Source organism: Lissotriton helveticus, chromosome 2_1, assembly GCF_964261635.1.
Source record: "Lissotriton helveticus chromosome 2_1, aLisHel1.1, whole genome shotgun sequence".
Lineage (NCBI taxonomy): Eukaryota > Metazoa > Chordata > Amphibia > Caudata > Salamandridae > Lissotriton > Lissotriton helveticus.
Window position 1 is genome coordinate 1,110,046,258 of NC_136059.1, and position 72,089 is coordinate 1,110,118,346.

A 72,089-nucleotide genomic window follows, 5' to 3' on the forward strand; every position below is an offset into this window, starting at 1 on the left:
CTGTCCTGCCCCTGCTGCAACCAAGACAGGATTCTAACCCAGGAGTCAGGAACAAAGGCTGGGCAGGAAGGAGGTCACACCTCCCTCCTCCCAGCAGGCAAATGAAGTGACACATCAGAGTGGTGAGCTCCAAAGCCCAGCTCTGATATGCATCTGGCCTGTCCCCCTGAGAAGGACACAGCCCTCCCCTTGCCCCAGACACGCTTGCACCCGGGCAAGGTGTGAAATTAGGTATACAGGAGGTGTACAACCCCAGGAAGTCCAGCCACACCTCCAGGGTGAGTTGCCTGATCTGTACACCTAAAATAGGATTCTGCCGTCTTTAGGAGGGCGGAAATAGTGGACTCTGGGTAGAAACGGTGACCTACACCACCAGAGGTGGTCACCTTAGGGGCTGATTAGCTGCAGAGACTAGCTGCCCTATGGCTACTAGCTCCCACATCCCTAACTACCCTAAATCTAGGATTAAGGGACCACCCTCACACCAGAACCTCAGATTTGAACAACTTACCTCAAGGAAGGACCAGGAGGAGACCCCTATCACCAACAGCAGGACTTTGCCCACTGCACCAAAACAAAAGACGGATATGTTGTCCCTGAGGCAACAGACTTGGAACTGTGTGAACAACCCTTGTCCTTGGCCAAATTTCAGCACTCCCGGGCAGAGGGACCCCTGTAGAAGTCAGAAGCACCTTCAGACTCCCTTGGACTAGTGGGACTATTCCCCTGCAAACTGCAGGTAAACAACACTCATGAATCAAAGAATTGCAGACCATCGGGCCCTCCAAGGGATCACCCAAATCTAGATTGTGTATTGCATTGTGGGAGTTGTAGTCCGGCCGCCCCAAGAGTTTCATGCTGCTACCACACTCCCCTGGACCTCCAGACATTGAAGTTACATTTTGCTACTTTTAAAGCTACCAAGGCTTCTTGGTCACCAGCCCGGGAACCGACCCCTTAACTTGATGGTGCATTAAGAGAGCAATCCACAACACCTGCAAGGGCAAAGTTTCCTTTGCACAGTTTAAATGCTGAGCAATGTGTACCAGAAAACAAGATTATGACTAGAACTGTGGCAAGGGTTATTTTGAGAACTCTTCGTTGTCCTTTTCTAAGGTGCTGCTGAATGTGTCCCGCACATTTGTTAGAGGGGTTTGACATATCTTGCTGCCCTACTTCAGTCCTGCCACACTACAAAGTCTTTGGCTCCCATATTAGTCATGCATCTCAGCCGAGTTCAGCTGATATGTGTGACTAATCTGGGAGCCAACAGTAATTTGTAAATGTATTACTTTGGAACTCACTCGGATTCTTCTGCCTTTCCTTATGCCTTTACTCAACTCACATCTGTTTCCCTCTCCACTACTCTAATCATAGGGCCCAGTGATCTGTTCTCCGCCTTATGCACCCCCCCACACCCGTCCCATCATTAACAACTCTGCCTTTTTAAACATTAGTCCTGGTCACCTCGTCCCAACTTTGCTGACATGAGACATGCTCTTATGAAGCACAGTTTGAAGAAAAAACACAGACTAGGTGAGCAAGTTTCTACGCTGCAATATCAGTCCCCAGCAACAAAAGAGGCACAAAGCTTTCCGCTAGTGTCGTATCGTCGTTGCCTGACCCCTGTCTGAGACAGGACAGGCAAGGCAGGAAGGGGCGTGGGGAGAAGGGGAAGTGAAGGGAACAAGTTAGTTCACGAGCAGACACGCACAAATAAAGACGTGTTAGAACCTGCTCCTGGCTCCTGTGGTACTTGGGGAAGGCGACTCTGGCGACGAGGATGGGATCCCTGCTGGAGCCCCACACGCCTTAAGACCCCTGCCGTCCGTGAACGGCCAGAAACAGCAAGCCTGCAGCCTGTGTCGGCGCTGAAACGCTCCACACGCCACGTTTGAATACTGCCCCAGAGCGCGACGATCGGCATCAGCTCAAAGATTGCCCGGGCTGCCGGATCGTCGTTCTAAGCATCCCTGACTCGGCAAGCTGCCCAGAAACTGCCCGGAAAAAAAAAAGAAAAGAAAATTGGCGCGAAGCAGCAAGGACGCCGGAGAGCGCACCCAGAGACGGCCAGCCAAGACCAGGAGCGTGAGGGTGAGTCCCGAATGCCAGTAAGCCTGAATAAGAGACTTTGAGTGTGGCGATTGTAAAATAACAGGCAACCACGTGTCCTGAACGGCGGCCATCTTAGAGTCAGGCGCCAACCATAGGCACCCATTGGAATTTTGGTGACGGCCATTTTGGAGTCAGGCATCATTGTATTTCACACCTAAAACTGCTGACAATTCAGCGGAACCAAGCAATACTGGCTAATACGCTCACTTGTGGCGAACAATAGCCACTGAGTGACCTGACCAAGCCGCGATGTCCGTCCTCAACCAGACAGGCGCTTCAGGAGGAGGAGCAACAACGGCTCCAGCCACGCTACCTCCACCGCTTGCACCGTCTCCCCACGCACTCATGGGGGTACCATATCTGCGGCCACCAGACGTCCGGCAATAGCATGGGGCCCAAGTGGAAGAGCTGGGCTGAAGACTTCGAGGACTACATGACCGGGTCCCAAGTGCAAGATTCGAAGCAAAAATTGATAGCCCTGCGAAATTTAGTGGGAAAAGACATCGCGCAAATCATCAAAGAATTGCCTAATGCAACTACTGCCTCCTACGACGACGTGAAAGGAGCCCTTGACCGGAGGTTTCTACATAAACGCAACTTGGACTATGAGCGCTACACATTTAATTTAGCCACCCAAGACAAGGATGAACGCACGTGTGACTTCATTGTGCGCATCAGGAGATTAGCTCGACACTGCGAGTTCGACGCTTTCACCACTGATGACGCGTTGCGACTGCACATAATTGAAGGATGCCAATCTGAATCATTGCGCCGGCGACTGTTGAAAAAGCATTACTCTCTCGAAGAAATCGAAGAGATGACACGAATCAACGACCAAGCGGAAGATCACGCTAGGAAAATGGAGACCAACAAGACTGAAAAAAAGGAACAAGCATTTCGAATACAAGCACACAAGGAGAAGAAACATCGGACGGACCATCACAAGTCAAGCAAACCGCCACGTTTTGCAACTTCCCGGAGGACGCCATCACGGCAGGAGTCGCGACACACCAAGTCCAGCAAAACGGCGCCAGCGTGCTACAGGTGTCGCCAGGATTACCCCCATTCAGGACAGTGTCCAGCTATCGGTCAGCGCTGTCATCGCTGCGACAGGGAGAATCACTTCGAAGTGGTCTGTCAGACTCAACGTTTGGGGCGAAGATCGTCCACGCCTAGATCCATCACGCAGTGAAAGGAAGAGGAGAATGCTCCTCTAGTTCATCCCGGTTGAGCGTCCATTCTGCAAGCTCTTATAGATCACGGAGATCAACATCCAGTGAGTCATCACCACCCACGCCGGTGTCACAAGACAGTGACGAATACATCTGTATGGTGTCAGACCCGGACCGGCTAAAGAAATACCCCAAATTAGACATTCGAATCGGAAATCATCCTGCCAAGTTTGTCCTGGACTCAGGAGCCTCTCTAAACTACATTTGTGAGCTTGAACACCAAAGCATGAAACCACGTCCAAAACTAGAACCCGCAGCTGTCCGGATACTTACCTGGATGTCCAGAAAGCCACTGCCATGCCTAGGTCGTTTTAGAACGACTCTATCATACAAGGACCGACAAATCGCAGCTTATATTCACGTTGTCGAAGGCCCAGACCTGGCTGACTGCCTGCTAAGCCTGCCAACAGCTGAAAGACTGAAGCTCGTGGAACTCCTTTACATGACTGAAGACGCCCCAGACATTGTCGCTAAATTTCCGAACCTCTTCAAGGGGCTAGGGAAGTTAAATCAATTCAAGGTAAAAATACATATCGATGAGCGTGTGACTCCAGTGGCGCAGCACCACAGGAAGGTGCCGTTCCACCTACAGCAAGTTGTAGATGATGAACTCCAAGAGCTGCTAAAGACAGATATCATGAGCGCACATCAGGGCCAACCCCATGGGTATCACCCGTAGTGGTAGTACCTAAGAAAGGGCAAAATAACAAAGCGCTTCTGTGTGTGGACATGCGTGCACCCAACATGGCTATCGAGAGAGAACACCACCCAGGACCACACATTAGCGATATGATCGCTCGCCTCAACGGAGCCACGGTATTCTCGAAACTCGATCTTAATAAGGGGTACCACCAGCTGGAGTTACACGATAAGTCGCGTTACATCACAACCTTCACAACCCACCAAGGACTTTTCCGCTACAAACGTTTGAACTTTGGCATCTCGTCGGCCGCCGAAATTTTCCAAGAAGCCATTCGGCGAGTGATCCAAGGGATTCCCAATGCTTTCAACTACAGTGAGCAGGAAGGGGCTACTGGGCCCCAACAGTGGGGGTGCGATTGTTTGCCGCTGGTGTCCTGGGGTCTGTCCTACTACGGCTAAACAGGATGTTTCCGGTCCACGGAGGACCTGGCCTGGCATTTCGGGCTGAACTGTTCCCATGAGGCACAGGGTCGAGACTGCTTTGCGTATGGCTGGGTCCAAACTGGGGTGGTTTAGTGAGAAAAAGAACTATGCATTTAACCCAGATCACTTGGCTGGGGGTGAATGTTTGATTTATTCAAAATTCTGTCCATCATTCGTTTGTGCAGCAAACAGGAGTAAAGCAGACACTCCTGAGCCCACTTCTGAGCCCTCCCCCAGGCAATAAGAGCAGATGGAGGCTACTTGGGGGGAGCTAAGAAACTGTGTTGTGTTTTGTTGCTGGCACCCGGCAGTAAGTGGGTCCGCGTGCCGGAATGGGATCTCTAGGTGCCTTGTTGCCACCAGATCCACCACTAACAATCCACTCTGAGGCATCCACGTCAGCAGGGTAGCTATTATTGGTGAAGTGGGTTCAGTAGCACCGATGCCCATTTAACCCTGACAATGCTGCAAAATTACTACTCCAACAGCAGGCGAAAGGGCCATTTTCCTTGCTAGCACAGGGCAGGGTGACCAGATTTTGAAAGCCAAAAAACTGGACATTTCGCAAAAATAGAAGACGGACTCAATTCAATATCATCTGAGGGGCACAGAATGACATCACTCATCAGTAGAGAACCACAGACTAGGCACTAGAGAAATAAATACAAAGTATTTGTTTTAAACCGAGTATCAAACATGTTATTTAAGTAGCTTTCTAATAAGAGCTGCTAACTGGTACTTCGTTAGCACATAGAAACGTGCCTTGATTGTTCTGCGTCGAATCTCACTAAAAACCGAGACCTCAGCCAAAATTGTCGAGCTTCAGATTCTCCAACAATCACTCTGACATAGAATGTAAACATACATTATACGCGGCCAGGGCGCTTGAGATGGGCTTAAGGGGCAGTGGGAATCTAGAGGAATGTAGACTGGTAGAGGTACTAAGTGAGGGAAAACACAATATTTTGTAAAAACGTACCAACGTGTTTGAAGACTTTCAAAACCAAGAACTGGAGAGTGTGTGCGTTTTTACCTGTGCGTATGTAACGCTTTGTGGTGAAATCCAGACACCTCACCGTTCCCGACAGAAAGCAGCTGTCCACCACTATTTACCAGAAAATAAATTGATTAGGGGGTGTAACACCCCAAACATCCCCTCCCCCCAAGCTACGCCACCTTCAAAGTAGTCATGGTTTACTCCGTCATCGCACACGTCAGAGGCCGCACACAACCACCTTGTCGCCTCAGGAGAACCTTGGAACCTTCATTGCAGCCGGTTGCAGGTGGCTATCGGTATTTTTTTTTGTTTGCTCCGACCATGTCTCCTGGACTTTGCAATAATCTCATAGTACTTTACTGTGGTTTGACAAAAATGTTTTGCTGTTGGTTGGCTACAAAAGGACTTTATATTTTGCCTCTGTTCATCTTCATTTGATCAGGGGTTCTTCGGATTGAAGCGAACCCCAGTTCTGTTTACTTACTCCACGTGTGTACTGGTTTGTCAGCACTTTTCATTCTCGACAAAAGGGCAGGACTTCCAGAAAACTGTTGGATTGGTTAGGATGGAAATTCCCAATAAACTGTGTTCATGATGACTACTTTGAAGGTAGCGTGGGTGCATGGCATAGAGTAGGTTTCAATGTACGTCTCCAGGGCTTTAAGTGGGCTGGGTTCCTGCCAGTGCTCAGCTGCTGAGAAGGGTCCCTATCGGGCTCCCCATTTTTGCCCTCACCCTCAGGGTGAAAAAAATCTTAACTCTGCAGCAGTGCCACCCTTCACTTCCTGTGATGTAATTTCAAAGAGACTCGTTATAGTTCTTTCACAGTCTCATCATTTCAGGACTGAAGCATTTTCAATAATATATACAACAAAGCCATAGTTATTTCTTATTTATCTTATACAACTAACAACCATTGACAAAGCTAATAGTCCTGGCCTGTTGTAGGTATGATGCTACTTGTTCCATTATATATCTGGATGCAGTGACAGAAACAGTAAAATACAAGTCGGGCGGCACACTACGCTAAGCACAGATTTTTTGGCTTTCCTTTTTTTTTTAAATCCACGCCCTTAATTACATCAGCCTCCAGTTTGTCATCCCACTTAAAGCCCTGTATGTCTCTACCGTGGTTCGTACTTGAAAAATGACCTTGCTTAAACCTTTTTTGTACTCCCTCCTAAATAATACACTTCTGTCCTTATTGCAAATATATGTTTTTTTCAAATAAAAGATGTACATTTAGATCTTCTGACAGCTGTATCCCTACTTTAAATGTTGCCTGCTGGGAGTCTCGCTCCTCATTGGTACAGCAGAAAGATTAACTCCCCTTCTTAAACAAGCATTGACATAGCCACCAGGTTTGGCTTTTGTATATTTTAAAGTTTACTGTTTGAGAACGCCTCTCATTTAGAGGGCAGTAGAAATGGAATGCAGAGGTAAAAACATGCGGTAATCGGGTTACCGCACATCTATACCGTTACCTTAGATTTTTGACAGCGCATTAGCACTGTGCTTCTTGGTGACTCCCTCAATATTACCACTAGCATAAGGGTGGAGTAAAAAGTAGCAGAAACAAGTAGCATGGCAGAGACAGACGATACAGCGTGCCTATATTTTCAGGGTTGTCTTGCTGCTACACTTAGACGGAATGCATGCTGAAGCAGCGCCAATCTATGTCGCACTCAGAATAAGGCGCTACTTCCCACACTACAGGCCTCACTTAAAGGTCCTTTCAAGATGTTTGCATTTTTCTAGCATCAGTACATAATCGTAATCGGTGGTAAGGGAGTGCAAACATTCGAGTCTGTGATCTATTTGAATGTATAATGACCGCAAATTACATATAGAGTCCGTTTTTTAGCAGTTTTATATGGCAGGAACTCAACCCGAAGGAACAGGACCACAGCAGTTACAACACACAAGGACATATTCATTTTTGGTAGGCACAGAGAGATTACGTGATTTGCCCAGAATCACAGGGTGTTGAGCCGACGCCGAGACTGGAACCCGGTTCCAAAGTCGGCAGCTCCGGTTGTTACGCCACGTCCTCGCCCATTCGTAACCAAGTGCATTCTGGTAATTGTAGTCCTGGTGCGTTTCAGTGTTCCCAATTGAGGTAAAAAGTCTGAAGAAATGTTTCTCCTCTCCTTAAAATATAATTGGTCGGCAGTGATGAATGTACTGAGCCCCTCAGGGGGTCCTGTGGGGAGCAGTGGTCCCGAGCGAGGAGTGGGAGGTGGCCGGCAGGGAGGATGCCTTCACGCTCATTGGAGCGAATCAAAGGCTTTTGGGAATGCGGCCCCGTGATAATCACGAGTTTAAAACAGATTAGAGAGGCTCACGCTCCTTCCCTGGCAGCAGTTGTGCGGGTCTTCGAGGAGCTGAAGGTAAGTGCGCGTGAGCGGGCCGTTATTAGCCGTAACTTCTTTTTAACTCCCTTTGCTACCCCGTGGTTCACAATTCTTTCTTTCCCTACGAACCAATGTTTGTATTTGTGAGTAGTTTACCCAAAATGCCAAAGAAGTTTTCCAATGTGCCGAAATTTGAGGTCACCTAAGTGGTAGTTGCCCACAAATTGGGGTTCTTTTATTTTTCCCAATTAAGTCTTACTGAAGCTGAGCAGGTTTTAAAAGGGGAATAAAATGGTTATTTTAAGGACTTTAAGTGGGATGAAAAAAACTAGGGGGGGGGGGGGGGTCTAAAAGGGGCGTGGCTTAAAACACAAACTAAAAATCTGTGCTTAGCGTAGTGTGCCGCCCGACTTGCAATTTTGTTGTTTGTCATTGCATCCAGATTTGATACAAGTCGGGACTATTGGCTTTGTCAATGGTTTTAGTTGCATAAGACAAATAAGCAGCAACTATGGCTTGCATATAATATTGACAAAGCTTCCACTTAAAGCCCTGGTGACACCACGACGACGATGTTGCTGCTCCTAAGTTTCAAAAAGAGAAAGGAAATCCAGAGAGAAAATGACTTTAAAAAAAAAAATGTTTTTTAAAGGATTTCCCTTCCCCTACAACGCTCACCTGGCATGACGTCATGCCCACTAGTGAGAAGTGTGAGCACGCACATCGAAGTGCCTGCTGTCACTGCAGGTCCGCCTGTGCCAGGGCACAAACAGAGCCAGATAGAGACCCGTTTCAAGGGCCTCTTCTTAAAACTGGCGGTGCTCAGCACCGGTGAGACCCGGCCCACTTAAAGCCCTGGTTATTTCTGACTGAAAGTTGGGGATGACTGGAGAGTCCTGCTATGCATGGACGTGTCTATTCGCATCTCTGTGGGTCGCTGTCCTTCCAGTATGACCGCTGATGTGTCCTTGCCACACACTGATCTGTCAGGCCCCCCCACCCCCGAAAATCATGAACTCGATTTTAAGCGTAGTGTGGAAAGTTGCTTAAGCTACACGTTAATCGTTCTAAATAGCATGCTAATTTGGCAGACCTGCCGGTAAAAGTCCATGATATGACATTTTATGAGGGTTTCTCATCCAAAGGTGTCCTATTTTTTTAACACGTGTAAAAACGAGTTCTCGTTATAGACGTTAGCAGACGCGATTTAAAACATTATTTATCATTTAAAATGAACTTTTACTAGTGATGCAATCCCCACTTTTAGTTCCCCACATAAAAATTGTCCTGGTATCTCAATGGTTGGAACGTTTATTTACGCGCTTCTTGTAATAAAAGGCGAGTCCCTTTTATTCCGCTCATGCACGAGATTTGAGAAGCGGTCCCCTCGTTCCATAGGGTTCTTTTTTTTACTCAAAACTTTTCGCCAGCAGTTGGCCCTTCAGAGCCATACCGGACAGTCTGGTTTTATTCCAACCTCGGGCCCTTTAGGAGACCGCACCTGGGTTGGTTTGAGACCCTTTTGATTGTAGACGTGAGTGGATCTCAACTGTGAAGGAGGAAACGGCCAGAAGTGCCGAATTATTAATTCTCGCCTGTTTTCCTTACTTTAACGCCCCCCCCTCTTTCCAAATCAAACACCGCCGCTATTAGATCCACCTGGGAGAAATGCTCAACTGGCCAGGGCCTTAATGCTGCAGTCGACAGGTGGAATGTGACTGTGGAGTCTGCTCGGAATACCGAGCTGCCTCGAATCTCAGCAAAATAGAATGGGGGAGAGGTGTGGCGCCGCGGCCAGGGCGACTGACGCTGGAATCTGGGGATCACGGTTCGAATCCCGGCTCCGGCGGCAGGTTTACCCAGCACCATGTGACTCTGGGCAATAGCTTGCTTAATCTTCCCGAGGCCCCCAGCGCCTAGAGACCCTTACGGGTGATTGTGCGCTTTACAAATGTGGATTATTATTATTATTAATATTGACCACCCCCACCCACCGACTCACTGAAGTGGAGATTTTAGTCGGGAGACACCAAAAATAAATCAATGTTGGCATTAACAGTCTAGTCTCCCACCTAAAAGGGTCTATTGGCATGCTGGCGAGTGGACCACTTGCGCCTCAAATGAACCCATGATTTAAGAGTTGTTTTAAGTGTACCTTGAAATGGGAGTTATAAACTGCACGGGTGAAGGGGCTTTTTAGGGGACTGTGGTTTTCCCTTCCAGTTCCAGCTCTGTTTTTAACCCACTGTGCGCGTGTGTTCTCACCCTCAGGCGTCTGTCAGCAGCACACCATGCCCCGGTACGCAGGCGCCTACGGCTCGGGCTCGACCTACAGCAGCAGCGGAGGGCGGGGCTCCGGAGGCCTCCGTGCAGAAGAGTGAGTAACGCCCCTCCAAGGTGTCACTACCTACGCATTCCTTGGCGTGAAATGCGCAATATACCTGTGTGCTTTAATGTATCGCTTCGTAACCTTTTGATATATGAACCACTACTGGAAGCCAGGGACCCAGGCCTAAGCAATTTGTATAATTTGTAAAACTTCAAACCATACAGCCAAATACAGAAAACTAATATTAATCAAAATAGGCAAATTATGAAATATTTTAATGTATTAATATAACAAAATTCAATTCAATCGGGGAGGTAAGGACTTGTCGAATTTCGATTTTTATTTGCAAATAAAATAAAAAACACTATGCTAGAATTTAGCATATTTTATATGCTCCATTTACACGAACAGCCTCTGGTGTTTCAGTAGAGGTCACCAGTGATCCACACTAGATTGCTTACTGAACCTGCCTTGTTCTACAAATTCTGCTATGAATACCAACTTAATTTTGGCATTTCATTTCAAATTCCTCAACACTTACAGAGCAGTGAACATTTCAAAATGTTCCTTTATGTATATAAAATGTGTTAATATGCTATTCCTTTTCTAAATGTGTGTACCACAATTTAACTGCTGTTTAATACTTATTGTGATCTTCTTTTAACATTCTGCACACTCTCTACGACTCTGACCAGTATCCATTTCCTTAGGGTACACTCCTCAAACCCTTTCCCTCAGCTAGCCACGGGTTTTGCCACGATCTGGTACTTTATCCAGCCCGCGCTGCTAGAAATGATGGGGGTACATGATACATCCGGATGTGGCAGGTATTAATGAGCTGGATCGGAATCCACACCGGCCTCCTTGAAATGTGCTGACTCTGGCCCGTTGCAGTTTTCCGACACCGAAACATGTTCAGCAGCACTGGCTCTTGGCCTGCTTTGTGTTCAGAGCAGAAACCTGCAGGAGCAGAGGGAGATCGTGTACTTACAAATAAGATTAGGCCTAACACAAATGCATCAATCAAAGGGCCATCAGCCCTCCTATCTTTCTCAGTCTGGCTGTGAGATACTGGGAAATTAATACATTTATATAAACGAGGCACCATTTACGTTGTCACTTTAGTACTTTCACCGAACTAATGTTTGGTAGCAGGTACTTGACTCTTACAAGTTCTGTTTGTAAGAGATATATGTACTGTAAGAATTGTGGAAATGGTTCTATATGAGCAATTACAATAGATACAAAGATTCTTTCATCTCTACGAGCAAAGGCCACCTCTCTTGCATCCAGCTTGAAATCATACATTTTAAAATGCAAAGCCCATCATTTAACCCACTTGTAAAGATTGTAGAAGGAAAATTACTGACTACAAAGACATAAGGACCAGAGATCTTCTATGGGAAAGAAGGCATAACATGGGACAACATACAGGCTAGTTGTGTGTAGGTGTGTGTGTAGGTGTGTGTGTAGGTGTGTAGACATTTATCCAAGCTTTGCAATAATGCATCACAGTTGCTCATAGATTTTTGGCCTGAACAAACCACAGTTAGCCCAGCGAGGTCCATTCATCAAAGAAAACGGAAAGACAAACTCATTAAGAGAGGTAAATTGGCGAGAAATAAGTGGATCAAAGCAAATCAACACATGGTACAACCATCTGAAGGCAGCTTTGGAAGTGCTCCAATTAAATACATTATGGGCAACTATAGTGGCAGAAATCAAGCTGATAGTGGATAAGCAGTAAAATGTAATGTCTTACTCCCAAGATAAAGATGAATTTACAAGGAAATCTGACGACTGGATGGTGGTAAACCCATACAATAGGAATAGGCAGTGAATGTATTTGGGCGTTCTCTTTTCTATAAATCTCAACTTGTAGTTTGTATCTTGTAGAACGAGCAGTCTCCATACCAAAGACTTCATCCCAGAGGGGAGCTGACTTGGGCAACCAAAACCAGCAGCCTTTGTGATGACGAATGCAAATGACTACTGCAGGTTTTATGCACCTCTCCAGAGCCCCTTCACGCTCAGATTGTTGCTAAGACCCTGTTTATTGGCATTGGAGGTTAGTACACAGCAGGCACTAGTCCAGAGTCTAAAGATTAGCATACCAAGTTCAACTGGAGGCATCTAACATTCCTGTTCATAGCAGCTGCTAGGCTTGAGTCAATGGGGTAGTTATTGCTGGAAAGTGGGCCTTAGACAGATGCTGTTTTTATTTCAGACGCAGTACACTTGCAGCTTAAAAAAAAGTGGATTTTCTTGGCTGAAACAATCCTATTATTCAAATGAACATTTTTATACGAAAAGTAATTTTTTTCAATTGGTTTGTAAAAATGGGTGAACTTGTAATTTTAATTAATCGAACAATAAAAATGTTCAGATTTATAGTAATTGCCGTTTATATAGCACCTTACTGACAAGTCTTTATCACTAAACAAAGAAACAATTTTTAACAACCTTCGAATAATAGGAGAATGAGGAAAAAGAAAGTCTGCTTATGCACTGCAATTTGCCTGCAGCTCTTGATGCTAGTTAAGTGGTCGCTGAGTTATGTTACAATGGCTGTAACGTGAGACATGCGAGGATCTCCACAGCAAAAGCAGCAACCCACTGAGCTGTCTACATGAAATGTAAATCTGTGACCCTATTGATGCATGTTGTTCTATGCAGGAGCCACATCTGCTCATTTGTGATGCCTCAAACGTGACTAGGCTGCACATATCTTTCACAAGTACATTAACCGGCAGATTTGTGGTCTGCAGCAGGCGTCTTAACCTGCAAGATGTTTTAAACCACAGCCGGTGTGGCCAAAAAAGTAATCAGAACTATCTCATTTATCCTACCAGAGGTAATATCTTTAAAAAAAAATGTGTATACATTTTTTCCTTTTCCTTTCTGTTGCCAGCACAACCCCCAATGTATTGTAGAGCCGCAGATACAGAATGAGGGGATAGTTGAGTGAGTTGGTGGTGGGTGGGTGGGGAGGGGGCATTGAAATACTTTTCAAAGCTGAGTTATGTGGCGGGGTTGACTTACTTGGTCAATTGGACCAACCAATAAGTTCCAACTCAACTTACAAAATTCCACCTTTTGAAAGTCTGTCCTGGGCTTTGCTAACCTGTTACTGTGTACATATAGATTATGGACACGTACACACCATGCTGTCACTTGAACACACACACACTTTCACACCAGACCACGCATCAGGCTAAAACCCTTCCAGACACAATCCGCTGCTAAATAAGTGAGATGAACACCATTACATACACATCACACATTGTTGACACCATAAGGTACACGATTCCACACAATCGCACAGACATGTTACCAATTTACACCACTACTCATAAGATGCACAGTATGCCATACTCTAGATTCCCCCTCCGTTGCATACTTCCAACCATTCAAAAAACACCCCATTCCACAAGTTTTACACCAGCAAAGGCATGCCATTGTGTACATTAGCTGATCGACACACTCGGTGAACCCTAAAAATCACACACTGGTTTCAAAAAGCTCCGACAGACCATTTATGTCGCATTGAAGCTACTGAACCATATCACTCCTAAATACCTTAAAACCATTTAATTTACCGTACACCTGATAACATATAGTAGGGACTTGCAGGCAAATTAAACCAATATAGTATAACCATTTCATAATGTTGAAAGGAGGAACACAAGCAGTTTACCACTCTTTAGCTGAGGTAATGTGCACGGAGATCTCTTGCCTGCAAATATAGGTCTCTCTTTTCTCAATCCCTGGTAGTTTTCATGCTCATACATGCTCCTCTTTCGAACTCTGTCTCAAAGTTGTCTGTCTGGAGCTCTCACGGGGACTCCCTATTTCACATGTCCTTTTTGATTGTCATCCAGTCTATTCTGGAACCCCTGTCGCACCTCCCGCCTCCTCAGACACTTTGGGCATTTCCTGTTTTATGGATTGCCACTCACCTTAGACCATTGTGCTGCATGCTGCTTCCTAGATCAATTTGTCATTCTGTATGGGAATCTGGTGGCGCCGTGGGTGTGGATCTCACCCACAAATGGTAACTGCTTAGCTTTTCCACCCGATTGGGTTTGGTTCTACTTAGTGCCTGGCACGGGGCCTTTATCTGGAGCCTCTATCTCTTAGTTGGGGCACCAAAGTTGAAAACCCCAAATTATCAGTGGACCACGTTTCCAAACCCTCAAACGCAAGAACATTTCAGAACTCGAAACCCCATATCTAAATGCGTGTTTAAAGGTTGAATAGTGAAACCAGGGAGATGTACTGCTGCTCACTTCCTTTCTCTGTACAAAGGTTCTACCCACACCACCCACCTATTTTTCGTACTCTAAAAGGTGTTGTGTTACAATAAGAGAGAGAGGGAGAGTTCGGGACACTCAGTGCCCTGGGTACATTTTCATCAAACAGAATAGTGTCTCAAGGCACTAAATGTGTAAGCACAAGTACAGAGAAAAAAAGGAAGAAGAACCTTAATAATTCACGTTGAGAATCAATAAGGATTATTAGGAAGCCCTCACTCACCACCCTGGGTGGTGACGTGCTTCATCATCGGACCCACCAGGAGAAGCTGAATGCCTCCCTGGTGTGCTTCAACGCCAGAATACTGCGGAGCTGTTTTTTTGTGACGGTGATGTGAAAAAGGTGCGAGTTAAAATGTCAAGGAAGTGTACCACGCACAGAAATTTTATTCAGTGGTCAGCCTGACATGGTTAAAAACATGTGTTGGGAAATTTACCAAATAATGTTTTGGTTATTTCCACTTAAAGTGGGGTCGACATGTTTCTGCCTGTTGTGTAAGTTTACTGGGCTTTCTTCAGGACCATAAGAAGTGTACCCCGGCGGTATGGGCGCGCTAAGGCCCACCCTAACCAGAGGACGTGAAAGTTAAAATTCAGTGTAAAAAATGATGAAAAGTGCAAAAAAGAAACCAACAAGTAGTGGGATTTATCTCTAATTTCGAGGAACCTGTATAGTCTGCGGGGAAATAGACATACACACAAATAAACAAGACAAACACTTAGTTATCAGAATCTCTCTCTTGAGTTTTTTGCAAGACCGATCTCTGTACAAATGTGCATAGGGCTAGTCAATATGCGTGACCATGGTGTCATAGGTGTTATTGTTGTGCTGGAAGACGCTTGTCTAGGCATCCGACAGGCTAGTAGGCATGCACTATGACATGAAAGGAAAGCCGGCTTTTCAGGCGGCTTAGAAAGCAACACTCGTGCATAGCGATCAATGGGCCAGAATGCACGGCCAGTGGTAAAGTAATGATACTGGTACATACTAAATGGCACTAGCAGATTAAATAGTAAGCGTTTCTCACTTGTAAAATAAAGGATCCACGCCCCATAGGTCTCGGGAGGGGGGTGGAGGTGACAATGGCACACCCTGTAAGGGGAAACAAAGTCACAGATGCGGTGGGGTTAGTTAGAAAGTGATACTGAGGGTATAGAAAATTACTTAGCTGGGTATGGAGGGAAGGGTCTTACGCCCTCACCGCCTGGCACCCGCTCTGCACCTAGGATCTCCTGCAACCGGACCTCGTGGATGGGGTCCCGAGCGCGGAGAAGCCTGAAATAGAATGCCGGTTCCTTGTTGACTCGCGGTAGCCAATCAGAGTGCTGTGATGAGAGCGAGGCTTGAGGCGCGAGCTCCCTTGCTGTACGTGAAACGCTCCATTCACCGGGCTGGGTGAAAAAGAGGCTTGGAACTCAAGCTTAGTTGGGCTTGAGTATCGGGAAGAAAAAACTTTATTAACAATCGAAAGGCAGGAACCTTCGATTTGGAGTGAGAAACATAACAGTTACATTGAAAATTGGAAAAGAGGCGGACCGAAGAACATTTCAAAGTGGCACTTCGAGAAAGGACATTAAAATGGACATTAAAAACGAAAGGCAATATTAAAGATGTAAGTGCACACAATGTGGGCACATTGAATCTCCATAGCTGTGGTTGAGGGCCCCAGGGTGCAAAAGAGGAACTCGCTGCACAAGGGGAGTTCAATTTGAATAGTTACGAAAAAGGGGTACATTATTTTTATTTTCAATTTATAGCCCCATTAGACTTTACAAATAATTATTCAGAGGAAAGGGGTTATAGTGTGACTGAGTGTTATCAAAGCCCATAAAGGGCAAGGGTGTTTATAGGAGACAGTCTCGGGGGCACTATCACGGAAGGGGGACGAAATTATGGGCGATCTAATTAGCATTTTAATACTGAAGACCAAGGAATCTGGTCATTCAACCCATTTAGATGTGTCCCGAATCTGTAGACCCAGCGTTGTTCTTTCTTAAAAAGGACAGTGGCTGTGTTATTTTCAGTAGCGATCTGTTCAATAATAGTCCAGTGGAGGTCATTGGGGGTATGATTGTACTGGAGGAAATGTTCACTCATCTTGGTTGTTATTTTCCGGCACCTGATGTTGCTGCTGTGTTCGCAAATGCGCTGTTTGATTTTGCGAGTGGTCATTCCCACATATCATATTTTCAAGCAGGGACACGTAATGAGATATATCACGTTGGGGGAGTTACAGTTTGTATGTATTCTTTGGGTCCATGTCCTGCCTGGTTCCAAGGAAAGTTGTTTGGTGTGTGTCGTCAGGTGGCACACACTGCAATTAGAGCATGGATAGTGTCCAGTGACTGGTGGTAAGCCCCAGGCATTAGTAATAGATCTCTCATTTGAAGGGTGAAGTACATCTGTTTTTGTCCGCGTGTGTACCAAGGAGTCCTTGAGACTCCTACCTTTTTTAAAAGAAAAGTGATTTGTCCCAGGTTCTCTTGTTGCTGGTGATCTTCCAGTGTTTATTGACCGATTTTCTTCATAGCTTCTGACAGACAGCTATAGGTGGTAACACATGTCAATGGCATATCTTTAGGTTCTTTGATGGTTTCCTCTAGAAGTGCTTCCCGGGGTTGGTTCCTTGCACGTTTGTTCCCTTTGTCAAAAAAAATTTCAGGGTACCCTCTCGCTTTTAATCTCTGTGTGAGGTCAGTTGCTTGGTTCTTGTAGTCCTTGATATCGCTACAGTTCCTACGTATCCTAAGATACTGGTCGTAGGGAAGGTTTTCCCTAAGGGGTCTTGGATGGAAGCTTGAGAATTCAAGCAGGTTGTTTTTAGTTGTTAGTTTGTAGTGGGATCTCGTGGTGAGTACTGTGCCATTTACTGTAACAACCACATCCAGGAATACCACTTCCTACTTCCTGAAACAGTGGGTGAATTTAAGGAAGGGATCTAGGGTGTTAATCCAGACCAAGAATTGGTCAAGAGTAGCTTCCCCACCCTTACAGATAAGGAAAATATCGTCAATATACCTTCTCCATAATCCTATGGAGGAGGAAAAGGGGTTGCTTATGGGCAAAATGTTCTTGGACTCAAAATCATGGACATAGAGTCCGGCTACGCTAGGAGCGAAAGTACTGCCCATAGAGGTCCCAGTGCTCTGAAGGTATAGCTTTCCTTTATGTTCGAAGTAATTTTCTTTTAGGGCCATTGAAGCACATTGAAGAATAAAATCTTTAGGTGTATATTCCCAAGCAATCGAGTCCAGTGCAGACCCTAGGACTCTGAGGGTATCATTCTGAGGGATGCTTGTATAAAGGCTCTCAATATCTAGTGTGACTAGAATAATGGAGCCTTACTCAAAAGTGAATTGTTCTAGTAATTGTAGCAAGTTGTTGGTATCTTTTAGATAGGTTGAGGTGTCCTGTATGAGAGGTTTCAAGTAGTGGTCACAGAAAACCAAGAGCGGTTCAAGGAGTGACCCAATTCCTGACACTATTGGCCTACCCGGAGGTGGATGTACATTCATATGGGTCTTTGGCAGGGTATAGAAGTATGGTATTTTGTCCCCACCTGCCGTGAGGAAAGCTGCCTCGTGTCTAGAAATATGTTCTTCTCTTCTGCTACCTTAACCAAGTCATGGATACGTGACTTGAGTTCCGGTGTTGGGTCTGTTAAGAAGGGAGTGTAGTTGGTCCTATTATTCAGGAGATTCATACAGGCCTTGTCATAATCTAAAGTGTTCTGGATCACTATACCACCACCCTTGTCGGCTGGCTTGATGGTAATTTCTTTATTGTTCTTCAGATCCTCGAGGGCTTTGTATTCCAAAGCGGAAAAGTTCTTGAAGGTTGTCGATATTGATAGGGATTCCATGTCATTAAAGACTGCCTGTTCAAATGCTGTTATTTCAGCTGGAATGGAGTACAGGGGTGGAACGAAAGTAGATTTTACACTCAGATTGGTGTCAAAGTTCGGGGAATCCGTCGTGGTGGTTTCTCTTGACTCGAAGGCTTTCAATTTCAGGTTCCTAAAAAACTCTGATAACTCATAGTGGAGTTTGAATTTGTCAGGTCTAGCAGTAGGGACGAAGCAGAGGCCTTTCTCTAAAACCTTGATTTCTACTGTGTTCAATGTCTTACTTGAGAGGTTAGTTACTAGACTCCCTGGGTACTTGTGCCCGGTGTCAATGTTTTGCTGCGGGTGTGATTCCCCACTGGGTCCTCCATTTCCCAGATTACTTGGTTGTTTCCTCTTCTCCTTCCCCTCCTGCCCCTCTCTAAAAAAGGCATCTGGTGTTTGGTTCTGGGGAAATGGGGGATGCATGTATGGATTCCAACCCATCATCGGAAATGGTGGTTGGTGTTGGAAGAAATGTGGTGGGGGGCCATTACCTGGTGTACCATAGGGTGGCCACCTAGGTTGTTGGTTGTAATGATTGGACCTGCCTCTTCCCCCTCGTTTTCCTTTCTGTTTCTGACTGGTTGCTGGACATACTGCTAAGAAATTTTGTAACCTTAGATTGCATGAGGGAGTCTTTGTATTCAGTCAGTTCCTTGTTGATCTCATCTAACTTCTTTTTGTAGCATGTTATAGTTGTTTTAAAACGAGACTCGGTTTGTTGGATTTCTATCATTAGTGCCGTAGACAGGCGCAATGCTGTTTTTATAATTCAAACCAACCAATCTCGGATGCAATGCCATGCAATCATTGCCCATTCTTTTTGGAATGTGGCATCATTGAGAAATGTGTGGGGCATTTGTTACAAGAAGGCCTTTTGGGGCGGTATTGGTTGTTAGGTATTGTTTCAATATTGTCCCATGTAATATTGTCCTTATTCGGTCGCGCTTCTGTTCAGTTAGTTTCTCCCATTCAGAGGTGTGAGAGAGAGCCTGAGATATTGCTGGATCCGCAAAAAGATTTGGATCAGCAAGTAGGGCATCCACCTCTGCTTCAGAGTAGGTGAGTCCAAAGTTCGCCATTATTAAAAGAAAATAGAGAAGATGATGGTACAATGACAGAGAGATGTAATCTCTTGGTATGGTATGTTTCCCCTTACAGGGTGTGCCATTGTCGCCTCCACCCCCCTCCAGAGACCTATCGGGCTTGGATCCTTTATTTTACAAGTGAGAAACGCTTACTATTTAATCTGCTAGTGCCATTTAGTATATACCAGTATCATTACTTTACCACTGGCCGTGCATTCTGGCCCATTGATCGCTATGCGCGAGTGTTGCTTTCTAAGGCGCCTGAAAAGCCGGCTTTCCTTTCATGTCATAGTGCATGCCTACTAGCCTGTCGGATGCCTAGACAAGCGTCTTCCAGCACAACAATAACACCTATGACACCATGGTCACGCATATTGACTAGCCCTAAGCACATTTTACAGAGATCGGTCTTGCAAAAAACTCAAGAGACAGATCCTGATAACTAAGTGTTTGTCTTGTTTATTTGTGTGTATGTCTATTTCCCCGCAGACTATACAGGTTCCTCGAAATTAGAGGTAAATCCCACTACTTGTTGTTTTGTTTTTTGCACTTTTTTACACTAAATTTTAACTTTCACGTCCTCTGGTTAGGGTGGGCTTTAGCGCCCCTATACCGCCGGGGTACATTCCTAATGGTCCTGAAGAAAGCCCAGTAAACTTACACATAACTGGCAGAAACATGTCGACCCCACTTTAAGAGGAAATACCCAAAATATTATTTGGTAAATTTCCCAACACATATGTTTTTAACCATGTCAGGCTGACCACTGAATAACATTTCTTTGCGTGGTACACTGCCTTGACATTTTAACTCGCACCTTTTTCACATCACCGTCACAAAAAACCAGCTCCGCAGTATTCTGGCGTTGAAGCACACCAGGGAGGCATTCGGCTTCTCCTGGTGGGCCCGATGATGAAGCATGTCACCACCCAGGGTGGTGAGTGAGGGCTTCCTAATAATCCTTATTGATTCTCAACGTGAATTATCAAGGTTCTTCTTCCTTTTTTATCTGTACTTGTGCTTACACATTTAGTGCCTTGAGACGCTCCTCTGTTTGAAGAAAAGGTACTCTAAAAGGTGCCTGTAATGTGAAAGCCACCATGGGATGCAAGGATTAACCTAAGGGTAGAGCCACCACTTTCACTCCATACCAGGAATTAAAGGTTAACAAATGCTATCTATGTCTTTTAGAGTGGAGCCACCTGCAAGGGCCGTTGTGCTTCACGTAAAACATTGGATGGATAAATATTATCCAGTGTGCGAGCACTAACTTGCAACTTGGAAGAAACTGTCAAACGTGTGGGATGGCACAAAGCCTTTTTAGATGGAGTGTGTAGATAAAAGAATTGAGGGGAGTAAGTTTAAAACATTTTTTTTTTTTTTACTAAGTGTTCAAGTAAGCTGCCTTTTATCAGTAGACGTTAAAAACTCTTGCATTTGAATATTCGTTTAAGGCTGCACTCAGACCCTTAAAACTTGCGGTCTGCTCACCTCTCCTTTTTCCTTCCATGTGTGATGTCCGGGATCATCATTCAGTAACTTTTTAGGTCGGGCATTCGAGACCTCTTGTATATACTTTAGTATATACTTATGTGTATGTACTTTGTGGGTTATGGAGATCTGCCCTAGGACTGGTCTGCTTCCGCTTAGGGACTTTTTTTTCCTGTTAAACTGCCTCTAGTTAACTATCTTGATAGAAAACGAACAGCAGACGTCAGTAAAATAACAGAACCACTTTAGCATTTTCTAGATTCCAGTCCATAGAAATTGTGTTCCACAAGCACCCGTAGGCAATATTTTTTCAAATCTTGTATTCTCAGTGATATGACCACCGAAGGCCCTGAATTTATATTAAAAACAGAGCTTTGCTTATACCATTTCCAGCTGAAAGGCGATATTTCTCACCATGTGTTCCCATACCTGGCTTTTCGCTCAGTTTGGTGCTTAGTTTTCCTCTGTGTTAAAGAACAGTAGATGTTTCAGCTTCCAGGCTAATGTGCTGCATAGCTCAATACAAATAAGGTCACAAAGATGAGACCAATTGCATTGCAAATGCTTGTTTACTCTGGTGCTAGAACTATTTTTTTAAATGTTTCTATTCAAGAGACTACTTCTTGGCTGAAAACCTGTGACTGCAGTTATTGCATTGTGATCTTTGTACGTGTACCATGTTGCCTAACACAACCTACTTGCAAGTGGCTTGTTGCCTTTGGGGCTCACTAACCCAGCTACCCGGGATACGTGTTATTTTCTTAGACTGGTGGCCCACGTTAAGGATATATTGCCAGCAGCACACATGCTATGATCCTGTGTTACAGTGGCACGAAGGCCTAATTTAGTCCCGCCTTTCCAGAATTTGCAATTTAGCCTGACCAGGTGATCTGGAATCTGGCACTGCCTCCTACATCTATGTCCTCCACTACCTGTGCTGAGCACATAGCCTGGCCACTGTCCTCATGGCGCCCATTGGTTGTGCTGCACTGGCCTATCCACGACGGGGCACGTGGGTTGGCAGCTGCATGCTGATTGGGCGCCTAGCTGAGACTGCACATGGGCTGGTCTGAGCTAAAGGTGGAGGGCAGGGAAAGGCCGCAAGATAGTGCTAAGAAGCCACTACCTGTAGCAGCAGCAGAGAGCCACCAGCTCGGGGTTGAGAGGGGGGCATTTTAATGGGAAAGACAGGGTCACACAACGTGGTACTGGACTTTGCAATAAAGGGTGCACTAGAGTGACTGGGTGTCTTTTTGACTGATTTACTGTCAATAGAATTATGATTGGAGGAAGGCTTAATTTGTGCAGGCTGTAGGTACCATTGCTTATGTTTAATGACCGGACTTTGGACCAGAGCAAGTGAGGAAAGTGGAATATGGAGTAACGTGGAAAGAACTGGGAGAAAGAAGGGATGAATAAAAACACAAGAGAGATAAAGATAGGAAGCGTAGCGTCTGAACCGCATTCGACAGCAGGCTCCAAAATGAAGAAAAACCCAAGGCTTCTACCTGCACTTATGCTTTACAATTTTAAGATGGTCTATGGCTTAAAAGCAGCATCAAGAGAGGCTCTGATTAATGTGGCTTTACATTTTTATTTTTTTTAAATGCAGGCATCAGACTAAATCTGGGGGGTATTGTTCTGGTCATTTTGCCATCCTGGTTGCTGACCATTAAACAAGTACCCTGGTTTGATGAGTGTTGGCACTATAGCAGGTCTGCACTAACTGCGTTTACATAGTATGTTCTATTTGAAGTAGATGTACATGTTGAAGCCCCAGCAGCTGGACTGGACTAATCCAAATGTCTGTACTTAAGAGCCCAAGTTGCCTAGCTTAGCTCATCTTGACTCCTTTTCAACTATTTCCTAGTTTTATCCTTTTGTTAACTTTATTGCTGTAAACAGTTTAAAGTAGCATTCAACAAGGCTATTCTGCTTTACATGCTGAATAATAGCGCTATTCTTGTAAAAGTCAGTTTAGTCTGATTCACTATACGTTGCCTTGATGCAATGTTCACATCTGACTTTACCAGGAAATATGACGGCTGATGCGGGATGACAGCGACACACCCATGCCGTTTCTAAGTATTAGCTTCGGACTTCTAATGGCTGGTATAAGCCCGGAGCACCAACATTCCAATGTGTGCATTAATGTTTCTGTCTTTATCTTAGAACATTTTATCCTCGGTGGGTGGAATGTTCTAATAGCCTTATATCCCTTCTGCCTCGGACTAGGCTATACCAGTTGTTAAAGGCTCTACTATAGGATAGTTCAAATTAGTCAAGCTGTTCAATCTTTGGAGCTAACATACATAGACATTTAGCCATAAGATGTACACACAGAATCCAATTTGTATATGTTGTATGCATAATGAAAAATGCAGCCTAGATTTGAATTCTTCAAAAAAAATCACAACCCCGGTTAAGTATTAAACCATGATTACAGAAAACCTCGAAATCGAGATAAAACAGAAAGTGTAATGATTCAACCGGACAGGAAGTCCAATAAATGACTCCTAATTAAACATTGTTTGGACATATCTATTTACGAGCCACAAACTGAATATCTATTGCATATAGAAATCAAACATTTCATAGTTTATCTCCAGGCTTTCTCTGTCCATACACATTCATCTCAAACGCACACGTTTTTTGGCAATCTGAAGAACCCTGAGGTTCTGCACAATCTGAATACATTAAGTGTTGATGGCCAATATTTAGGATCCCATCTCTGATGGTCAGGGCCGGACTGGGAACCACAACCGGTCCTGGCAAAGTGCTCGGCTGGCCCCCGCCCCCCTCCTCACTAGGGGGTTTGGGGGTGCCACCGAGCTCTTTGCCGGGGCCGTTTTTTGACCAATTTTGGTACAGGCCCGATTTTGCAAACACGGCCCTGTAACAAAAACGGCCCCATGGGGCCCAAAACCGGCCCCCACCCGTGCGGCGCACCGGGAGATTGCCTGGTGCCCGCTATGGCCAGTACGGCCCTGCAGATGGTAAACCATGACCCAAATTAGAACAAGAAACGAATTTACTTGCAGTACAATTTATTAAGCACACCACAACTTCCGAAGAAGTGTCAGTGCCAGCCGCATATAACCTGGCCAATAAAAACTAAAGAAATCGAAGTATTGAGAATTGGAAAAAAGTTTTAAGGCTCCTCTGAAGTGTCTTCCAAAGAGGCCAGGCAAAGACTAGTGGGAGAGAATTCCAAGGTCTGGATGTAAGATGAACAAATGATCTCCCCGCTCTCCTAGCTTTATGGACCCGTATATCTTGCAGCATTCTGGCCTTATTTGATCGCAGAGTTCTGACCTGGTGATGGGGTTTAATTCTCTTCCTTAAGTAGAATGGTCCTTTGTGCTCAAATGTCCTATAGGCAACAGTTAGAGCCTTAATTGAATGCGTTTAATAACAGTGCAATTGTTGTAAAACTTAAATCATTACAAATATTAACCATCCAATACTCTCATCAGCTGAACTTTCATGATCAGGAAAAGTTAATTCAAATTACTCGAAGCAGTAACAGAATTATTGATATTGACAAACCACTGACCCAAACCAGACATACAAATTACCTTATAAGTATCCTACTGTGAGTATCATTGAGAAACTGACATAATTTCAAAAGAAAGTATGAATTGAATCTGGATTGTCTGGTTGGGGTAAAACATGAAATTGCTTCTATGAGTAAGTAATGTAATAGTACTAATACAGAATACTTCCATGAGGAAGAAAAAACACTTGGAAGAAAAAACTCAGTAATACAATAATAAGCTGAACTCCGTTTTAGGTCCCCTTACAAAATGAGGTACCAATCCTGTCCCCCTGCTGTCATGAAAGAGTAAATACTTTTTGCAAATTCCTGAGTTGCTTGTGATGAATGAGTGATGTTGCACATGAGCCCCGCCCCTAGTGGTGAGCCTCTACTTCTTGGGCAGCCAGTAAGATGGATGTGTGTGTGTGTGTGTGTATATATATATATATATATATATATATATATATATATATATATATATATATATATTTCAGTGCATCAGTTGATCCTACAACATATTGGAGCCATAAACAACCTGGATCAGGCATACCCATGGCCAGACACTTCGAGCAATTTCACAACAACAAGATAGAATATCTGAGATATTTTATACTCTGGTGCCATAAAGGTTGAGGAGGTAACCGAAAAAGGAGCCTGAGACAGCTGGAGTCGAAGTACATTTGACGTTTTAATAGCATGATCCCCAATGGCTAGAACACCGAGGAAGGCTTGCATGTCTATTTGTAAAGAGATAGAGAAGGTGGTTAATTGTCAGGTGATCCAGAGAGTAGATAATGTGTTTAGGTTAATGCTCTGGGGTTTCCCAAAGGGTTGAAAGCAATTGAGGTCATGAATATTTATTAACTCCATTTAATATTATTGAATCTTTTGTACACGGTTTTAATTTATTTGCACAACACTTTACATTTTAATCTGTATGTGACCAACCTTGTTGAACATTGAAGGATCAAGGGGCACTGGCCCAAAAAAAGAGGGAGCAAATAGATGATCAATGAACTATAATAAACTTGGAAACATTTCAATTTTGAATGTATTTGCATATCCTATTTGCTGATTTTTCATTGGTAGTTCATGTTATTATGACATTTTAATAGTAATGGTATTTGCACAAGGCACAGGTCACTTTATTTTGAAAAGGACATTGCACATGGCACTTTTTATGCATATAGTGTTTGGCCCGAAAATTGAGTCTTGAAACACACTATGGCGTGAAATGGGCTTTTGCCCTTGATTTGGTTAATTATTCATGCTCCCTATGTAATTTTATAGTACATTTAAAATAATTTTTAATGTAATTAAAATTTTTAATTCATGAATGCGGTCTGTTTGCCATTAGGTTTGCTATAATACTAATATACGTATGGCACTTCATAGACCACGCTCATTTGCACAATGTACAGGTTATTTGTCCCTGTAAGCGGGATTGCACATCACTTTAGCTTTTGAAATGATGCACTGTCAGTTTAACCTTGTTGAAACTTTGTTTAAAATGGTGCACTGCTACTATAACTTTGTTGAAACCTTGTTGATCTAAATAACAGAAAAAGTGGTAGCAACTTTAAGTTTGACAAAGACCGCTTGTGTGGTCGAAATGCATTGCCTGGTTGTGTGTGGTCAAAAAATATCTCCACAGCGAGCCCAAGCGTGCTATAGTCTGTTTCTGATGTTGGAACAATCCATATATATCCTATAAGGGACACCGGTTGGAGTGCTGATATAGTTAGGTGTTGAAATTGGGTAAAAACTGTTTAAAACCACTGAAATTCACCAGTAATAGTTTGTGTTAACTGTAATTTGCACTGCTTTGGACCTCCTATATCACACCACTTCAGACATGTTGAATTACATCACTGACTTCTCAAATGGCATCATTGACTTTACTGACCAGATACAAAGAATGTCACCCCATCCTTTAGGGTTTGTTTGCTTGGAAGTAATTCAACACACTACATCAGTGGACAATATTTTGTTCACCATAATGGGATTACCCTTCTAAAGGTTTCACATAACCCCCAATTTTAAATCAAGAGGTTGACCGGTATATGCTTGCCACCGTAGAGCAACCTTATGTGAGGCCCGATGGAGAACTCTCTGTAAAGTGTAAAATGCTACACAGATTCCAAAGTTAAGCCTGAGGGCATACCAACTTAGACATGCTTACAAAACCAGTATGAGGTGAACCACCTCCAAGTGGGACCCCCTAAATGCTACATTATTTAATAATCTGCAATGTTTCAGTCTTTATTGAAGTTCTGGAAATAAGTATACAGAGTTTATAGCATTTGCCTATACCACGGTATTACAACTATTTAATATGGGCACATGCCTAGATATCCACTGGTGGGCAACATATTGTCAACCGCAGCTTTGGTTTTCTCACATGTTTTCTTTTCACTAGGCTTTGGCTTTAAGGCATAAACTACTTTCAAACACACTATGCAATCCACCCCATGTGTGCCCAGCCTTTACCTTTGGTCAATTCTTCCACCCCATATGTTTGTTTTTTGTGGGTTTTTTGAAATTTATGTAGCAGTGTGAATCCCTAACTATTATGCTGCCCCTCAACTGGATCTGGTCAACCTACTCTGATGTAAGCTGTAAAGCACATGAAGATGGAAATGAGACCCATAGCGAAACTTGATGGTAATGTTTAATTTAATTATTTTGGAAAGGGCAACTTTAGAACGCTTCCCTTTTGCGGCCCAAAGTTTATAGTATCTGTTTACTGTTGCAAATAAGTTGCTTTCCTCGAGGCATCCTTACTCTCTCCTGGTGAGTTATGTACATGACTGTCATGAAGAGGAAAAAGGGGTCTGCTGATGGTAGAGGTGTATACTTCTCCTGGCCGGTTTTGTGAGCCCAAAAGAGGAGCTTGAAATGGGAACCCACCTTTGAAGCGCAAAATGATTACACATGGAAGAGGCTGCTCTTTTTGCTTTACCCGACAGGCTAACCTCTCTGGCAGAAAGGGAAAAGCGGTTGTTGAACTTCATTTGAAAGAAAAAAAAAAAGTTTAGACCCTAGTAACCACATCTGGTTTGAGGTAGGAAGCTCCACATGCTGAGTTAAAGGTTCTGCTATACTGGGATTGGGCAGAATAGTGTACCCTGGGATAACTTGGTGAGACACTTCACAGGATGTCATCCGGTTGGAGAGACCTAGTAGCCCAAATTGGTTGGTTAGACACCACATCCCTGTAGGCTCATAGTGAGCATAAACGTGGTTCCCAAACCTCAGATCAAGTTTGAAATTGAGAGAGGACTGAAAGACTACCCTGCTGTGCCCTGGATTCAGCAAAGAGGCTGCACCAAAGGCTGAAATGCACCAGTTGCATATTGGGCTATCAAAGAAAGGACTGCGGCTGTGGTGTCACACTTGAGGGGAAATTCATCCCTTAGCCCCCCACAGAGACTGGACAGTCAGTTGGCTGACTCCCTGTTAGAGCCACAGGGCCATAAAAACTGGGAAGCCGGCTCCTTTTCCTTTGCAAGCCAAGAAGCTGGATGCCAAGGTACAGCCTAAGAGACAGTCCCAACTGGTTAAGTTACACCCGAGTTTGCTGGACCCGGGAGTCATCTGAGGGCAGTTTGGTTGGCCAGTATGAGTTACTGCAAGTTGATAGAAACCACTGGATTTGCGGTAACTGGAGACCAGTGGAAACTGGTTTCGTGCTGGATTTCACCCAGACTTTGTGATACATTGACCCCCGAGGCCAAAATATTGCCCAAACATCCCTCACCCCGCCGCTCATCGACCAAGGGGTCGCCACAGAAAGACCCGAGACACTGCTCAGTATCCTTTGCATCTTCAGCATCCTGCATTAGGACCTTGTCCATAGACCTTGGAACTGGACTAGAGACTGCTTTAACTGTGTGGTAACTGGCCAACTAGACCGTTTTGGTCCCTGTGACTAGCTCCCTGTCGGAGTTGGTCCTTATAGCTGTTTTCAAATTACTTTTTGTGGCTAATCTTAAGCCGCGAGTCACAGTAGGTTTCCATGGTTTATTGCAAAGTTGTGATTTTTGTTTCTTTAAAAATTTGTATTTCCAGAATCCTCCTGTGGATTGTCATTGAGCTGTCTTACTAAAGAAAAATACAATTTTTATAAATTGAATATTTATATAATATTTATTATGTTTTGTATTCTTCTTAATCAATTGTTTTGGTTCTTCTAAATGCTTTACACTTGTTCCTGGGGTGAAGCCTGACTGCTATAAACCACAACCAGGGCCGGACTGGGACCCGAAACCAGTCCTGGCAGATTGCTCGGCCAGCCTCCCTAGGGGTGGTGAGGGGGGGGGGGGGGGGGGGGAGAGAGACTGTTTGCTAGGGCCGGTTTAATCTGATTTTGGTTAAGGGGGCTGATATTGCCAGCCCCAGGAACAAAAATGGCCTCCCAGGGGCCCAAAACGAGCTCCCACCCTGGCAGCCTACCAGAGAAACACCCGGTGCCTGCTACGGCCTGTCCACAACTACCCAGAACTGAGCTACGGTTTTTCAAACCAACCTGATTGGCCCTGATACGGGGTTGTGACTTTATTAGTGAGGTTGCACACCTTCACTATATATCTACTTTCCTGACAAGTGTATTGTGGTGTTAAGGGTTAATATCAATACATAATAACATTCTAAACTCATCTTTTGCAAATTTTTCAGAGCTGCTGGAATTGCTATTCTTGCAATAGTTGTTGCCATCTTGTTCATGGTGGGATGTTGGTATTTCAGAAGACGCAATGGCTATAGCTTACTTCAGGTAAGATCACTAGCTCGAATGTTCAATTGTAGGGAGGCGGGCTGTTATTTAGAAAAGGTAATGGGTTGAACATGGAAATATGAGGTTAGAAAAGCAAGAGGTTCCACCTTTGGGTATTTGTTCATAGTAATAGTTTGTGGTCTCCTTCCTAATGGAACACTGTGGGTGGTTTCAAGGGAGTTAATGACTGATTGACCTGAAGGAGCTACTGCGTCATCAGTTGTCTTGATTGCAATGAAATTCGCCTTTTGATTGTATTTAGGGCAGTAGTTGTTTAAAGATCTAACTGGCCAATTAAACTTTAAAAGGGAGGGAGCTGAAGTGCGTAAAGTGAAGTAATTTAATTCGTCACATTTAAGGCTCCCTGTTTTGTGTGTCCTGCCTTTACTTGAGCTCTTGCGTACAAATCAGTGTGATTTCAAATGAATGGAGAAGAGGAGCCCATCAAACTAAAACCAGGACTGCTATTTAAAGGGATTGATGGGAGCTTTTTAATTTGCATATTTGCAAAATGTGTGGCAAGCCTTTATTAAAAGTTGGATGACATCTAGTGATAACAACGATTGCTGAACTTTGCACTCACCCCCCCCCCTCCATTGTCCCTCTTCTGTTAGAACATTCCTCAGTGGCAGCTTGGTCTTTAGCACACCCATAAACCAGCCTCGACTTGTATTGGCGCCCGTGTGCTTCAGTGCCAGAGACCACCCACTCTGTCCCCTGTACTGTGGATAAACTTCCATAGCGCTACCTTTGCTATCTGTCATACTTGTTGTAAAGGTATCCAATACCTGCTGGCAATACTATATTTTTATTCCTCAAATGTTTTTGCTTCCAAATCCTTCTTCAAATGCTTTTCAAACTTTGCATTGAACTTCTCAAATTCGGGTCCAGAACCTTCTAGTACTGAGGGATTGAAACCACTGGAGTAGCTGAAGAGAATTAAGATCATTTAATTTCGGAGCACGCTTCTTGGAAGGTGATCAATATAAAAGTGCTATCTAGGTAAATTACTGGGACCTGGCAGTCGCGGCTGGAATGAGTGGGGTTGGGTGCTGGGGTGGGATAGCTGGGGCACGAGGTAGCGCAGTGAAAAAAAATGATAACCCATACCTTGCCGCCGGTCCCGCGCCACGTCGCTCCTCCTTGCTCCTGCTCTTGTTGAGGGACAAGAAACCAAGCTCCCCAGACCAACTACAACACTGCAATGTAGCGTTGTGATTAGTTTTGAGCATCCTGATGGGACACTCAACCAGGGAATGGGAGCCTGGGCTTGTTCTCCAAGCAGGCTGTAATGCAGCCTACATTGAGAAAGGGGAATGTGCGCATTACTGGTTTAGGCGGCCCAAGAGGGCCTACCAAACAGTCACGGTGTACATGGGGGTGGGCAAACCACTCCTCCCTCTCCTGCTCTGCTCCGCATGGGACCACTGCTATAAAGACTGAGTGAGCAGACGCCATCTGCACAGAAGGTAGACCTGATCTGACTAGACACGTGGACCCCCACCGACGAAGCCTCACTGAATTTACTGCGACCATGAGTAACACTCACTGGATGATTGCCCTGCACAAATTCGCACATGCTCCAGCTGTAGAAAATGTAACAATTTTGCTTCTGTCTGCCAGGGAGGAGCCAGGAGAAGAGGCTCCAGAGTGGGGAGACTGCGGTGCGACCGCTGTCCCTAAATGATCTAGCGCTGCCGCACACTACCATAAATACACCATGGCAAAATCGGCAGCTAGAAGACCTGACGATGAGGAAGAAGCTTAACTCTCCTCTCCTTTATGAGCGAGCTGGGTCTAAATTCAAAGCTCTCATTGACACAGGGGAGTCGCTGAACGTTATGGGAATCCAGCACTACAACAGCCTCTGACCCAAACCAACACTCGCCCCGTCTCCTACCAATATTTTCCCATATAGCAGCTGATTACCACTAGCCCTACGAGGGAGCATGACCGTGCAGGTGAAATCCAATGATCAGAGACCACAGCGACATTCCATGTTGGGGATAAGGAAGCTGGCAAGCTGTTGGGGAGCCACACCACCGAAGATTTGGGCCTTGTATCACTTTCCTGAAATGTGAAAGAGCTTCTGATTGATTGACCTAATGAACCAATTCCCTGGATTGTTTAATGGCCTAAGATGCTTGAAGGCCTCTCTAGTTAAACTACACATTCATCGATCAATCAAGCCTGTGGCACACCGCCACATGCCAGTTCTCCTTGGACCACTGCTTGAGCAAGAACTTGAGAAACAGGGAGTGATTGAAATAGTATCAGGACCGACTCCCTGGGTGTCCCCAATGGTGATTGCTGAAAAGCCGAAACGGCCTGAAAAATACGCCTCTGCATCGACATGCGTCTCCCAAACCGTGCCATCCAGTGGGAATGCCAATACACCTACTATATACGATGACTATGACATAGCTGACCTGAACGGCTCAAAGTGGTTCTCAAAACTGGATTTAGGAGCAGCTGATAGTAGCCTGCATTTATCAGAAGAAATTAGATATATCACAACTCACCTGGGACTACGTCATTACAAATTACTACATTTCGGTATGTCCGTGGCAGCAAGGTATTCCAGGATGCAATAAAGGATACTCTATCAGGACTTTTAGGTGTCATGAATGTGAGTGAGAACATCCTCATTTACTCAGCGATGGCAAAAGAACATCACAGGCACGAGCCACCTTGCAACACCTAGGAGCATGATTTCTGTTACACCGGAAGAAATGCTCTTTCAACTTTCCATTGAGTTCCACGGCTATGTATTCAACCAAGATGGAGTGCAAGTTGATCCTTCACAAGCCATCAAGCAAGCTCCTGCACCATTCACAATTACTGAAGTATGCAGTTTCCTTGGTAAGGCCGGTTTTATTCCAATCCTTGCAACCCGTGCCGAACCGCTAAAAGCTCTGAGCAAGGCAGATGCCAGCTGGACATAGGACCTGAAGGAAGATGCTTTCCAGAAGAAAGCAGGTCTCCTGAATAACACAGCTATGGCTTATTATGTTCCCAAAAATAAAATTGAACTGCTCATTTATGTGAGCCCAGTGGGGCTGGAAGCAGTAATCACCCCAGAAGTCCAGCCTGGCAAATGGGTACCGCTAGGGTTCACCAGGAAGGCGCGGACCCCAACAGACACACACTATTCCCAAATCAAAAGGGAAGCCTTAACTATCAAGTGAGCATGCAGATATTTCCACTTCTACCTAGCAGTAGACCTTTCAAAGTGATTAAAGACCAAGAGCCTCTTGTCCTGCTGTTTCGAGGCTCCAAACTGTATCCTCAACCTCGAATCAAGAGATGGGCCATCCAAATGCAGCATTACCGCTTGGAAGGGATATACCGGCCTGGGTCCAAAGCCCTGTGGACTTCCTCTCCCATCGCCCTCCTCAAACAGATGCCATTGGAACTGACCGCGTAGATGTCGTTTAAGATTATGTTCACATAATCTTGCAGACTGCCTGTCGCAGAGCACTTGGCCTCAGTAGCATCGAAGAAGCCATGAAAGGGGACGCAGTAATGAGGAAGGTGAGAACGGGCTTGTAAAAATGCTTATAGAAGAACTGCATGTGACATGCCAATGACTGGAGCAGCCAGGACAAGTATAGGTTGGTCAAAATGTGTAAAGTACGCAACAAATTCAGCACCATTCAAGATAGCATTCTGCTAAGAGGGCACTGGCTCGTAATCTCAGCCATGCTACAATTTATTTAAAGTTTTATATAGTGCTGGCTAGACCCAGAGGTATGTGAGCGCTTTACATGGGTATCTGACAATAAATTGCAGGTTACAGCTTTACAAAGGTTACACAGTTATTGGAGCATGGCAATTTTAGTTACAAGTGAGGTTGAGACAGACAAAAAAAGGAACATATAGGTAGGGGAAAAAGCTGGCAAGGGGAGATATTCCAGGGAGTGGTGGGGTGGGGGGATAAAAGCAGGGGAAGTAGAGTGGAGAAGGGAAAGAGGAGAGGGTGACGGGGACACAAAACGGTAGACGAGTCAAAGCTGCGCCCAAAGGCCAGAAGCTGTGATCCCAGGGGGAATGGTATCCTTTCCCCATCTCTGTTGTGAGATGCTCCCTAAGCGCAGTGGACTCTCTGAGGGGTCTCTGATACTCCAAGGCCTATTTACTGGATCCTTCCCCAAAAAGAGGAGAGGGAGTGCTTTCGCAAGGGGTGCCATACCATACGTCATTTTTGAGTGGCTCCCTTGGCGCTGTGGACTCTCTCAGCGGGTATGTTGAGACTCCAGCATATATAACTTGGATCTTTCCCCAAAAAGTGAAGGAGTGCTTAGTCAAAGGGCACAAAAGTACAGGGGGCTAGGTGGTGAAAGCAAGCAAGGGGAGAAATTCCGGGGAGTGGGGGTGGGGGGGTAGGAGCAGGGGAATTAGACAGTGGAGGAGGGGAAGGGGAGGATTAGAGGAAAGTCAAGAGGGGGAGGGTCACAGGGATACAAACCGGTAGGCGAGTCAAAGCTGTGCCCAAAGTCTAGTAAGCTGTGAGCCCAGGGGTAGTGGTATCATTTCCCCATTTCAGTTGAGAGGCTCCCTAAGCGCAGTGGACACTCAGAGGTGTCTGACTCCAAGATCTACTTTACTGGATCCTTCCCCAAAAAGGGGAGAGGGAGTGCTTTGGCAAGGGGTGCCATACCATACCTCAATTGTGAGTAAAGTAAAAAGTCCACATTTGTAAAGCGCACAATCACCCGTAAGGGTCTCTAGGCGCTGGGGGGCCGTCGGGGAGATTAAGCGAGCTATTGCCCACAGTCACATGGTGCTGGGCTAACCTGCCGCCGGAGCCGGGGATCGAACCGTGGTCCCCAGATTCCAGCATCAGTCGCCCTGGCCGCGGCGCCACACCTCTCCCTGAGTGGCTCCCTTGAAGCTGTGGACTCTCTCAGTGGGTATGTTGAGTCTCCAGCTTATATATCTTGGAACTTTCCCCAAGAAGGGGAGAAGGAGTGCTTAGTCAAAGGGCACAAAAGGACAGGGGGCTAGGCGGTGAAGCGGGCAAGGGGAAAGATTCAGGTGAGAGGGGATAGGAGCAAGGAAGTAGACAAAGTACGAAAGAATGTTGAATAGGAACAGATAGATAGGAGACAAGGAAAAAGTAACATGATTCTGCTGGCCCATCGCGGGCATCCAGGAACTATGAAGATGAAGTCCCACATGTGGGGAAAGCAGGTTTCCTGGACCGCAAAGCCATGGTGGACAAAATGGTGCAAAAGTGCTCTGTATGTCAAATCACAAGCCCTCCAGAAACTCCAGTGTCTATCATCACGGAGGAACCATGCACCACCCCATGGTCCAAACGAAGTCTTAATTTTGGGAGTTTTCCGGGTGGGAGGATCAGAATGGTCATAATCAGAAGCTACTCCAAATCTCGTGGTGTTGAGATGGATCTACTCAATTGCCTTCATGTCTGTTGCACCAGTTCTGAAAGACATTCGCAATGTTTGGTCTGCCACCCGAGACAAAAAACGATAACTGACCACCTTTTCACTGGTCTAAATTGAAGGATATCCCCTGTCACCTGGGGATATGCCACCACTGCATCACTTCCCAAAGGCCGCAGGCAAACGGTGAGGCTAAAAGATTCATGTGTACATTGAAAAAGGTCCCTAGGATTGCTGTTGTGGAGAATGCGACCCCTGAACTCGCCTCCAAGTGCATCAAGTATTGTGGAATGCCGCACTGTACCACCCAACAAGTCCCATGGACTATAGTGTTAAACGACCCCAGTGCCACACTATCCCAACACACCCAGGGCTAATCCCTTGCCCCCCCCGAGATTCTGCGTATGCAATGCAAAGAGTGCATGATTCGGTAGTAGTGCTTAAACGCACCTAATTCTGCCAGGTTACAGTCCTTATCCGAGATCACAGGCCAATTGTTGACGTTCAGAACACCTTTCAAGCAAAGGGTATGGACCGAACTGGGAGTTGATGACACGATCACAGGGAACCAGATCAGCGAAACAGTTGCAAGAAACATCTTGTGGTTTAAGATTGTAGACACCGAAGAGACACGGAAAACGATTTGGCCAGGAGCTCAAGAGCCCAGTGAGATGACCCCTATCCAAATGAGTCCCCACCATATGATCAAAGCGAACAGTACAACGGAAGACACCAGACCTGTCAACACTAGCAATAACGCTTCCAGCCAAATCCACGACGGAATCAACGACAAACTTTGTATGCCAAATATAACAATGGCAATTTATGACTGTTGGGAGGGGATATAGTGAGCCACTCTGGGCTCTCTGGAGGGGCCCTCACTGGATGCACACAAACTACATCCTCTGGCCAGGTGTGGTAAGAGGCCACACATTGTCTTACTTGCCCATACCACACTCACGTACGTGTTCTGTGAGTCTGGAAGTTGCATGAAGCTTGTACAGCAAGGCTCCATACTGAGAAGAGGGCACCTTGTACCAAAATCTACTTCAAACAGCAGTGTGATGGTGCAGTTCATATCAAACGCCTTCTGTGTATGGATGCATGTAATTTGAATGACTTTCTGGTCCCTATTCATTTTTACCTAGTGGGATGCATGGATGACCTACAGGCACGATATGTTCATATGGCTGACCATTATTACATTATACGAATAATCCTGATCACCGGTGCCATGGGGAAGCGCAATCTCTCAAACTCCCTGGCATTATCATTGGGAGCATATATTGAACACACTCTGATGCTATTGATTTCCTGGCAAGTGCCAATCATGAAAGGTGATGTAGAACGGGCTGTATGGCAGTAGGAAGCATGTCCAGGACAGTGAGGCCAGGAATTCAGCCTTTGAAAATCGAATACAGTACCTTTTTATGGAAAGTTTGACGCATTGAGGGAAGCAGCAATAACTTGTGAATTATGCTTTGACGCAGTCTAACCATAGTCTATCCTAAAGTAGGCAGACCTTCATGCGTTGGACTTTAGACCGGGTGCTTTACAGTTCTAGCGACAACTAAGTTTCTAAAGTTCCACAAATACCAAGGTGTGCACTGTGTGACCGCCCCACAGTAAGAAGTACTACACTGAAATGACATTTTATGAGAAATGACTAGTATTAAAGAATTATTATGGATGTCTCCTGTCCCAAAGTGTGTAGCCATAGGAGTTTGTCTGCCTCTTTCTCTCTTTTTGTGATAGATCCGTGTCTATATTGGCACAGTGGGCAAAATGACAATATGGAATGCGTCGGGAGCCATTGTGATTGCTTGAATTAAACCCAGCCAATCTTCCATCACCTTCTTTTTGCAACTGATATATTCAATTTGTGCATTTTCAGGAATACCTGAACCTTGCCAGCATATCAGTTTTTCTGGGCCAAAGATGTAAAAGAATTAAGCAGGGTGAAAAAACATGATTGCAGGGCTAAAAATGGGACCCCATATCCGTGTCTTCTGCAGAGCCGAATAAAAGAAATGCCCCTCTGAATGACAAGCCTCTTCCCACTGCTATGAGCTCCAAAACAAAAAACCTTTCTAAATCCTTCACTCTTCTATTCCTCCACTATCCTTTTATACATCTAAATAAGTCTAACCTGTCCACCACTCAGATTAATTTCATATTCCATTATACTAATTAACCACTAATCCTTTATGGGTTCCGGAGTAGCGTGCTAATTGCCGAAAAGCGCTTAGACGCCTCATCGGGGGTAGTAAGCGCATTAGTTACAATTACAAGTTACAAATTAAGATGCCCACCAAAAAACTGATCCTTTGACTTCTAACAACTAAATTACCAGAAAGTAGTTTTTCCCCTACTGCCTCGTCTCCCTTCAACTAGAAGTAACTATTCCTTGATGCACAGAGATTGCAATTAAGATCTTTATTCATATCTTTGACTAAAATCCACCGTTAACGATGTCACCCAAGGATTACCTTATGAGCATGAAATCTGAGCACATTCCTGTGTCTAACAAGAAATCTAAATCCACAACCGAACTGCAATTTAGCTGGCATTTTAGGAAATCTGCTTTCCTACTATTATCAAAGATTTGTCCCATTGGGTGAAGCCACCAAACCCCTAACTTTTTAGTTTAAAGGAATTAAGACCAAGCCTATTTGATGGTGATGGCACTAATTGCATTTTTTGTGTACCTAGCCTGCTATCCTTTTTTTTTTTTTTTTTTTTTTTTGTCCTCATTTTAAGGGAGGGTAGATAGGAACATAAATTGACCTAAATTACACAGCTGTTGTCTGGGAACATTAGCCTTGCTTTGCTGTAGCTCAGAATGATTTTAAATTGGCTTCCTTGCAGTGGTAGCGACCAAGTGGAGGGGGAGTGTATGGAGGGAGTGTGAAGGGGTTATTACTAAAACTTACCTGATGCTGCTGGCCGCCTCACACCTTGATGCTCCTCTACTTCCTGCTCCCAGCAGTCCCTGGGATAGCATCAGACTCCCCAATGGATCCCAGTGCTGCTTTCATGCTATTGCCAAGCATGAGAGCAGTGCGGAAATTGTCCTGAGCGGGCTGGTTTAACACTCACCCAGGCACAAGGAGTCTGTCCTGTTTCTCCAATCCAGCTGTGCAATACAGATGGGTTGGATAAGCCTAACTGCGCATGTCTGTTTGGCCGGACTAAAATGGCACAACACTCCTTCACCACCCCATCCCCCTACCCCCTCCCCCCTTTTCATCTACCATGGTCTGGCCTGGCCTGGCCCGGCCCCTACCTACGCATGATGGCTCTTGAGAAAGTGGAGAAACTCTCCTCCACAATTTTGCAGGAGCTGCTGCTGCTTCCTTGTACATACAATTGCTAGCAAAACCGAGTTTACACCTAGAACCTGATGGTTCCTCCCATCTCCCACCAAGTCTACTAGCCCTGCAGAATCTAGAAGTGACCCTGCACATGAGTGTGGTGGCTTGGTTTGTTAAGGTGTTGACTCCTCTCCTGTTCTCCTGAACCTGCTATACAGACCTAAGAATCGCAGGCCAGGCAAAGGTATTTGGAGAGAAGACTTCTCAACGGAGCTGCCACCGTGCTTTTCAAATACCAGATGTTTATCCGTCAGTGAGGGGTGAGTTTCCATCCACAAACTGGTGTGAATGGCCAGAGATGGTAAAAGCCCTAGACTGATGTCCAGAGAGACTCCTATGGCAAAATAACCAGACCACCCTATCCTTGACAGGCGTCAAGATAAATGCTATCATTCCTACCGAGCCAAGATTGTTGCTGGTGGTGGTAGTCTTAACTGTAGGAAGCTGGCTCTTTATATAGTATACCAAAAGAGGAATACTATGCAAAGAGTCCAGGTATTTACTTATAAATGGATAGGGCTTGCTCTAGCAATCCAAAGGTGCTCTTCTAGGTGGTATTGTGGTCGAGCAGCCTTGGATTTATGAAAGAAGAGTGTTGGACATCTGCAATACACACAATTAATAATGATGAACCAGACTCCAAGAGATCCATACCAATTTATAAAAATAACTCTAATCTTGATATAAGGTTTGGAACCAAGAAAATCTAAATTGCTTAAGTACATTTTGAGATAAAATATAATTTTAGGTTTTAAAAGTCGAATTTGCAATTTTCAGAGCCGGCAATGTAATCCTATGGAAGAAGCATACAGGTTCAGTCTCCTGCACTCAAGGTAAGTATGTGGCAAGATCCAAGGCTACACCAACAGGTCGCATCTGGAGCCTCTTGGGCATCCGAAGGTGGTTTGCAGGTAGTTCAGCATTTGGTGCCCACTGTTATCCTATGGGGTAAAACACATGCTGCATTTGGGCAATTCATGGCAGCTTACAGGACCGATCTCCTGAACTTATAGTGAGTATAGGGCAAGGCCACACCAACATGTCACCTCTGGAGTCTCTGGGTGCAGATATGTTGCATCTGGTGCTCAATGTTAGTCGATGGTGGATCGGTCCGGTCGAAAAGAGGTGTCCGGTTTGGACTGGAAAACCAGTCTGGCTGCACCAACAAGGGGGCGGGGCCTCTGGTCTCACAATGCTAATGGACACCTTGGGTCCACTTCCAAATGGGTCGGAGGCGACTGATGCGGAGGGGTCTTGAGGCGTCTGGTATTTTACTGCAAAATCTCTTATGGTCGGGGGGGGGGTACACAAAGGCTGCAGGTGGTGTCTAGCAGTCTCCTTCTGACAAACCCAAGGTGGGCTTCTTCTCTGGAGGGCTAGGGGACCACGCTAGCACTGTTGGCCTACTTTAACTCTGGTTTGGAGCGACCGGTACTGTAGTGCTGACCGCTGTCAGGTTTACGCAGTCTGGAGTCCTCACAATTCTCTCTTAGGTACCTGCAGGGTCCAGGGAAGGGACTCCGCTGCTGCACAGGCATTACTGAGTCCTGGCAGAAGTGCTGGTAATCCTCTCAGGCTTTTGGAGGCACAGCAGCTTATGATGAGTCTACTTTGGCACAGTAGTCTGGAACCACAAACCTGCTGGCAGAGTTGGCACAGTCAGTTGCTTCTTTCACAGTGCTTGCTTTTTACTGCTCTTCAGTCCTTTCAGGTCAGCAGGATCTGATTTCGTGGTGCCAGGGGCTCCCCTTAATACTATAAGTTGGGGAGTGTAGGGTAGTAGTCCTGGGCTACCGACCCCTGCGGTCTCTACACCCTCTATATGACCACCTCCAGTGGGAAGTGGGCATGACCCTGTCCCAGAGTGCCTAAGTTTGCCATCACGAAGATGACCGGTTTCTGATTTTCGCTTTAGGTAGCCCACCTTAGGGGTGGAACTAGCCTGAAGGTGAACTTTCCTCTCTGGCTACTAATTTTCCTGCCTGTCCAGGATCCAAATGCGCCCTGGATTTGGGGGTGGGGTGTGGAGGGGGTTTGCATTCTCTCCTGTGAGGAAAGCCATATTTGCATACCAAAGATGGCGGACTCTTGAGCTCACTGCCTTGGAATGCTAATTTGCAGGTCATCCTGTGGGAAGGGGTGTAAACACCCTCTGCCCAAATAGGCTTTGTTCCTCACCTCCTGAGAGGAAATGCATTCCCACCTAGGGGGCAAATTAATCTGTGATGGCAGGTTGGCTGGGACCAGTCAATTGGTACACTAATAGTTGGTAGGTTTTCAGGGGGTACCTGTAAGGTGCCCTTCTGGGTCCATGTTTTAATAAATCAATCACTGGAATCATTGTGGGTTATTAATACGAGATGTTTGACTCTAAACATTTCTAGCGTCAGTGAAGCCATCATTTAGCCAGGGAACGCGTTTATGACCAGTGTCGAGCACATGCCCTTAAAATGGCTTCCCTGGTCACTTATACTAGCATTAAAAGAACTGGCCAGCACAGAGGCATATCTGCTCATGCACATATGTATCCACAAGTAATATAATGCACCTTGCCTTATAGCTGTATGGCCTGCTGTAGGGTGACTTGCAAATATTACATGAAGTGTTGGGGGACATGGCACACAGGTGTGACATGTCATGTCATGTTTTTGCTTTTTAGTGCCTCTTGTCAGTCTGCAGTGACAGTCTGTGCAAGTTTGGTGCTGGGTCCCTTAGAGTGGCACAAGATATGCTGTAACTCTTAGTGACCGTCTTTAGTACTTATGCCCTAGGTACTGCTGACTAGGGGCTTGCAGAGGTGCTAAAGGCCTGGTCCTTTTAGGATCAAATGACCAGTTGTATTGTTTTGGGGAAAGAACAGTGACACTGGAGACTAGTTTAGCAGGAATTCAGTACACTTAAGTCAAAGTTCCAACAAATACGAGCCAAAAAGTCGGGGCGACTACTGCAACAAAACACACTTTCCTACATGGTAGTCTTTCACCTGGAGCTATTCAGGTGAAGGCCTGATTCCAGCAAAAGTTTTAATATTTTGTCTAGAATCCTCGATTGCCCCCCTTTGCAGAAGAGACCTAAAACCTTTAGCAGTACATTAAAAGTCCTAAGTTTCTGTTCTCGACCGGATACACTTTGGTGTGTGTCCCTTCAGCACGGTTATACAGGTAGATTGTAGGTTAGTACCAACTCGTAGCGTTAACTACCTGCTAAACAAAGGGAGCTGGAGCATTCATAAATGTCCTTGGAGAGTACCTGGTCACAGCTAGAGCTACATGTGTACCCTTTGTAATTGTAAATGTATTTATATTTCGCTTACGACCCCTGATGAGGCATTGAAGTGCTTTTTTGCAGACAGTAGCACACTACTCTGGAACCCACCATTTTAGTTTTTTTTTTTTTTTTCTTGTGTGTGTTCCGATTGTGCTCTTAATTTCTCGTTTGCTCAGCAAAGTTTGGGTCTAGATAGAATGAAAGGAGTGGATCTGAAAAGCGTAAGTAGTAAACTGTTTTGTAGTTAATGGTCGTGTGTGCTTGTTAGTTGGGTGGCATCATTTAAAAGGAGGGGTGAAAGATTGGGAAGAATATCTGGGAGTTCAAAGTAGTCGGGATTGAGATGAATCCGTTGGGAAGGACAGAATTCCACCCCCTGCACAAAATCTCATGAGCATTGGATGGGTATTCATCCTGGAAAAGTGACGTGAGGAATACTCGCGAGCACTTCATCTTGAAGGTTTCGCCAATATCAACCCATCCTCTCCCGGTACCCTGCGAACTAGAATATTCATCTTGTCATGTGCCAGAGCCTGTTTTGTAAAGGTGAATACATAATAGAGTTGTGTAAATAATATTTGACTTATACTAGGCAGTTCTCACCAAAGAATTCCAAGTTTTGCTCCCAGAACAAAGGCTCTGCTTTTCCCCCTTCAATTCATGGTCCAGCTTTAAGTCTTACACATTTTTTTTTTTTTTTGTCTTGGCTGTGGCCAGAATGTTCAAGGAGAAGAAATAAGTGGATAAGTGAGAGAAAGCTTAAAGGGGGGCGAGGAAGGGGAGTATCCAGAGGAGGCTCCTCCGCAATGGTGGAGGAGCTTTGTCCCACTGCCTGGCTCCGAGCCAGCAAATGTTAATTAAAACTATGTTCCTCCCTAGTTTTATTTTACATTGCCGGCTCTTAGCCACCGCTGTTAGGAGGGGTGGGGCCAAGGTATAGGAGTGGGTAGGAGGAGTGCTAGTGAACTCCGCCCCCTAAGGGCGCATGTGTGTTGGCCAGCCTTCTCAGGCCGACCAAAACCCACCTTTTTATTTATATATATATATATATATATATATCCAACTTTCTCCACCAGGAAAAAAAACGGGTCGCACTGCCGATTTATAGTATTTACAATCTTCTTTTATTCAGCTTCGTTACAGGGCATGTAGCGCAATTTGATCTACGCGTTTCAGTGTGACTCCACCTTGCTCACGATCAACGGGTTGCCCCACCCCACATTAATTTAAATGTTTTTTTCTTCGTTTCCTGTCACATGTTCCCAAGGCTCATGGTCCTTGTAGTTTCAGTCATTTGACAAGGTATACAGGTCGTGCAATTATCATTTCATTGCCAAAGTGATGTTCTATACATATCAGCTCTTATTTTTGTCAACATGTATTCTATTTTGTTCCGCCTTCCAATAGGCTGTTTCATGTTTTCATTTTTTTTTTTAAAGTTTTGTTGCTACTTCTTATCAATTCATATTCAGGAACATTGGTATTTACAAGTGCACGTACAATTCCTCCGATTGATTCAATCCGTTTGGATGCAGCGTTCTCAAATTCAAAATAAATCTTGATTCAATTTGCCGAAGTTTCCTTTCACGGTCACCTCCACGTTCTCCTTTTGCAATTGTCTGAATGCCATAAAATTTCAGTTTTTGCCAATCTCCTTGATGGAATTGTTCCATATGCTTGGCTATGGCATTTGACCGGTCCTTGTGAATTGTTGCCCTCATGTGTTGTAGGATTCTATTTTTAAGTTCCACTGTTGTGCTTCCTACATACAACATTGGGCAAGGGCATTACACTATGTAGACAGTGAATGGAGTTTTACAAGTGATGCATTGTCTGATCTGCCATTTCTTTTTGTTTGCCAGTATTATTTCCCTTGTAGGTTTTGCTATCTGGCATATTTTGCATCCATGACATTTTACGAATCCTTTTGTTTTCAGCCAGTCATCTTGTCTTATCCAACAGTGGATACAGAAAAAGGCAAAATTCGGATGATCATGGACTACTCTCAAGAAAGTACTCAGATTGGAAAAATTCTTAGAAAGAATTGGAAATTGATACAATTGGATGACACTGTGAAGGAAATCGTGGGCAATCATCCAGTCATAACATATAGACGTGCAAGAAACTTGAAGGATCACATAATCCATAGTCATTTTCAAAAGAAAAGACAAGATGACTGGCTGAAAACAAAAGGATTCGTAAAATGTCATGGATGCAAAATGTGCCAGATAGCAAAACCTACAAGGGAAATAATACTGGCAAACAAAAAGAAATGGCAGATCAGACAATGCATCACTTGTAAAACTCCATTCACTGTCTACATAGTGGAATGCCCGTGCCCAATGTTGTATGTAGGAAGCACAACAGTGGAACTTAAAAATAGAATCCTACAACACATGAGGGCAACAATTCACAAGGACCGGTCAAATGCCATAGCCAAGCATATGGAACAATTCCATCAAGGAGATTGGCAAAAACTGAAATTTTATGGCATTCAGACAATTGCAAAAGGAGAACGTGGAGGTGACCGTGAAAGGAAACTTCGGCAAATTGAATCAAGATTTATTTTGAATTTGAGAACGCTGCATCCAAACGGATTGAATCAATCGGAGGAATTGTACGTGCACTTGTAAATACCAATGTTCCTGAATATGAATTGATAAGAAGTAGCAACAAAACTTTAAAAAAAAAAAAAAAAATGAAAACATGAAACAGCCTATTGGAAGGCGGAACAAAATAGAATATATGTTGACAAAAATAAGAGCAGATATGTATAGAACATCACTTTGGCAATGAAATGATAATTGCACGACCTGTATACCTTGTCAAATGACTGAAACTACAAGGACCATGAGCCTTGGGAACATGTGACAGGAAAAAGGATGAAGAAAAAAACATTTAAATTAATGTGGGGTGGGGCAACCCGTTGACCGTGAGCAAGGTGGAGTCACACCGAAACGCGTAGATCAAATTGCGCTACATGCCCTGTAACGAAGCTGAATAAAAGAAGATTGTAAATACTATAATCGGCAGTGCGACCCGTTTTTTCTTCCTGGTGGAGAAAGTTGGTTTAATATTAGTGGCGTGGGTTCAGCCACAGGACAACGCACTCACACGAGCGCTGCACATTCCCGAATGGTGAACCGATGTGGTGATAAAATATATATAATTTTTTTTTGTTATTTTTTTTTTTTTACTATACAGATTTCCCCCAAAACAAGCCTTTTCAAACTATGCCCTCTGATGCTTCCACTCCACATCCCTTTTTCTCATCCCAAGCCTCCTCCTGCTGCTATGCCCTACACAAAAAGTCTAAATTATTCACTCTTCTATTCCTCCACTATCCTTTTCAATCAAAATAACAGACTAACATGTCCACATCAAATTTCATATTTCACTATACTAATTCAACACTAATCTTTTATGGGTTCCGAAGTAGCATGCTACTCGCCAAAAAATCGCTTCAACACCCAATCAGGGGTAACAAGTACTATATAAATGCAAATATAAAATCCCTCTGCTATCCTTGTCAATGCAAATAACTGACTAATATCCACCACTTCAATTACTTTCATATTTCACAATACTAATTCAACATTCATCCTTTATGGGTTTCCGGAGTAGCGTGCTACTCACTGAAAAAGCGCTTTGACATTTCGTCTGGTGTAGTTAGCGCTCTATAAATGCAATTACAATAGAATACACATGCACACTTAGGTTTTCTCCAGCCTAGCTGCATTGAGCAGCCGGGCTGGAGAAGCTCCACAGACTCCATGGTCTGAGCAGGGCATCTTTTCTGCCTGCACACACCAGTCCCTGTGCTACAGTGTGGGGATTGGGCACGGAGTCTGTCCCAGGGGCTGCTAGGACCAGCAGGCAGGAAGAGGAGAGGCGGCACAATGTTGTGGCCGGCAGCCTCATCCAACCACCCCTTTGTTTATGGCAGCCGCTGGTAGTATCTTCTTGGAACCCTTGAAACTTTTCAAATGCGGGGGTGTAAGCAGACTACAAACTTCAGCTTCTGAGATGCTGAAAAGTAACACTACTTTCTTCTTTCTTTTCTCGCATTCTGCTCTACTATCATCTTTTCATTCCCTTGAGCTTTTAGAAAGGACTGGAGGTGGCTGGTAGAGCTTCAATAGTACTAAAGCCAAGCATGACCTACACCAAACTAGCCACAAACCTTGAGGCCTGTATAAGAACCCTGGCTGCCTTATCCTTATAGGAGAGCTGCCAGTCGGTGGCAACCCTGCTCTGAGTGATTGATTTACAATCACTATCCTCCCACCCTAGCCTGCAATGCTAGAACTGTACGTAAACTCTAGTATGCTAGGCATTAACAATTGCCTGTCTTGCTTAGACCTGTTCCTTACTTAAAAAAAAAAAAAGCTTAATTTATGGTTTTTCAAATGAACAGCAATGCTCATGATCATAAATGTAACACAGCGTAGCATTGTATCACAGCTTGGTCAGTGCACTTCTGTCAGCATAGGCAGTGACCATCACATTTTCTTGAGGAGAGAAGAAAACTACAGTAAAATGAGTACAGTGCTTCCTGCGTCCTCTTCCTTCCTTCATTTAGCAGAGCCCATGCACTGCCTAGTCCTTGCCTTTGCTCCCAAAGTAGGATGAAGCTACACTTAGCTAACCAGGGTACTCTGCACAAGATGCTTAGCAATTTGCTAGCCACAGGCCCGGCACAGGACTGTTTCCAACCAGTCTGCTGAGCATTATGTGTTTGAATGTCTCTTCAAAAAATGTGCAGCACAACCATGGTCTGTCAAGAGCATTCGAAGTCTTCAGAGAAAGGCAGAAAATGGAGCTGTTGTAGACAGTTTGCACCTTTGTGTCCTCCTAGGAAGTGAGGATTTGGGAGAAAAAAAGACTGTTTAGGAACGGGGTACCCTTGTATATAATCTTTGAAGAAGTATGTACTAGAATGAGTAGTATATGTCCTTAATGAGTTTGCACGTTAACCTTTTGCTTGCATCACTGAGGCAATGGTGGTTTATCTTTTGTTCAGATTAAACAAGTTACATGACTGCTATTTGAACTTTGATCATTGGGCGAGTCCCAATGTGTGATATGACTGAGCTGTTAAACTTGCTATAATTTGTAGATTTTCATGAATATTCGCTTTTTTTTTTGTTTCTCTTTATTATAGAGCCACACATTTGGCCCAATCCAGTCATTGTTTCGAGGGCATCGTGAGGAAAGGGTTCCATTGGACAGCAAATCTGCCCTACCGGAGTATAGTTGCTTGGATCCTGCACCACTGGTGAGCTCCGCTTCAGTTTTGGTGGCTTTCTTTAATCCTCTTGTGTCTAGGCCATTCACAAGCCTATCCATCTTTCGGAGCAGGCTGCAGTGAGTACCAAGATTACCCAGAGACCCATTCCATTTGGGTTACCCAGATGCTGTAGCCTCAATTTGTATGTATCCGTCAAACAATAGCTAAACTTCTATTATCACCTGTACTAGTTAACACTGCACATGGTGTTCCTGATTTAAAGAGAAATTGGACATCCTCTGCATTTCCAAGATGAAAGGCAAGCCATGCAATACAAACCCAGTCTAGCCGGATGTATTCCCTGCAGGGGGAGGCCTAGGTTTTCCTGGAAAATGGCTGCTTTCTGTAGCAACTGTTGCTAACCCAAACATCCTAGGAAGCTTGCAAGTTCAATGGATGAAGGTCGTATTTGATATTCTTTTGCTTAGAATTTTTTTTTATTTATTTATTTATTATTAAATTTATATTGCGCACAGCTACCCGTAATGGGTTTCCCGGCGCCAGGGACAGACTAAAGAAGAAAGACAGGTGATTGCTGAATAAAGAATACACAGAGCCGTGATCAGTTAAACAACAAAGTTTTCAGTTTTTTGCGAAAAACAAGAAGATTAGTCTCCATTTTTAGCGCCAGTGGAAGAGCATTCCACATCTTCGGCCCCAAATGGGCGAATGAGCGGCCACCCATTTTTGCCAAACGAATTCTGGGAACTACAAGATTGGCTTGGTTAGATGACCTGAGGGAACGACAGGGCTGGTAATCCTGAACAAGATTGTGCAGATAAGTAGGGGCAGAGCCCTGGCGAATCTTGAACAGAAAACACAAAGTTTTGAAAGCCACGCGGTCGGGAATTTTTAACCAATGAAGGTCACACAGGGCTTGCGTAGCAGACATTCTACGTGGGACATTGCACAACAGGCGGGCAGCTGAGTTCTGTACAACCTGGAGAACATTCATAGTGGCTTTATCGGCTCCCAAATAAAGCACATTACCGTAGTCGATACGGGACATTACCAGAGCCTGAACAACCATTCGACGAGTGGACTCAGGCAACATCCATAGGATCTTCTGCAACCAGCGTAAGGTATTAAAGCAGATTGCAGCGACCTTAGTTGCCTGCTGTCGCATCGAAAGTTTCTCGTCGATTAGAAAGCCGAGGTTACGAGCAACTGGCACGGGGGTAGGCAATGGACCCATGTCACTGGGCCAGTGTCTGGAGCCCCACAGATCTTTATGCTTGCCAAGTATAATAACCTCGGTCTTTTCACCGTTAAGTTTTAACAGATTGGCCTGCATCCAGGCGGCTACCCGAGAAAGGCCGATTTTAAGGGCAGAGGTATCCTGGACCCTGCTGCCAGACAAGGAAAACACAATCTGCGTATCGTCTGCATATGAGTATATGGACAGACCGGCGTCCTCGACGATAGAAGCAAGGGGTCTGATGTAAATATTGAACAGAGGGCTCAATATAGACCCCTGAGGGACGCCGTACGCAGATGAACAGATTGCCGATTCAGCTTTGTTTGAAAAAACCTGGAATGTACGCTCATTGAGAAATGAGGCCAACCAGGCAAGCGCAGATCCAGCAACACCGAGGGAGCGAAGGGACTCCAATAGAATAGAGTGCGACACGGTATCAAAAGCCGCGCTTAAATCCAAAAGGATAAGCGCAAAGGTCTCAACGCTGTCGATACCGTGTCGGAGTCGCTCAGTCACCCCCAGAAGTGCGGATTCGGTGGAATAGTTAGCGCGAAAGCCTGATTGGGATGGATGAAGATATCCTGTTTTTTGAACAAACTCATTTAGCTGGATGTTAATATGGCGTTCTAGTATTTTAGAACAAGCTGGCAGCAGGGATATAGGCCTAAAGTTGGCCAGGTTAGTAATGTCCACACCAGATTTTTTTTGTAAGGGAACGACCATGGCATGTTTCCAAACCTGTTCAACACGCGATTCACTGAGGGAGATGTTGAGTAGCCTCATTAAAAATCTACGTGGTTCAAGGTCGAGTTGCTTTAGAATCTTCATGGGGACAGGGTCCCGAGGAGAGCCTGACCTGATGCTTTTTAGGCATGATAAAAAGGAAACATCATCAAATAATTTCCAGTTGTACAGAAGCTCAGTGGGAGGAGCAGGGACATTACAATAGATGCCTAGCAAGGAAGAATCCATAGAAGGTGAAATAGAAGCTAGGGATTGGTGAATGCCCTGAACCTTCGATACAAAAAAGTCCGCAATGCTATTGCAGTGTATGCCATCTAGAGCCGGCGACGCGGGAACAGTGTCAGCACCTGTAAGTATCTTAACAGTGGAAAAAAGAGTCCGAGGACAATTCTGCACTGAAGTGATGGTAGAGGTAATGTAAGCAGCTTTGGCCTGTTTACAATTGGCATGATAAGCCTTTAGCCCATCCTTGTAAATCAGTTTAGAGGGAGTGGAATAGGACTTTCTCCACTTCCTCTCCAAAGCTTTACATTTAACACGTTGGATTTTTAACTCATCCGAGTACCAAGGTGCTGGGGGACGCAAGGATCGAAATTTGCTGCCAGAACAAGGAGCATAAATAGATACTGCATCAGTTAGCCACTTGGAAATAGGGGCATTCAAATTTTGCTCAGTGTTGCTGAGAGAAGGAATAGTCTCAGTTAGATGCAGATTAAAAGCAGCTATGTCAATCCTGTCCCATCGATGTGAAGGTTTTGTTTCCTCTACGTGATCATTAGAATGCTCTTGAAAATCAATTTTCAGTTTCTAGGGTGAAGGCCTCCTCGTTTCAAGCGAAGATCCTTATAAGTGTTGGTAGTGAGTTAACATTTCCGTAATTTCTTTACTGCTAGTAATTTTGCTTTTTTACAAACAAACAAAAGGGAACCCACAAGGTAGTTAAGGACCTTGGGTGTCCGTTTTGTATGAAAACAGTGGTCCTCATACGAAGTAAAAATGTAAACAATAAATATAGACTAGAATCAATGCTATATTGGGAGTGTCCAACCGGACATTCGATTTAATGAAACCATGGATTGAACAAAAATAAGAGCACATTAATATAGTGGGACACAGTCCTGCATCCTACAAACACGACATATACAGAAAGAAAAAAACATTTCAGGCAAGGCAAGGGTAGCTTGTTGAATTTAAATTGTAGCAAGCTTAGTAGAAACAGTGAATGCACTTCTTTTAACACCATGTGCATGCTGTTTATATTGGTCGACGTTTCGATCCTTTCAAAACAATAGTAGGATAATCATCGGGACAATTGAGTTACAAGCCGGAGTTCAAAGTGCCTGTGAGAAATTTTGATTTAATGTGATCAACTGAACTGCATCTAAAAAAAGGTAAAATGCCTTAAGAGGTATTCTGCTGTGGTAAGAGGAAGGCTAATATAAAATCAGTCCCTACATACACTCAAAAAGGCTGATTATATTACAAAACGCTGCAGACAATGAATATTTGAAGTTCAAACTAATGTAATGACTGCAAAAATGATAACAAAATAAAACAAAAGTTTGGCATGTTAAACATTATTATAGACACTTAAAGCAGGTTTATACAAGGACAGTTTTGAAAATGAGTAATAACACATTTATGTAAGGTAGAAGTTTTCATATTAACATATGTTTGTGAAGAATACTTCAAACATTAAACACTAATCCAGGAGCCCAGCCTGTTATAGACTACCTGCGTGGAGCAAGAATACCATGGAGAACTTGGTTTATAAATATTTGTAAGTAAAATCTTGCCTCTGGTCTCAGTGTGCTACTACTGGATCAATTTAATATACATTTTTTATTTAAAATCTACATTTCTTATACGTATGTGTAATAAATGCTGCATGTGTTCTTGGTATGGATCTATAATCCATCAATTAATAAAAGGAGTGTCCTTTTATGATAAGGCTTCAAGAAGCCAATGATTACACACTAAATAATGTAATGTTGCAGTGAATGAATTTCACTAACTCTGAAATGTAGTTACTTAGATTTGTAGATTGAAATATGGCCACACTAACAGTATACTCTTGGTGTATGATGTGGTTACTTTTAAAGAGTCGTATAACACAGCTTGAAACTGATGCCCCAATTAATATAAAATATGGGAATAGACTTTCCTAGAATGTTATGGTCTGCACCCCTCTTCCTAGCATTTTATTTTGTTGAGAAGTAGCCTCTCAGAATCGGAAACCTTTCTTTTTCGAGGAACTTCAACTCTTCACAATACCTACCAGATAATTAACTGGTTCGCGAACTATAAATAAGGAGGATGAAAACAAGTAGTTTATGCAATCACGTTACTGAATAGTTAATTTGCTTTGTATTCGGCCAGAGTTATTAACAGAGGAAACATTTTGTTAAAACCCATCTATTTTTTTTTTAACCAATACTATTTGATCTCCTAAAGAGGCATTGAGTGAGTTGCAGATGGCATTTGTTACGCCATTTAGACAGTAACTGAATTGATGCAAATTACCCATAAAAGTGGTTGTCTACTTGCAAATCAGTTTTGCAGCATATCTACCAGTCTGTTTTTAATTTGGTTTTAATCCTTTATCTGAGTAATTCCGGTCCGTGTACCAGTGTATTTGCATTGGAGGCAGAGTTCCTAAACCATGATTAATTTGATAAGCCAGTAACTGTTTTGCTTTTTAAGTAAAGCACTGTAATGGCATTTATTAATCTACCAATAAATAAATGATGGTAAGTAATTAGTCTTGGAAGCCTAAGATCATGTATCTTGGGGAAAATAATTCACCCATAAAACATTGCTGTAAGAAATTTGGTTATTAGCTACGCAGGATGTGAGGCCTGTGCAACTAATAGCTACACAATTGTCTCCTTACTGGGAGCTAAGTACCCCAATATAGTACTTGATGCTCATGGCGGTGAAGTAGAACAGTCCAAGTCCTACAATGGGGAGGTGGTGCGGGCTATTTATCCAAAATCCCTGGCACACAACACTCAAATGATACTCCAGTCAGTTATTTCCCTTTTTGAAAAGGTGAAAAATACATTTACTACTCTCACTACTGAATACTATGCACTAAATGACAAATATGTACATCATGTGGGTGGAAATACCTTTTCTTGACTCTCTAAAATGACATTTGACCCCTAATTGGTCATGCCTTCCCTCCACCCCCATAATCCTAACAAACCCCTACCTATACCACATGCAACATCACTATATGAGGTGGTGTCATTTGAAATAAAACTGGTCCATTAGGTTTGTTAAGGAGCCATCACAGCACAATACCAACATGTTAAAAGTTGCTCTCCAATCAATGGGATCATTAACCATGTTTAAAATGCAATCCTTACTGTTAATAAAAGCATTGCAATGTTTATCAAAAATCATTATCAGCAAGATACTTTAAGCAAAGCGTAAATGAGTGTCTGAATCTTTCATTTACACATAGGCCACATAAAATGTAGCCATAGAACCAACCACTAGAGGCCCCTGCACTCCTCCGCTGTAGAGCAAAAGTTGGAAAATGACATGTCTCCCCTGGCCATGAATATCAGCACAGCTGCATGGTTTGTCTCTGCATGTCAGTTTTTCTTTTGGTCATTTTTTTTGTTTAGTATGGGTTCCTTGATCCCTCCTGGGGTCCCCGAGACCTAGGCATTATTGGGGCAATAAGAGGTACATGTAGGTTATTGGGTCCTGCGTGTTCAAACTCTGTGTGCATGGTTCACCCCAATCTGGTCTACTCAGCCCAGTGAGGTGTCAATGTGCAACTTATTTCACTTGAAGGCAGATTTCCCCAATGTCAATAACAGTGACACTATAGATCGGGCTTCTCCAATAAGTAGCTCGGCAGCTACTGGTAGCTCTCCAGCTACTTGTATGCAGCTTTCCTGTGTCCAGACACCCTTACTGAATTAGAACCTTCTGCTTTGCTAAATTAATATACCAATACCAAAATTGAGTGTGTATTTGAGATGAAAATTTTGTTTATTTTCAGAACTCATGAGCTGATATTTGAAGGAAAATAGCAGAATTTCTAAAATATATTTAAAGCTATTTGAGTGATAAATCTGGCATTGAGGAGACTTTTTACAAATGTTATCTTGGTAGCAGAAGCTTTGCAGGTATGGCTGTTATGCATTACCCATGTAGAGGCATTCCATATTGACAAAGCCTTTTTTTTTTTTTTTTTTTTTTTTTTTTTTTTTTTTTTAATTCAATCTTTTTTTAACATTACTGCTGGCACCCATGCCTGATGCACTGAGGTGATTGTTGGTAGTAACCATGAATATGCTGGCCACTAATGAAATACTGTCTGATGTGGACAATTGCAATATTAATGTTCATAACTCTTGAAGAGTTTCATTGAACATAAGTAGCTCACTACAGAAAAGGTTGGAAACTCCTGCTAAAGATAATCTCATAAACCCTACTGACCGATCAATGCCCACTATTATAGGGTCCATCCCCTGTCCGTGTCTATCCTTGCAGAGTCCTGTCTGCGCCAGGCTTCCTGTTTTCAATTACTGGTAGTGCACACACATTATCTCACAGGAGCACCCCACAAATGTTGATGCGTACTCGGTGGAGTGCCCCATACCCGGGCTATAGCCTTATCTTAAAAGATAGACATTGGCAGTAAACCTGTGCAGTGCAATTACCATGTAATTCGTGTGAGTGAGACTTACCCAATGTAAAGGTCCAATAAACAGGCGATCCAAGACGAAACATCTGGGTAGATTGGAGTCCAACGATGGCATGTCTTGCCAGGGCTCCCAATGATGCCCATTTCCACCATTTGAGTGGCGTTCCAGAGGAGGAGGGTGACCACAGACTCCTTACAACAGCAGGGACCTTGGTCCAAGCTGATCAGAGCACTACAGTGGGAGTGAATGGGAACATGCGGCTGAATCCTATATAGTGGTGCACACAAGATGGCTGTTCATCACATCACAGCGGGGCAAGTCTTAAGTGTCCCTGCTCAGCTTATGTGACTAATCAAGGCTTGCAGGCCTGCCTGGATCAGAAGAGACAAACACCGGCTCATGTGGTGCTCCTGCTGGTGGCTCAGTTGAGAGCTGAGCGTACCTGATTTTAACCTGCACTGATCTTCTGCATCTCTTTCAAGGGGTTCCTCCTGATTCACTCCATGCAGCATACGACTCGAGGGGCTTTGTCCCCAGACTTTAACAGTGTTTGCAACAACCATCTTGGACAGGAGCTTCCCATGACTTCCACATGCAACAACCCTCCAAGAGCACACTCCATCAAAGACCTGCTGATCTCCTTAAAAACATTTAAACATTACGGCCTAGAAGGGACTCTCATAAAGGCCTCACCAGGGGGACGAGGTGGTCACGGCTTATCTTACCTCACCTGCAATGAGGGGAGACATCCAATTGCTACTCCAGGAAATTAAGGATGATCTTACTGCAATGCGATAACTTCACAAAAGTACTAAACGAGCTGGACCATTTGATTAAGGTTTGAGACTCATTTGGATTTCGAGGCGCAACAGAACCACAAACCTAACCTTGTGGAAAAGGACACTGCACTGGAGGCTCACCAACTTGCCCTGACCAATGCCTTGGAGGACTATGAAAATCATTCCTGATGCAATAATATATGCATCAGAGGCATCGATGACCTAATATCAATGCAAAATTTGAAAGCCCTGTACAGGTCGCCTTTGAACACAATCTTTAGGACTCCTCTTATACCACACTCTCCACGTATTTTCCTCCTTCCAACAATGAAATAGCCTCACGTCTGAGGTACTTACCAAAAGTTTATCTCTATCAAGTTAAGCAGGCACTACTAAAGGAGATCTAGGATGCTAGACACCATCTTCTTTCAGGACGACACACTCTTCAAAGATCCCTCATGCTGGCCAAAAGACTCCCTTTTAGGAATATGCTGGTTTATCTTTGAGATAAGAAAATTCTCTAGTTCTGGGAATTTCCACTGCCACTCTTGATCACTATCAACAATAAGCAGGTCAGCATATGGATGTCTGACAAGGCCAAAGCCCAAGCCCTACTCCATTTAACCCCCCCTGCCAAAGATAACAAGGGCACCAGACACCAAGACTATAAACGGATGATAACCAGCTTCTATGAGGAAAGCCTCCTTGCATGTTCAAGAAACTGGTGCTATGGTGTGATCAGACTTGAACTGCCTTCAATGGAGAACGAGTAATGAGAAAGGAAACATCCTTTTCAACGCAACTTTTACCACGCAGTGCCTTTACGACGCAACTATTACAACGCATGTCATTACAACGCATTGCGCTGGGGGGCGCTCTAGGATAGGGAATGGATTTAATTTACTATCCAAAACCTTCCCTACTATCCATGGGGACTGGAGTTGGAATAGTAAATTAAACTATTCACTATCCAGCACCCCTTAACGCTATGCGTTGTAACAGCATGCGTTGTAAAAACTGCGATGTAAAGGCATGCGTGGTAAAAGCATACGTTGTAATGTCCTACATCCAATGAGACTACATGCATCAATCTTCCTGGGTGTGTCTCAGCCTTGTTTATGCCCTGAAAAGTTGATCAGACACTATTCTGGGCCTAGATATGCACCTTGGCTTCCCTTGCGGTGGTCAATCCCCAGCCTTAATGAATGTGCCTGTATACCTTTTGTCTATCTGGTGGATGGCTGGGGGCTCCAGGGCAGTCTCGTAAGCTGCCCCTTCACCTCGGATGAGTGTAGTATTCAACTGTCAAGTTTTATTCATCCTCTTATTTGTTTATTATTCTATTATAATGGCTTACTCCTATATTGCATTTGTCCTATGGTCCTTTTAGTGTTCCAGGGTGTGTGCAACTCTTCTTTGTTGGCATAGAATTGGTGCTACATGTAATCAAGGGTGTGCCAGATATGTTGTTCAGAGGAGGGTTGATCACCCAAACAAAGCCATCAGTGGTAACTAATACCCCCCCCCCGCCCATCAATAAAAGATGCACCAATCTAACATAGTCTCTCAAAATATACAAGGGTTGAGAGCACCAATGAAGAGGAGTCTTCTGATATGGCTCTACACTTTAGACCTTGATCTAGCTATGATCCAAGAAACCCAATTAGTCTGATACCACGAAGGCTCCACTCCTATTGGTTCCCAGTACAATTTCAGGACTCCAGCCCTACTTAAACCAAGGGAGTAGCCCTCCTGATAAAGTGTTGGTTGGCCATCACCATAGACCACGGATACATTGATTGGATGGTGGAGTTGTGTGGCCAATTGGGAACACATGTTACATTGCTTTCCATATATGGACCCAATGACCCAAAGATGAGTCTACAGCTCACTGTTTTTGCGGATAGCTGTTTTCAGCAGAGGAATTTGATATTTTGGTGGGGGTGACTTAAACACAGTCGATTGATCTGTGGTGTGTTAAAGCGCCTATTCAAATGTGCATAATACCCATAAGAGAACTGATTTATTCTTCATATCCTAATCTCTTCAGCCAGGAGTCATAGCAGCCTCTATATGCTCCCAGATCCTGTTGTACCATTCTCTTATGTCTCTTACTAGATGCAGGCTTTTTTCCACAGCACACTGCTCACACCTGATATGTCAATTAGATTACCTTTGGAGACCCAGCTCTGGAGGACTCGATACAAGAATCCTTGTAACACTCCTTTATAGAAAAAACTGGAGACCTTTCCTTTTAAGACCATGTGGGATGTGGCCATAGGCATGCTGGGAGGTGCACTGATAACTCATATGGCTACCTTCACTAAACTGGTTACAGCTAAGAAGTCTAACTAAGAAACTCACTTTTCACAATTAGAAGCTCAACATAAGACTCCAGGTTTGAATAGAGTTTATAGAGAATTAAGACTGGTTAGGGTAGAGCTGAAACAGTTCTACATGACTGATGAGGCACAGAAATTGCTGTGCCGTAATCAAAAATACTATGAAAGGGCGGCAAGGTCTGTTGGCTACTGGCATATAAACTAAGGTGGAAACAAATGAGAAACCCCAGTATCACTATCGATGACAATCTGGGACTCTCCTTTATGGATACTTCTGATAATCCTCAAACTCTTCACAACCTACTACACATTATATCTGGTGCAACCCCCAACCAGAGAAACTAAAGACCCACATTTTACAGAAGTTCTCCTTTCCACACTTGGAACCCATGCTATTATAGGAACTGGAAGACTCCATTATGCCCAAAGAAGTGTAAACGGCTATTCATCATTTGAAAGCCAATAAAGCAATGGGACCGGATGGGTTTTACGTGGTGTTTTGCAAAGCTTATTGAAAACTGTTGCAGGAAGCCCTGGCCAAGGTTTTTAACTCGTTCCTATTCACCACGTCAGTTACTCCAACCAGGATGTCTATTACAACCCTATTAAAGCCTGGCAAGGATCTGGCAGCCTGCTTCTCCTACAGACCCATTGCATTGCTGAACTTCGATATGAAAACCTTCACCTCCATCCTAGTTTCTCGTCTGCAGTCAATACTGCTGCTGCAATTGTTGAGCTGCCAGTCACAATTTGTAAAGAATAGACGGGTCTGAGATAATTTGTGACTAGCAGTCAATATAGTCGATGAGGCAGAACGGCCCAAGACCATCCTTCACTTGCTGGACTCTGAGAGCCTTTCATAGTGGACTGGCAATATCTTTGAGCTGTTATTTGAAAACTGGCCTGGGCCCCCACACAGCAACATGTGTAGACCAACTATGCTGCACTGGTAACGCAAATCGGTCAAAGGTGCCCTGTCATTCTTGATCCATCTAAGCAGGAAAACTAGAGAAGGGTTACCCTTATTCCCCTTGTTCATCCTAACTATGGAACCCCTGATTCACCTTTTGGAAACAAATTCTGCTGCGTGGGGGTGAGGTGGGGTCCAAAGTGGATGAGGAACAGTATAAAACTGGCCCTGTTTACTGACGTATTATGCTTCCTGACATATCCCTACCATGTCTCCTAGATGAATTGAAGCAATTTCTATAATTGATCGAAAATCCCAAGGCAACTTCAAAGTCTAGAATCATGGGAGCGATGAACCCCACCATTAGTTCCCAATGCTTGCTCTCCATTATGGCCTGGCATTGGAGGGCACATCCATACAGTACCTAGGTGTCCTTCTTGCGCGCTCTATCAGTAACCTATATTAATGCAATTTTGCTACCTGAATTGAGGTTTTGTTTTAAAGAGCTCTATCACTGGGGCAGACTTGAAATTTCTTGGCTAGCCTGAGTCAACAGCATTACAAGGACCTTTCTGCCTGGATTGTTATATGTGACACAAACTTCAATTGTGGGTTTCTAATGAACATACACCAGGCACAAAAGCCGCTAATTCGATTTGTGTGGTGTAATGGTACACAAAGGGTACAGAGAGCTAGACTATATAAAAGGGAGGGTTGGGGTTCCCCAGGAAAGTGAATTATATACGTGCTTCCCAACTATAATCTGTCCTTGACTGGCACCACCACCCTTGTACCAAACCTTGGGTGATGTTTGAACAGGGCTGTTTCACCATTCCCACTGCTCTCCCCACCATCCGTAGTCCTGTGGATGAGACCCAGAGACAATTTTTCACCTTTATGCTTCTGAGATATTGGGACAAGATTAATAAACATCATCTGGCGACGACGTACCTCTCCCCACTGTCCCCCATTGTACACAATCTGAAGTTTCACCAGGCCAATAAGCAAACAATTTGAGAACTGGAAGGGTGCCCCCCACACACGGGCGACCTCTATCACAATGGTGACACCATGGATGGATCCGCTTGTAAAAAGCTTTTCCAGCTAACTAGAGTGGATGAGTTTAGGCTGAAGTCCTCCACTGGACAAACATGAATTCCATCAAGGACCGAGGTAATCGAGCCAAAATACTGACCCCTGCTGTAGAGGCTGTGAGGCCTAGGTCCATATTTACAATATACACAGGTTAAGAGGTTAAGCGATTTTTTTTTTTTTTTTTTTTTTTTTATGGGTGGAGGTTCTTCAATTGAACCGTTTGCTATGCTCAGTGGACCTACCAACTGGATCCACTTATGCTGCTGCTTGGCGAAGCTGTGGAGGGTTTGGTATACCCGTACACTACCCTAGCAGCAGATTGCTCACTTTTTTACTCATAGAAGCCTGGCTCATGATTGACCACACTTGGAAGAACCTGCTACAAAGTGGTGGTCTGCCTGGCATATCTGCACCATGTAGCGGCTGAAAGCTATAATTTCTGATCAAATGTACAAGTTTGCAAGAGGGAGATGGAACGGGTTAACCCAGCCACACCTTGAAGAGGTCTCGCGCCTAGGAGGATTCAAAATCTGAAATTTACTCTGACCAGGACTATAACGGCCCAAAGAAGGCTGAACTTTGGTCGATTGATTAATTGTTCTGCGTGATGACGCCTGTACAGTGATGCATTGTAATATGGCCTGTATTGCTTGTATGATATCGCTGCTACGTTTTTTGTTTTCTTTGGTTACATGGCTCTTTAGTGTCTACTACCAATCACTAACACAAAGCCCTTGTCACATGAAGATCAACCATAGTCTCTTTAGAACTACTTGTAAAATGCAAATATGAATTATTTTGGATTGCTTGCATCTGCGTATACAATAACCATCAAAGGTTTGCCAAAATGCATTTATTTTTTCTTCCTTAAAATACAAACCTTCGAGATCTTAAGTTTTATTTAAGGTTCCATTAACTGGGAATGTAAAGTGAAGTTGTCTTTATGATCATTGGGTCATTCAACTACTTACGCCTGCATGTGATGTATTTACTGTGCATGGGCCAGCGTTGGCTCTTGAATGACTTGTTCATTGCATCAATTGCTTAATGTTTTTTATCCTTTCAGATTCCTGGTGCTCCACCAGCCTATGAAAAGGTATCTTCAGAAGCGTCCCTGCCTCCGCCTTACACTCCGATGCCGTAGAAAAGTGCTGGCAGATGCATGAAATGCCATCCTTGTCCTGTCCCTGGAGTAGTGCTTCAGATTAACTAAAGCAATATGGCTTTTGAATTTATATATTCTGTTCTACCTGCAGGATACAAACTTATAGCCTCACAGTGTAGTCTCTCAGCAGGGTGCTGCTAAGAGGGTGTTGCAGGAGTGGCCACTAGGTCGTTGATAAAATCCCTCTAGCACCCCTTATTGATACAGTAAACCACTTGGTGGTGTATTATGTGTCACTCTGCTATCGGGAAGGTGGTGAGAGCATTCTGGGCTGCGGCAGATGCACTAGTAAAAATGCTGCTTAAATTAAAAAGGAAATCTGGTGTGACTTTGATTATAAAAAAAATCCCAAGTATCCCATTTTCCATTGTTGTTGCCTCCTTATAACAAGTAGATGTAATAAGTCATGACATCGTGCTTCATGTACACTTCCTGGTTGTCACATTTGGGCACTCCCCGTGCAGAACATAAAAAATGTGCTGTGTACATCTGCTGGAACCAAATCTGAAACGAATAAAAAATAATTTGCAAACAGCTGTCTTATATTCTGCATTTCCCAAAGACGAAAGATTTTCTCTTCTATGGTTTAAATGTTTTTATTCGCGTGTGTATAGCAGAAATATCAAGAAAAGTGGGTACCAGCGCTCTGCGTGCGAACGTGCTTTGAATATGCTAATCACTAACCATAAACAACCCCTGTAACAGACCCACCTACCTCTGCCGCCCCCCCCCCCCACCCCAGTACTCCCTACCAGATTTTCTCTTCTAATGGTTCGATAGAAGTTTGCTGTTATGTGCAGTGAAGGATATGAAGCCCTCGCGTGCCGTGAAATTGGACACGGGGATATTTATTAATAATTTTAAAAAACTTGAAATTAAAGTCTATACTGAACTGGTCTTTAGATTGGCGGTTATAATTGACGAAATATTTACTTGATTCATAACTCTGTGGATTGTGGAGTATCATTTGGTATTGTAGTGCAGCCTTACCTTGTAATACACGCGCAAAACTGTCTTTGGACCAGTCAAGCTAGTTTGGAAAACCTTTAGCTCAACCCTGGGTAGCTGTGGCTTTCAGCAGCAAGGCTTAAACAAAAGAACCAGTGTAATACGTCAATTTATAAAAAAAAATATATATTTTTTTATGAATTTTGGACACAAAGATCAAAATTCACCAGAGGGACAGATTTTTAAGTAAAATGTAAATCAGACTTTTAGTCCAAAGCACAAACCAGCACTGATAATCGTAAAATGTGGAAACTTTTGAAAGTGTTTGGCTTCTCCGGCCAGAGTGGGGTGGCCAATTCCAACAGGGAGAAGGTCAGGGGGACCAATAAGTAGTATTTGGATAGTTACCTGGTCACCAAAGCAGTTTTAAGTCCAGTTCCACACTTTACATCAAGACTGCCTAAGACTTCAATGGAGTGGGTCCTGATGCTGAGAATGCAGGATGCTGAAAGATGCACTGAGTGCTGTGTTGGAACGGGGTGTCCTTCCGGTTATTCCTTGGTCCATGGGTGAGGCAAGGAGATCTTGGATGTGGGGGTTGTCTCTCGAAGTCCTCTTTGCAACAGTAGGCCAGCAGTGGCTAGGCTACCATCTCTGTACACGGCAGGTTCAGTGGTATCCTTTGAAGGAGGGTGCCCATGTTTGGCAACCAATCTGGACTCCGATGACACTCTTGGGTCCATCAGAGTTTAGTGAAACTTTTGGCCATAGAGGAACAGTTTCTTCGGTCGCCCGGTGGCAGTCCATGGCAATTCGAAGAATGTGGCTACTGACTTGCCAGAAAGGGCTACTTCAGCTTTGATGGCTGTGATGCTGGTTCCAGGGGGTCAGCCAAATGACCCTTGGAGTCAGCCCTTTGGTCTAGGGCTGGGCTCGGGAGTGCCTTTACCAAGAGCCACAGGTACAATCCTCTTTGCTAGCCCAAGGTAGCGACGGGTGCAGTCCACTAGTTGGTGCAGTGTATTTGCCAGGTACAGGGATCAGCAGGGCAGTCCTTTAGTCCTTTCTCCAGTTCTGTTGTGATCTGAGATTCAGGGTTCCGAGGCTGCCATATTTATGCCCATTAAGTGTCCTGGCAGATCATGCGGTCACCAAAAAACAGGCTACCAGGATCCCTCCCGCTTTGTGATGACTTCTGGCTATGTGTGGCAACTAGCAATTCCAGAGTGCACTATTTTGCCCCCTCTCAAGATGTCTGAACCCTTCCTCAGATGTTAGGAGCTTAGCCACACCTCTTGGGTGGGCTACTATCTGTGGGTTGGGTGTGTGAGATTTTGTATAGGTGAGTGAATGGATATGTCTGTGCTTGTATGAGTAAGTGAGTGGTTGTGTGCGGACCTGTTTAGTTGACTAAGATGGTGTATCAGTGGTTGCAAATGGTGAATGAGAGGGTGCATGACTGGGTACTTGAGAAGATACACAAGTCTCTGTATGAGCGAGCGACTGGGTACATGAGTGGCTGTCTCAGTGCATCAACGGGTATGTCAGTGGGTGTATAGGTGAGTAAATGTGAGGTTTTAAGGGAGAGTATGTGGGACTATTAGTCACTGTATAGGTGAGTGAGTATATGCAGAAGTAACTGAGTAATTGTATGGGTGAGTTAGGGGCGGTGTGTGACTATGGGTGAGAAGATGTATGGTGAACTCAGTTACTGTCAGTATCTGTTTGGGTGTATGAGTGGGTGTGTAAGTGTGTCTGTCTGACTGGATCTGTGACTGGCTTTATTAAGTGAGTAGGTGCACGAGTGGCTGTATGTGTTAGTGGTTCTCTTATTGGCATTAAGGGTGATTTGATGTGCTAATGGCTGTATGGATGAGTGACAAGATGTGTGGAGTGTTTGTATGGGTTCTGCGAATTAGTTTGCTAGTGATTATGTGGGAGTGCGTTTATGACATGTTTTATGGGGGTGTACATGGGTGTGTCAGTGTCTCTGGATGATGTCAGTGATGTCAATGACTGGGTCATGAGTGATGTAATATGAGGTCATAAGCAGTGCATTGTGGGAGCATGAGATCTAGTTAACTCGGGTAACTATAACTGCTGAATTTCTCTGGTTCTGTAAGAGTGAAATGTCGGCTTAACTGTAACTTGTGGTTTATTAAAAATAATAATTTTAGCCACCACCACAATCCAATCTTATAACTGCAAAATGTCATGTAGAACTCCCGTAATATCTCTATAAAAAGTGTAACTTTCAGTGGAATCTGACTGCATACATCACTGTATCAGTAAGTCTCTCATTCACTTTATAAATATTTCAGTGGATCTGTGAGAAGGTGCATCAGTTGATCAATGGTTCTGTGGCAAACTGCGTGACTGACTCAGTGCACCTATGACTGGGTGCATCACTTTCTCAATGGGTCTGGGATTGGTTGCATGAGTCTCAGCCAATCTACAAGTAGGTGCATGAGTGCCTTTGTAAGTAAGTATGACTGTCTGATTGGATCTGTGAATGAATACATGAGTGTCTAAGTGGGTGTGTGTGAGTGCAAAAGTTTCAGTGGGTCTATAACTGGGAGCATGAGTGGTTCTGTGAGTGGGTACATGAGTCTGAGTGTATGACTGACTGAGTGCATGAGTCTGAGTGGTCGGTGTGTGAATGACTGCATGGGTGTGTGTGTCTGAGTGGATCTGTGAGTGGGTTTATGAGTGTGTTAATGGATCTGTGAGTGAGAGCGTAAGTCTCAGAGTGGGTGAGTGAATGGCTACATGCATGAGTGTCTGAGTAGGTCTGTAACTACGAGGGCGAGTGTCTGGGTGGCTGAGTGGATGCCAGAGTCTTTGGGTGGGTGTTTGTACAGCTGGGTGAGTCTAAGTGGGAGCATTAGTGCCCATGTGGGTGTAGGAGTCTCTAATTGGGCATGAAACTGTGCGCATGAGTCTATGAATGGGACTCTAAGGAGGTGTGTGAGTCTGTACATGGGTGCGTCACTCTATGACAAGGCTGGAAGTGGGTGCATGAGTACCTGAATAAGGATGGGAGTGGTTGCCTGAGTATGTGACTAGATGTATAAGTGGGTATTTGAATGGGCTTATGTGCTTGAGTGAGTTTGTGAGTGCATAAATGAGTCTGTGACGGTGATGGCAAGTGTGTACAAATTGTGTGTGTGTGTTGAAGAAATCTGAACTCCTTCTCAGGGGGTCTCACTGATACTTAGTCCATTGAAACCAATAATAAAGAATTTGGGCATGAAGCTAAAATATAAAAGAACATTTTTATTAACCTTAAATGAGGTGAGACTACGTCACACAGAAGCCTTAGCAACTGAATGAGGCAGTATGCTAGAATGGTCTTACTTCACGTCTTCTATACTCTTTATCCTGCCCCAGTCATGTAAGGGAGTTGTACCAATTACATTCCTAAACAAATGGAAAATCTGGAGGGTCAGCAGGTGAGTAGCCTTTGAGGTTTTAGCAGGATATGGGAAAAACATTATAATTACATAGTTCACAAAGGTTAATGTGATTTTAGATGGCACTGCAGGGCATGGCATGATTACATGTACAGTATCCCAACCCAAAAGTTAATCATTAGGAATGTCCAAAATTCAATCTCCAAAAGCCGGACAAACCTATAATTGAAAGCATAACCCATGTAATGAAGAAACATAAAAAAGAAACAGTAACAGATGATGAACAAGATAAGGCATGTGCAAGGAAACTAAAAGTTAACGATGTCCTGAACATTGATTGGCAATCTCAGACAAAGATCAATCAGGGAAATTGGCTTTGCGAGGTCAGTTTCAGGTGAAGAGGTCAGTTTCTTACAGTTCATTCCAGAGTCAGAAAGAAACCTAGTTAATGTATACATGGACTAAGAAGGCCAGGCCACTTTGTTCGCCAGGCTACCTTCACAGGCCTACGTGAGGGCAACACAAAATGGTGGCACAATATAAAATGGAGTCAGTCTCGAGAATTACAGAACCTCAGCCCCTCCTTTTGCCATTACGTAGGCAATAACCTAAGACTCATGTTAATCTGAATCTAGGTCTATATCGATATTTATTAGGTCGTCAAGGTGTTGCTGTAAGATCTTATTATTCTCTACTTCTCTCGGGACAGGTCTCCGAACACACATAGTAGCACAAAGACTCACTTCTGGTGGACCATTTTTGGATGCTAGAGGCGGAGCCACTTCCTCTTCCATGGCAATTCAGTCAAATGAGAACTTAATTAACATTTACTTTATACAATTGCACTGGAACCGCTTGTGCAACTGTGCCCAAAGTCCGTTCAAAGCCTCTCTGGCAGGCTTCTATTGTCCATCAAATCTGCTTCCATGGTCTTCTTCGGCATTGGGCCTCTCGATTCAGGCCTCTTCAAAAAAATAGTACTGCTTAGTTGGAGTGCCCTCCTGGCAAACACCCACAGCTCACTCTCAAGTCTCAATGTCTCAAGGCAGTGCACCAGTGTCTCTCCTCTGCGGCAGACACTACAAATAATGTGCTCTTCATTGGTCATGGGCACAGATCATCTCGTGCAGACCCGGGTCTACATTCTCAGGCTCCAACACTCATTATTCAGTGTCAGAGGACACTCGGGCTGCTCTTTCATGGGCACCATAATGTAGTGACTTTTGTCAATCTTGGATCCTCCGGTGCACTGCCCTTCCATTGGAGCAAAGAAAAGAAAGGGGAATGGCCAAAACTCAGGCCAAGGGGCTCAAGGGACTGCACACTGTCAGAGGTCACCAGCACATAACAGGTAGAAAACTCAAGCCTCAAACTAATCCTGCCATCAACAGCAGGGAACATTCTCTTTCGCTCTTTTGCACTGAACCAGCTCCTCCTTTTCTGATGTTCAACGCCTTCTGATGAAGCAAGCACAATAATTTGGAGATACCATTGATGGCACGCTGGCGATCGCTGTCCAGCCTTGCTACTTTCTGGCTGCTGGGACTATAGGGCCAAGACGTCTGCCATTCATCTGTAGCTGTCACTGATGGAAATTGGGCTCAAATAAATGTTCTGCAGGTTATTATGACTTGATACCGCAGAACCTAGTGATGTAGGAAATGTGACACAGTTGTTAGTTTTCTTCAATTTAGTACAAAAACAGTTCATTGTATTTAACAAGGGGACTGCAGGCAGGTGGCCTGCAATCTTCAAAGGAGTGGCCATACGACATGGGACTATTGTGATCTAAAATACACTGTTTCTCATAGAATACAAAGGCAGTAGGCAAAACAGTGCCTCTAGCCTCTTCAATTGGGTTCTCTTCATTATTCTCTGCCATCTAAGGGTAGATAGCTACATGGGAATTCTATCTGAATGGATGTCCTCACACATAGTGGCATTGTCTAATGGGGTAAACAATTTTTTCCCCCTCAACTATTACCTCTAGGTGTTCCTAAATTGCCAAAACACCTCAAAAGAGAAATCACATGATACAGATTATCAGGGACATGTAGATACCTCCCTTTAATAATTGTGCATCAAGTGGACTATGCAATACAAAGGCTAATGATCAAAATGTAGAAACAAAAGACAAGAACTAGAGTCCTAGTATTTCCATGATTAGAACACATCTGATCCCACCAAAAATTAAAGCAGCAGGAACATAAGGGAACTAAAAACCAAATTAAAACAGGCATTGAATTTGTCATGTTCAAAAAAATAAACGTAAGGTATCTCCTAGTGAGGTGGAAAACTTGTCTTACTATAGTATCAAGTCAGTTAACCAGTCCATCACTACCTTGACAGTCAGACTGGAAAACATCAAAGTAGGCCTGAAGAAAATTCTTGAAAACCAGTCTGGTCATACAAAAGGGGATTATACATAATATGGGGGTCCCTGGTACATTACTGCCGTCTGGAAGTGTGAACCTGAACAATAAACCAATAATAATAAATGAGCTGACTGGTGAAAGGAATACGGAAAAGGGAAATGGGACTAGGACACAGCTAAAATCCCCAATAACTAGGCACAATGCGACATCGATCAAGGGGAGAAGCGGCAAAAGAAAAATCTTTAGGAAGAACAAGAAATTACTCAGGTGATAGTCGAGTTTGTGACACAACACCAAGAGTATGGGTGATGCATAAAAAACATAGTACACAAATTTTAACTCTACCGCTGGCCACTACACCATATACGGTAATCTCAGCTAATGTTCCAGTTCCTTCTTCAGGGAAAAATGAAACCTGGTTTCCTTTGAGGAACAAAGCCATACACTACTTAGGACGCAGACTAATGCAATATAGAAATTAGGTCACCTTGTGCAAGAGTCACAGATCTATAATTTCATCCTTAGGTCCAATCAAGGAAACCTAAATCTAGGGCTGCCTGTTCCTTGAGGGAAGGGGCAGTAACGTGACTAACTGCAGGGGACACACTTTGATCCTGTATATCTCTTATTTTTCTTCAATACTATTATAGCCAAATTGACATACACTGGTGAAGTGTTGTCTGTCTTGTTCACAGCATGAAAATATCACATCTGTGAAATTTAGTATCAGAGCAAATCCACCCAACTGTTGTGCAGCGATATGCATCGTCATGCAAATCCCTTCACAACAGAGGGGAACTTGTAATAGTATCAAAAGCAGCAACATAAAACAAAAACATACATAAAATAAAAAACACACATGTCAAGCCATCAGATATACGTGCTGTTTACCAAGCGCAAAAAGCATAGACAAATTACAATAGCACATGTAAATGAGCATTGACGCATGCACTTCATGCAGCCCAAAACCCAATATTCGGGCCTGCTTAATTTGTCAGGCTTAAAATTACACTTTGCTTTACTTTACACACCCTCCTTTTGACAGCAGATCACCAGTTAGTGGAGATCGGCTGTCAAATACGACTTACTGTGTCGCTTCTGACACACAGGAACAATTCATAGAAGGACAAAATGCAAAAACGTGAAAAACACACGAACATTTCTTTTCAAAGGAGTCATACAAAAACCACATCTTGCTTCAACATACTGCTGACACTTCACATAACACACAAAATATCAACTGTAACCAACCATCTTCTAAAACTAATGCAACATTTCTTGTTCTGTTAAATGAAAGCAACTTACATGGACATAATTTTTCAAAAACAGAAATACAAATGTATCAACCCCTTTTAGGCCCTGCTTTGAGCGAGGCCGCTCATGAATGCACTTCTCGGAGACAAGGCCCTGATTTAATAGGCTGCAGATGTCGACATACATGAAAGCCTAGCACAGTCCTCCAAGAGCTAAGAATAACACCTCAGCAGAACATCTGTTTTCACTTACTCCTAACCCCAACCTGACAGACCTTAAGGTCAAAATCTGCCTCGCGCACTCCGCGGCTCCTCACTCTGAAGCTGTCAAAGAAAAAAAAAAGCCTTCCCAACTCTTTCTAACCTGCAATAACCAACCCTATCCAAAACCACATACCATATATATTACTCCCTTTAGGTGCCACAATCCACTCCAATTCCCAGACTCAAAAACATCTACTAAGAATAATTTGCAGAACACAACAACACAACATACCAGCTTTAGAACAAATGCTTGTTACCACCCTATGCAATGGTACTCATTTCATCAACTTTAAATGGATGAACGTCTCACTCAGTAGGTCCAGCTAGAGTTAAAACCTTCAACCCTGATATTAAACTCAAACCTCTGCACCGGGCACATTGGCTCACTGAGCCATTAAGAGCAACCCCAAATGAGAACAACCTGCAAATTTGTATCATACCTAAATGTATGCATTTACTGAAGCTTAAGGCACTTTAAAAGCTACTCTAAATGAAAAAAAAATGCTGTTTAAATAGTCTATTTACCCAAATTCGACTTTGATATTTGTGGCACTTAAAAATACATATCCTATAATTGTGCTACATATTGATCATCCTCAGAATGTTCTTTACAGATTGCAGAGATTGAACATTAGACATATCTCATGTAAATCCTTAGAAAAATGAGATTTTTACGCCTGCGCCAAGTGAAATTCCATATGCAAATGTTCTCATTTTTGCGGTTCAACACAACTTAAATTACATTTTAATGCTAGGAGGTCATAGTATGAGTATTAAGCTTTATAAATATTAAACGATTTTAAAAGCACTTATTTAAAAAAAGTTTTTCCATAATTAATTTTCTTTTAATAAAACCATTTTTAATAATTCGACATAATAGCGAGCTGCATCCCTTGCCTATCATATTTAGACACATTCATTCACAAGCCTAAGCACATAAGCCTAACTTGAAACATGACAAATTTGTGTGCCACTTTTATTTAAAAGGACAGTTATTTTAATATTGGAACCAAAAATGTGCTTACAAAAAATACTTAAAGGAAACCCTTAATTGAAATGTTTTCCTGTAATACAAAATAATGATCCTTATTTTTGTAACCTTTTTAACCCCTTCGACGCTCATGACGAGCTCAGCTCGTCATGAGGTACACCTCTCGTACGCTCATGACGAGCTGAGCTCGTCCTGAACCGCGGGTTTTTGCAAAAATGCGCTGCACGGATGGTGTTAAAACACTATTCTGAAATGCAAAGGTTCACCTGTGTTTAACTGGGAAAGTCCTGACTGAGTAAACATTCTTGTCTATTCGTGATTGCTTCGTGTTGCTTGCTTAGCGGCAGCAACAGCTGTTTTTTAGTGTTGAAAACGTGGGCACGGTGGCTGTCTATTTAAAACTAAGACATTTCAAGTTTCAAAATGCGTGTGCAATACAGCAAAATCCAATGTATTCAGATGATGTGTTTGCCTGTTAATATCGAATACAATGTATCTAAGGAAAATGCTGTAAGTTTATTTTTTGCAAAACACACAATTTCGTTTTTGAGGGCTTTTTTATTCCTAGTGAATGTGAATTTTCGTCTTATCTTTAAAGCATTGTACATGTGCATAATTGCTTACTCTATAAATTAAATAGCAACATATAGCTATTTTAGCATATCACATGATTCATTTCTGGATTTTTATTTCATTTCTGATTAATATTAATTAACTAACATTTTGCATAACAGACTGAAAACATCAAGAAAAAACCACAAACACACATTGAGCTCATTTCAGACATAAACAGAAAGGGGTAAAACACTCAGAACACACAATACAGCGCGCTTTTAGTCATTTATTTCATAAATAGCGCCATCGCTATTTACTTACAGAAGTTGCACTAATGGGAAAACCACATAGACATTTAAACACACATTTAACGCAGAGATCAATACTCAAGACAGAAACAAAGGACAGCCCACAGACTGTACTTAAATCAAACCTTTATTTCCAAGAAGCCAAGATACACTCAATTCACTAGCTTTGGCTGGCAGAACACCAAAAATCGCTCTGCATAGCTCCATTCATAAAATTGCACAGAACCGAGGATCTTTGTATGTATTTTGTCCATATTTTAATTCTCTGGGGATACAGAATCACCAAGGAAGAAATGTTTTTATACCTAAACCTATTTAGGTATTCCCTCTAGGGGAGCCGGCTAATTTACTTCACATCACACTATGGTACCTTCCAAAAAGCAACACATTCTCTGATGTGAGCTTGAAAACAGGTATACCAAAAATACTGCAGAATATGCAAATATTATAATCAAAATAGTGCTTAAGGTACTCTCCGTACGTTGCACCGTTCAAATCTTATACAAAGTAAAGAAAAGTCTCCTCATTACCTGCCTACACGAATTGCAATTCGCATATACAAACCTATACAAATCCAAAGTTGGCCAACACAAATTCCAAAATTCCAAAGCTATACCAAACAAATAGGTCATTTAGAACTTGGCAGTTAGAATTTGGACAACTAACGGTCTTTTTTTTTTTTTAAATACTCACGCCAAAAAGGTTCTCAGTCAGGAGTGACAATCAGGAAGATCAGAAATATACTGGGCTGCAGAGACAAAGAATCCCCAGAACCTCTGTGCGCAGAGTACCTCCTTAGTAGAGTCCTGTCCTCAGTAGATTTCTGTCTTCTGACAAGATCACTCCCTCAGATAGCCACTTCTCTGAGGCCCGCGTTGGCCGCACCATTTGAAGAAATCTGAACTCCTTCTCAGGGGTCTCACTGATACTTAGTCCATTCAAACCAATAATAAAGAATGTGGGCATGAAGCTGAAATATAAAAACATTTTTATTAACCTTAAATGAGGTGAGACTATGTCACACAGAAGCCTTAGCAACTGAATGAGGCAGTCTGCTAGAATGGTCTTACTTCACGTCTTCTATACTCTTTATCCTGGCCCAGGCATGTAAGGGAGTTGTACCAATTACATTCCTAAACAAATGGAAAATCTGGAGGGTCAGCAGGTGAGTAGCCTTTGAGGTTTTAGCAGGATATGGGAAAAACATAATTACATAGTTCACAAAGGTTAATGTGATTTTAGATGGCACTGCAGGGCATGGCATGATTACATGTACAGTATCCCAACCCAAAAGTTAATCATTAGGAATGTCCCAAATTCAATCTCCAAAAGCCGGACAAACCTATAATTGAAAGCATAACCCATGTAATGAAGAAACATAAAAAATAAACAGTAACAGATGATGAACAAGATAAGGCATGTGCAAGGAAAGTAAAAGTTAACGATGTCCTGAACATTGATTGGCAATCTCAGACAAAGATCGATCAGGGAAATTGGCTTTGCGAGGTCAGTTTCAGGTGAAGAGGTCAGTTTCTTACAGTTCATTCCAGAGTCAGAAAGAAACCTAGTTAATGTATACATGGACTAAGAAGGCCAGGCCACTTTGTTCGCCAGGCTACCTTCACAGGCCTACATGAGGGCAACACAAAATGGTGGCACTATATAAAATGGAGTCAGTCTCGAATTACAGAACCTCAGTGTGAGATATAGATATATCTATCTATCTCTTTTGTTTTATATTTCCACCAATATTCGTATTATCCCTGTGATGGTACATAGGGGGAGGGGAAAGGCGGGGCTGAGGTGCCACGCTGCCGATCACTACATTGTTGCGTAAATCGCCCGCGATTTAAAAATAAAATACAAAAATTGGGGAACGATCTTGTCAGTAATACTTCTTATTTTCTGACATTGGGTCAGCATATCTCCACCCTGACCCCCTATCTTAGCTTTGACACAAATCTTCAGCCACGCAACTTTTTCTGTTCAGGTTGTGTCCAGCCAATCTGAGCATTCCTGCTGGTGTGCACATCGTGATTACTGTAAAATCGTCATCATTTAACCGCAAACGCAGCAAAACTGTTGTTTAACATCCAGAGATCATTTCATTGTTTGGACTAAATTTCACAGACAATTTCACTGAATCGATTTGCAACAAAAAGCACAATCTGCATAGCATCTACCTTTCTGCCAAATTTGGTGTAATTCCGTCTAGTTGTTCGGGCTGTGGTTTGACAACGCGTTCCTATGGTTATTAACATTACAAACATACCCTTATTTTGTACCCCTGTTTCTCAGTCCCCACTGCAAAGATCACTCCCAAACTTTCCATGACCCACAGAAACTACTTTGACACCTTTTTGGGGGAGAATTTCATGAAGATTGGTCAAATGCCGTCCAAGTTGGAAATTAGGTCCTATGTATAACTACCTACTGGCAGTAGGTAATATATAGTGGGAGCTTTACTATTGGTTTAAATGTCAGTTGAACTAGCCATTTTAAA

The 72,089-nt window shown here is 43.7% G+C and overlaps 1 protein-coding gene across 1 annotated transcript; it reads left to right on the forward strand.

Annotated features, from left to right (window-relative positions):
- Positions 1 to 7,750: 7,750 nt before the first annotated feature.
- On the forward strand, positions 7,751 to 60,013 carry MLANA (melan-A). The gene is made up of 5 exons (XM_078677434.1): positions 7,751 to 7,859; positions 10,095 to 10,200; positions 29,147 to 29,243; positions 46,454 to 46,567; positions 59,381 to 60,013. Exons 2-5 carry the CDS (start codon positions 10,115 to 10,117, stop codon positions 59,456 to 59,458), a joined length of 375 nt encoding a protein of 124 aa, XP_078533560.1. The 5' UTR covers positions 7,751 to 7,859; positions 10,095 to 10,114; the 3' UTR covers positions 59,459 to 60,013.
- Positions 60,014 to 72,089: the final 12,076 nt, after the last annotated feature.

Coding starts and splice junctions, on each gene's coding strand:
- MLANA (XM_078677434.1), top strand. CDS start 10,115: ATGCCCCGGTACGCAGGCGCCTACGGCTCGGGCTCGACCTACAGCAGC. Junction 10,201..29,146: donor GGAGGCCTCCGTGCAGAAGA/GTGAGTAACGCC, acceptor CAAATTTTTCAG/AGCTGCTGGAATTGCTATTC. Junction 29,244..46,453: donor ATGGCTATAGCTTACTTCAG/GTAAGATCACTA, acceptor TCTTTATTATAG/AGCCACACATTTGGCCCAAT.